Here is a 72089-nt window from a genome sequence, read left to right as displayed (position 1 = left end):
GGACTGTGGGAGGAAACCAGAGCACCCGGAGGAAACCACGCAGACATGTGGAGAATGGGCAAACTCCACACAGATAGTCACCTGAGGCAGGAATCGAACCTGGGTCCCTGGTGCTCCTGCCACATCCAGCCATTAAAGACGATGGGCATTTATTTAACAACTCACAGGAGGAGGAGGCTCCACAAACATCCCTGGATGGAAGAGCCCAGCACATCAGTGCAAAATGCTGAAGCACTTGCAACAATCTTCAGCCAGAAGTATGGAATGGATAATCCATCTCGGCCTCCTCTGGTGGTTCCCCAGTATCATAGGTGCCAGTCTTCAGACAATTTGAATCGCTCCATGTGATATCAGAAATGGTTGCAAGCACTGGATACTGCAAAGGCTGTAGCCCCTGACAGTATTCCAGCAATAGTACTGAAGACCTGTGTCCAAGAACTTGCCACACACCTAGCCAAGTAATTCCAGGATAGCTACAACACTGGCATCTACCCAACAATGTAGAATATTGCCAAGGGATGTCATCTTAAAAAAATGGACAAATCCAACCCAGCTAATTATCGCCCCATCAGTCTACTCTCAATCATCAGTAAAGTGATGGAAGTCACTTTGATAGCACATCAACAGTGCTATCAAACAGCACCTGCTCAGCAATAACCTGTACAATAACACCCAGTTTGAGTTCCACCAGGACCACTCATTACACCAGGGCCTTAATACAGCCTTGGTTCAAACATGGACAAAAGAACTGAATTCCAGAGATGTGGTGAGAGTGACAGCCTTTAACTTCAGGTCACATTTGACTGAGTGCAGCAACAAGAAGCACTGAACAAACTGGAATTAATAAGAATCAGGGGAGAAACTCTTCGCTGGTTGGAGTTGTACCTGGCACATATGAAAATGGTCATGGTTGTTGAAAGTCAGTCATCTCAGTTCTCAAGTATCTCTGTGGGTATTCCTCAGGATAGTGTCCTAGGCCCAACTATCTTCAGCTGCTTCACCAATGACTTTCCCTCAATTGTAAGGTCAGACATGTGGATATTCACCAATGATTGCACAATGTTCAGCAACATTCACAACTCCTCAAACACTGAAGCAGTCCATATTCAGATGCAACAAGACCTGAACGATATCCAGGTTTGGGCTGACAAGTGACAAATAACATTTGTACGACACAAACACTGCACATTGTCATGTCTTATCTTCACTGCTCCCGATGCAGTCTCCTCTACGTTGGGGAGACCAGACACTTTCTCTCAGAATGCTTCAGAGAACATCTCTGGGACACCCGCACCAATCAACCCCACGGTCCCAGGCTGAACATTTCAACTCCACCTCCCACTCTGCCGAGGACATGAAGGTCCTGGGCCTCCTCACCACCACTCCCTCACCACCCGATGCCTGGAGGACTAATGCTCATCTTCCACCTCGGGACCCTTCAACCCCAGGGCATCAACATGGACTTCACCGGTTTCCTCATTTCCCCTCACCCCAGTTCCAACCTTCCAGCTCAGCATCATCCTCATGACCTCTCCCACCTGTCAATCTTCCTTCCCACCTATCCGCTCCATGCTCCTCTCTACCTATCACCTTCGCCCCCACATCCATCCACCTATTGCACTCTCAGCTAACTTCTCCCCAGCTCCACACCCCTCCGATTTATCCCTCCACACCCAAAGCTCCCAGCCTCATTTCTGATGAAGGTCTTTTGCCTGAAACATCAATTGTCCTCTTCGGATGCTGCCTGACCTGCTGTGCTTTTCCAGCACCACTCTGGGCGGCACGGTAGCACAGTGGTTAGTACTGCTGCCTCACAGTGCCAGAGACCCGGGTTCATTTCCCGCCTCAGGCAACTGTCTGTGTGGAGTTTGCACATGCTCCCCGTGTCTGCGTGGGTTTCCTTCGGGTGCCCCGGTTTCCTCCCACAGTCCAAAAACATGCAGGTTAGGGAATTGGCCATGCTAAATTGCCCGTAGTGTTAGGTGAAGGGGTAAGTGTAGGGGAATGGGTCTGGGTGGGTTGCTCTTCGGAGGGTCGGTGTGGACTTGTTGGGCCGCAGGGCCTGTTTCCACACTGTAAAGTAATCTAATCTAATCTTGACTTTGATCTCCAGCATCTGCAGTACCCACTTCTGCCTAAGCACTACACAATGACCACCAAGGACAATAAGAGATCATCTATTCACAGGCCCCTGACACTCAGTGGTGTTACCTGAATTCCTACTATCAACTTACTGGGGGTTACTATTGACCAAAAACTCAACTGAGATTGTCAAATAAAAACAATGGCTACAAGAGCAGATCAGAGGTTTAGAGTACAGCAGTGAGTAACTCACCTCCCCAGAACCTGTCCACTGTCTTCAAGGCACAAGACAGGAGTGTGATGGAACAGTGCCCACACGTCTGGATAAGTGCAGCTCCAACAACACTCAAGAAGATTGACACCATCCAGGACACTGCAGCCCACATGATTGGCACCACAACCACAAACATTTACTACCTTCACCACCAAGTCTCAGTAGCAGCAGTGTGTACTATCTGCAAGAAGCACAGCAGAAATTCATCAAAGATCCTTAGGCAGCATCTTCCACATCCACAACCATCTAGAAGGATAAGGGCAGCAGATTCATGGGAGCGCCACCACCTGCATGTTCCCTTCAAGCCACATTCCATCCTGACTTGGGAATATATCACCATTCCTTCACCGTCACTGAGACAAAATCTTGGAATTCCCTCCCTTATGGCATTCTGTGTTAACCAACAGCATGTGGACTGCAGCAGTTTAAGAAGGCAGCTCACCGTCACCTTCTCAATGGCAACTAAGGATAGGTAATAAATGCTAACCACTCAGCAATGCCCATGTCAGAGAGAATTAGAGAAAGTAAGCTTTGTGTTACCAGAAATTGACAATGGTAGATTGTCTGAAAAAACCCTGCATCTAAAGCTACTGAGCCATTGATGAGGGTGTGCATTTCTTTTTGGATCTAGCATAGGTCAGCGTTAATATGTGGCACCACCAAAGCAATGCAGCTACATTCAAGACACTGCACTATGGGGTTGCCAGCATATCACTATGCTCCCTTCACCTGCCTCTCTGTGGCAGTGAATGCCCCCAGTCCTGACAATGTTTCATTCTTGGTTGCCTTTACTTTTCAGCAGTTCACTGGTTCCACGGATCTTACAACCTCCATGTCAAATGTGAATACCTCAATGCAACTCAACCACACTCAGGTGTCTGCATTTACTGGGAACCAGGCTATTATGTGAAGCATTAGCCCCCAGACCAATCATGAGAGTGCCTTGACCACACTGCAGGAGACCCCAAAACTCAACAAAGTCAATGTGTCCATTTGTGATTATCTGCTGCATCGTCCAAAACGTGGGTGTCTTGAGGGTCCACCAGCAACCACCTCAAGTGGAAATGGAGGAGTTGGTCAGAACATCCATGTTACTGACAAACAGCCTGTGTGCACCTAATCTGTCTCCAGTTTGTGTGAGTCCGACCCGAGGACCCAACATTACTGAACAGTCCACAACTCACTTGCTTGCCATGCAGCATCTTTATGGCTGCAATCTTGAAAGAAAATCCACCACAAAATAACCAACGTGTCCCAAATTTACCCAGTAATACATTCAATACTTAATAGAGTTGTTTTTTGATTGCACATGTACATTCTCTTCATACCTTTCTTCTACATGTCCTTGCCTGTCCTGTTGTCCCTATGCAATCCGATGCCAATGGCTGCTCAAAGGCTGCCTGACCTTCAGTTGGGAGACTGCAGCTGGATGTGTGGGATGCCCTTCAGCAGGAACGAGTCCAGAAGGTTGAGTTTAAAACTGCATCTCTGTGCTGTCCGTGTTGGCTGGTTGACAGCAAGCAGCTCTACAATGATGGGGCTGTGGGATGATTATGTATCATGTTATCAGTGAGGCTGTGAAGTTGTCAGAGCAAGATTGGACCAGGATCCAAGTGCATAAGATCTCAGAGAAGCTCCCTCATATCTCCTGTAAAATAAACTCTGGTAAGTTCAAAGCAGACTGTTCTCACTACATAGTGGCAGCAGTTCATAGATCTAGGATGGCCAGTGATCAGTAAGAAACACAGTGAAAGGAAAAATAATGCCCTGGAAGGAGTCCAAAGTAAGAAGGAAGAAAGGAATTCACAGCAAGATCAGGGAGAGAAGCACCAAACTCAGTCAGGCCACAGTGAATGTATGGGGAATACCCACAGTGCAACAGAGAGACCGGGCCAGAAAAGGGGGGAGCAGGAAAGGTAAGGCAAATTGCCCTGGAGATGTTCCACAGGCTATTCAGAATGAGAAAAGGGTAGAGAAAAACAACAGCAGTATGAAACAAGGCAAGCTCAAAAATTAGTCAGCAACAGTAAGTGCTAGGAGTCTGCAAAGTGCAGATACAGTTGGAGAGGAGAAATAAAAGGGCCCTGAGTCAGTCTGTTGGCAGAAAGTGTGGGAAGAAACAGGGTGTGGTTTCTGTTACTGAAGACTCACATGTGTGGGAGATCTGCCCAGCAAGTATTGATGGTGCTACGTACCAGGACAGAGATCATTTCAGAACAGTGTCAGCAGCACGAGGAATTAAAAATACTACAAGATTCTCCAGGTGCCCAAGGATTTGAAGATACTGAGGAACAGGGTTTCTGATACTCAGAGGTTACAAACACACCAAACGAAGATTTTGACTCCCTGATTTCACAGACCACAACACAAATTCTAGTTTGCTGACATCACGGTTCACAACAAGTAAGTTTAATTAATTTTGGATACACAAAATACAGTATCCATTCATTTAAATTCCTATCATGAGCGTCTTCAACCATGTAACATTCAGCTTCATTCTTAATGTAATACGATCAGAGGGCAGATGAGTACAACTTTTTGCTATAAGGTGGAAGAGATCATTGTTCTAGAGAAGAATCATATCAGACTGAAAGATCAACTCTGTTTCTCTCTCCATGGTTGCTGCCAGACCTGCTGAGTTTCTTGAGCATTCTCTGTGATTGTGTAAGAGTTTACTGTTACTGTATGTGTCATTTCTCATCATCATTACTTCCTGTTAACCAAGAATTTATTATTTTGAATCTTCTTTACTCGGCAAAGGGAACTAGCATTGTTCCGTTGCACTTCAAACCAGCCATTATTGACAAAGCCAAGGACCACAGATGAACTTTATAAACCATTCATTTTGTGAGGTCAGTGCAGGGGCCAGGCATGAAGGTAATCAGCTGCTGGATGATATGCTCGACCTTTGGACGGTCTTTAAGGAAGGAGTTCATGGCAAGGAAATGCCACTGATGTTAATGGTCTGTCACAGGAGAAGAGTAAGGATTCCACTGCCAACAATCAAGTCTCTCGTCTTTTTAATGAAAAATCACCCCACTGTTGAATAGGAAAGGGATGATTTTTTTCTCCTTTCTCTAATGAGCCCACCAATGATGTATAAAAACGGCCACATGTGAGTGTAGGGCTGGAAGATGACTGAAGCAATGGTAATGAGGCATTTTACGTGTTGGCGAGTGACTAATGGTGGATGATTAAAGGAGGTGTGGTGAAGTGAGAAGATTATTTGTAAGGAAATGGCAGGTGAAGATACTTTTGCAAACCTGGATCACATGTTAGGTCACTCAATTTCTTGCAGTGAAACAACCAGGTCCCTGAGGCTGGTCTGCTGGCATTGCCCACAATGCCCATTTGCACCCACCATCACATTGGTGATAACTTAATAGGGGGAGGACCGCTCCTCCTATGGGCCACCTGCAGTTCAAGGTCCAGAGCTGAATGGGAGAAGCTTGGGAGCTGCTCTTTGGCCATTTGCACTATTTCCCAAGGTCTTCTCACAGACTTGGACCCCATGCTGAAGCATACAGCCTCTTAACAGCTCATTCATTGTTGGTTTGCTCACCAACATCATTACAATTATCAGAGTGATCAGTACAAAGTATGCTAGCTGCCTCCATCATTTGGAAAGTGAAGGTTTTGTCACGTATCACATTCTCGTATCGATTGGCAGAGATTAGGGGAGGTTTATTGAATTTTGCACCAAAGTAGGCAAATGAGACAAATAGAGGAAAAGAGGCAGAAGGAAATTGAAAAAGTGAATGGTAGTTACAGCAAGATCGTTGTCAGTAAAGAGAAAGCTGTGGTCCAAATCCTCAGGTCTCCAGATTGTTGGAGACAAGACAATAAAATGGAAGATGCACATCCAGACCCTTTCAAAGGCCTGACATGCAGAATTAAGAGAAAATTTCCCTGACATCTATACTTTGAATAAATTGATGCCCCACTGCCAAGGAATCATCATACAATTTAAAATCTAACACTGAGGAACTTCACAAAAGAACACTACTCCCCCAGTCAACTATCCTGTATCAACTTTCTTTCACTGAACCAGGATACTACTTCTTCTACTAAACCGACTAACCCCAAACGTCACACCATACTTCTGTTCAAACCAGAATAACCCACCCCCTCAAACCAAACCAATACCCCCTTGGACCACACTAACATCACTCCTGACTACTCACCAAACAATACTGTCTTCAACCATCTCATTACTCTCATCCAAAATACCTACTCACCCATTGACCCAATCACCCACTTCACCTACCTACACACCTCACTCCATTCACCTGCCTACCTTCCACTGCACCCACCTCATCCATTCTTTTGAACCATTTTCCAACTTAGCGCAGGAATGTGGACTCTTTACTCAACGCCAAAGTACGAAAAGTACCGTCAAGGAATAATTTTATTGGAAAGTTGATAATCACTCATTTACAATGCAAGCTAGCAAAGTATATTGGACAAAGACTGATAACAAATATGTCATTAGTTATGACAATAAGTTCTGCACGTGTTGGTCTGTCATTTCCCTGGTCACAAAACGTTTGGAGTCATCTCTTCTTTCTTCTTTGAGCATTGCCTCTATGTTCATGACATCCTTTGAGATTTTAAACTTAATCCATTTGATTCTAATTCACAGATACTTCCTTGCAGTTGAAAACTCTAGTTTCCCAATCTACCTTAACCACTTAGCAAAAAAAGCAAAAGAACTGTGAACGATGGAATCCTGAAACAAAAACAAGAATTTCTGGAAAATCTCAGCAGGTCTGCAGCATCTGTGGACAGAAAGCACAGTTAACGTTTTGGGTCTAGTGGCTCTTCTTCAGAACATTACTACTTTAACCTCTGTAGCTTTCAGACCATCCTAACTGCTGAAGCTGTACACGTCAAAACTACCTGTTAAAACTACCACTCTCTCTCTCTCGTGGACTCAGATTTTTAGATTAGATTACTTACAGTGTGGAAACAGGCCCTTCGGCCCAACAAGTCTCCACCGACCCGCCGAAGCACAACCCACCCAGACCCATTTCCCTACATTTAACCCTTCACCCAACACTACGGATAATTTAGCATGGCCAATTCACCTATCTACACGTTTTTGGATTGTGGGAGGAGACTGGAGCACCCAGAGTGAACCCACGCAGACACGGGGAAAATATGCAAACACCACACAGAGAGTCGCCTGAGGCGGGAATTGAACCCGGGTCTCTGATGCTGTGAGGCAGCAGTGCTAACCACTGTGCCACAAAGTATATTCACACTCTCTGAAGACAACCACTTTTAGACCTAATTTGGAGATGCCGGTATTGGTTTGGGGTGTACAAAGTTAAAAATCACACAACACCAGGTTATAGTCCAAAAGGTTTAATTGGAAGCACTAGCTTTTGGTGCACTGCTCCTTCATCAGATGGTTATGGAGTACACAATTATAAGATACAGAATTTATAGCTATTATTGCTATAAATTGCTATAAATTCAGTGTCTTACAATTGTGTACTCCACAATCACCTGATGAAGAAGCAGCACTCTGAAAGCTGGTGCTTCCAATTAAAACTGTTGGGCTATAACCTGGTGTTGTGTGATTTTTAACCTTTAGACATAATCGTGGATTTCAATACTGATCCCTGTGAATGTAACTCCTTTATTCAAAAACGAAGGGAGGACAGAAATCAGGAAACCAAAGGTCATCTAATATCCATCATAGAAAAATGTTAAAAGCTAGAATGAAGTAGGTTAAAGCAGGGCTATTACATCAATTAGGGCATTTAATCAATCAGAGTCAACATGATTTAATGAAAAGAAAATTGTATTTAACCAAGTTATTAAAGTTTTTGAAGAAGTAATGTGCCATGGATTACACTGTATTTAGATTTCTAGAATGTATTTGATAAGGTACCACATCAAAGGTTATTGTGGAACATAAAGCTTATTGTGTAGGGAGCAACACATTGGCATGGATAGAAAATTAGCCCATTAACAGGAAACTGAGCAAATATAAATTGGTTAAGAAAATGTAACAAATGTTCTGCCACAGAAGTCAATGCTAGGGCATAAACTTGTTAAATTCATATAAATGAATTGGATGAAGAGGCAAACGATACTTGCTAAATTTGCTGATTGCTCAAAGCTAGGTAGGGAAGTAGTTACGAAGAGGACATAAGGAGACTACTAAGGGACATGATTAGATTACTGGGTAGATTAGATTACTTACAGTGTGGAAACAGGCCCTACGGCCCAACAAGTCCACACCGACCCTCCAAAGAGCAACCCACCAAGACCCATTCCCCTACACCTAACACTGCGGGCAATTTAGCATGGCCGACCTAACCTGCACATCTTTAGACTGTGGGATGAAACCGGAGCACCTGGAGGAAACCCACGCAGACACAGGGAGAATGTGCAAACTTCACACAGACAGTTGCCTGAGGCGGGATTTGAACCCGGGTCTCTGGCACGGTGAGGCAACAGTGCTAACCACCGTGCCACCCGTGCCACTTATGGAGACATAAGTAGATTAAGTTAGTGGACAAAGAACTGGCAAATGGAGTATAATTTGGGAAATGTGAAATTGTATATTTCGGCAGGAAGAATAAGTGTGAAGCATATGATCACAAAGGTGAGATTGTGGAGTTCTCTCATACACAGGCATTTAAGTGTTCTAGTGCATTCATCACAAAAGGTCAGTATGGAAGTACAGGAAGTAAATAGGAAAGCTGATCAATGTTATAATTTATTGCAAAGGAACAGAATGCAATAGTAGGAAAATTATGATTCAGTTACACATGGCATTAGTGACACGACATCTGAAGTATTATTTACAACATTGGTCTCCTTATTTAAAAAAGGATGGAAATGCTTTGAAAGAGGTTCAGTGAAAGTTTACTCAGCTAATACTTGGCCTGAAGAAGGGCTTATGCCCGAAACGTCGATTCTCCTGCTCCTTGGATGCTGCCTGACCTGCTGCGCTTTTCCAGCAACACATTTTCAGCTCTGATCTCCAGCATCTGCAGCCCTCACTTTCTCCCCTAATACTTGGCCTGGGCAGGTTTACTTATGTGGAAAAATTGAACAGGCTGGACTTACATCCACTGGGGTTTAAAAGAATCAGAAAAGACTTAATTGAAACACAGATAGGATCATTATAAGCAGGCAAGGTGGCAGGCAAGAATGTGGAATAATCAGGTCAGCTGGGATCTTACTAAATGGCTGACCAGGTTGAAGGGCCTGAGTGGCCAATTCCTACACCAAACTTCAATGTCCATGTGCTAAAGTAGATTGGTGCAATGCCGACCCCCCCCCCCCCCCCCACCCCATTATTTACCTCAAGACAGGGCAAATACTCCTCAACTGGCAATGCCCAATGCAAAAGCCAACTTCATATTAAGTGTCCATGCCTGAGTCTCTCTCCCAGCAAATGATCCTATGAAGAAAACTTTCGCTTGGTGTGATGCTCCCTGATTTTATACCCTTTTTACAATTTTGAAACATCCAGACCAAATATGTGCGTCTGGATCAGAAAAATCCTTACGAACTGTAAAATGTGCAGAGCTTTGCCACTGACTGGAGGATTCAAGCCAATAACTGAAATGACAAAATATAGACCTGGAATTGGGAGGCAAAAGACATGGGCAAAAAACAAGATACACGGATAGGTCAAACACAGAAAGCAAAAGGATGAAAGTAAATTGAGGAAAAGTAGCATAAGACAAATAGATAAAAATCCCAAATTGGGAAGTAAAAGCAGAGATGTAAATAGATTTTGAATACAGCTTTTATTGGATTTCTGAAAGCAAAAGAGGTGATTAGAACTTTAAATTATAAAATATGGAGGATTATAAAATTATAAAATAGGGGATTACCAGAATGGTACAGTCCTTATCACACCCCCTCAAAAGCTGTGCAACTGAGATGAGGTCAGGAAAAGGTTACATCATGCCTCACTGCACACTGAAAATAAACCAGTCGTCTTACTATTTTTTAATTGCCGGACAAAACTGATATTTACTAAATATTTACTACCTTAGTTTTATTTTGTTCCAGAAGTTTGTCAGTTGGTAAATTTGAAAGTGCTCCTGTTATAGTCATACCCGCCATATCTTGATTAACATACAAATAAATGGGTGTGGTCAATGTTTACTGTCTATAGGTTGCTGATGCACATAAGTGCAAGCATGTTAAAGAGATAAGGTCAAGCTTTATTTTGTAAATAGTACAGTATACACAGCGATATATTCAAATGTGCCTGTCCACAGAAGTGGAAGATTAGAACGGTACAATGCAGAAAGAGATCATTCCATCGATTTTCACATTTGCTGGTCTTCAATCAGGCCATTCAGTTAATTGCATTTCAGATTAAATTCACAAACTATTTTCCTTTGGAGCTTGAAAAATCTATTAGCTCTACCTCTAAAGATGTAGGGAGTCCGTTGACCAACATAATTAGGCAAGTTTGTTCTTATTCTCAACCATCACCTCCAGAGGCAACATATTTTAATAGGAATCAACGGCAAGAAGGAGTGTGAATGTATGTTGAATATTCGCCCTAGACTGGTGTTGCTATGTTCTGGACAACTGCAGCGACTCGTAATGTAACTTTAATAACGATTAGCTTCCTCAGCACAGGCCCATGAAGTAGGGGTGAAGTGGGAGGGCAGAGGAATATTTCTGGCCTAGGTGCATATTGGCCAGCTGATTTACCCACTGTTGACTGTCAGACCACAAGCCTCCCTATTTAAGTAGAAAATTAACACAGACCTAGAATAGCATACGTCAGCACCCGTGACCAAGTTCGCCTCTGAGCTGTGCTGAGCAGTACAGGAAGGAGAATGTGTAACAAGAGCCATGAGTACACAGCTGTAGATCACAGGACCTGAGCCCCCAGTTAACAGTAACACTTACAATGTCAGGTTTCTTGCTCCGACAATGGTTCACAATTACTATTTGTTAACAACATTTCATGTGGGTACCTATCCCCTAATTACGGGAACACTATTCTGAGGACTGACAGAAACATAACAATTCAAATAAAGACATTACCTTTTCCTTGAATGTTGAAATCAGGTTGTAGATCCTCCGATCTGCCTCTGTGAAATAGGAAGAAATGAAGAAATATCAGAGCAGGAGTAGGCCTAGACTCTGCCCTGCCATTCTAGATCATGCTTGACAATCCACCTGAGCACCAATCTCCTACACTGCCACAGATCCCTCATTGTCATTCATTTCCAGAAATCTATCAACCTCTCTCTTTGAATTTACATAATGACTGAGCTTCCACAGCCCTCAGGAGGTAAAGATTTCCAAAGATTGACTATCAGATTGAAGACATTCCTCTTCCTAAGAAGCCTGTTCTGACTCCTAAGATGCCATTCCTGCAATTAGTTTGGTGAACCTCTACTGAACTTTCTCAAAGGAAAATATATCCTTCCTTCAGTTTGGGAACCACTGCACACTATATTCTAGATGTGGTCTTATCATGATGCCATACAACTGAAGCAAGACCTCTTTCTTCCTGTGCATTCCTGTCTCCTCAACCTATTGGTGCCTGACACACTCTTTGCTTTAATTGGTTCTGCTGTGTTGCCCAAGGAAGTCTCCAAATGAAGACCAACAATAACAAAGGTGTCAGTTTCCATGGCGTTCTTCTAATTCCATGCTGCAGAGTATAATAATGTAGCACCAGAAGAGGCCATTCACCCTACTGTGCCTGTGCTAACTCTTTGAAAGTGCTATTTAAGTAGTGGCATTCCACTGCTCATTCACAACATTGCTGCAACATTTGCAGAAGGGCACTCTGTGGGAACAACATTTATATGGAGTTTGCATCAATCCTCCAGCAAGGTTGCGGTAGAATGTGATTAGATTAGATTACTTACAGTGTGGAAACAGGCCCTTCGGCCCAACAAGTCCACACCGCCCCGCCGAAGCGCAACCCACCCATACCCCTACCCCTACATTTACCCCTAACCTAACACTACGGGCAATTTAGCATGGCCAATTCACCTGACCTGCACATCTTTTGGACTGTGGGAGGAAACCGGAGCACCCGGAGGAAACCCACGCAGACACGGGGAGAACGTGCAAACTCCACACAGTCAGTCGCCTGAGGCGGGAATTGAACCCGGGTCTCTGGCGCTGTGAGGCAGCAGTGCTAACCACTGTGCCACCGCGCCGCCCACTAAATGTCTCCAACAATTTCACACAAATATCTTATCACTTCCTGATTCTAATAGTCTCGCTGTACATTTCCAGCATTTTGCCTGTTCTGTCTCAATTTCTGATTTGTCTTTACACTTGTAAGTAAAAATAAAAGTTTAAAGTGCTGGGGCCTCATTTGTGTGAAGGTAGCAGAGGTCTTAAAGGACAAAGGCTAAGGTATCTGATCGTCTTAATCATTCAGAGTTTCTGTTTATTCAGCAGCATGGCACTTACGGTGCCTGTAATACAAGTCTAACTTGTTAAACAAAGCTCACCATTTGAATATGACTAATTGAAAGAACATTACATCTGATCGGAACAACATAAAGGAGGTTATTAAATGAAAGTCTAGGGCTACGAGCTCTCCCCGCTTTACTTGTACTTCATTTCAACCTACCTTCAGCAGAAACTCTATTTACAGAGCAAAGCTGGATGGAATTCCACTCCCATCCATGTTTAATCCATGAAACATCAACATCCTTTTATATTGAATGTGTTTTATGCCCTCTGTTATAGGGATGACAAGAAGGAACAGCATATTTGTGGGTTTTGGGCCTACACCCAGCACACACAGAAATGGCAGGAGATCAACAATCGCTTGGGTGTCATAGAGTCATACAGCATGGAAACTTTGGTCCAACCAGTCCAAGTCGACCATAATCCCAAACTAATCTAGTCCCACCTTCCTGTGCTTGGCCCATACCCCTCCAAACATTTCTTGTTCATGCACTTACCTAAATGTCTTTTACATATTAAACAAGGAGAGAAGAGTAACTCCTTTCACAATAGCCCTAATGGCTTTGTATGCATTCAACTCAAACTGTAGCATTGGCTTCCAATTGTTTAGCAGCCAGTGCAGAGGGGTGGAGAGGGAGAACGACCAGCTAGTTGACTGAAACATTCTTTCTTTGGTATTTCATGTCCATTCAAGCCGGCAAAGTCTGCTCATGCATTTCTATCAAATAAACAGCAGAGCTCCCTTTCTTCCTCCCATAACCATCACAATTCAGTCCTAGAGTCATTGAATCATAGAGTCATAAAGGGATGACCTTATAGAGGTTTATAAAATCATGAGGGGCATGGATAGAATAAATAGACTAGATCATTTCCTGGGTGGGGCAGTCCAAAACTAGAGGGCATAGATTTAGGGTGAGAGGGGAATGATTTAAAAGGGACCTAAGGGGCAACTTTTTCACACAGAGGGCAGTGCGTGTATGGAATGAAATGAGCTGCCAGAAGAAGTGGTGGAGGCTGGTACAATTACAACATTTAAAAGGCATCTGGATAGGTACATGAATAGAAAGGGTTATGGACCAAGTGTTGGCAGATGGGACTAGACTTATTTAGGAAATCTGGTCGGCATGGACAAGTTGGACTGAAGAGTCTGTTTCCGTGCTGAACATCTCTGCGCATAAAATAATTCAAAACGTTTTAGAGAGAAAAATAAAACTACGCTGATGAACAGGTTTAATCCACCAAAAGTGCTCTCTTATTTTCTCTCTCTGTCTCTTCACACCCTCTTCATTCACCCCCCTCTCGAATATTTTCCATCTCCCTATCTGCTTGTGTGTGCAATGAAAGCACTGTCCTGCTTTAACAATGAAAAACATGTTAAGCAGGAACTAATATTTGTTTTAAAAAGGAAAAGTGTTGGAAGTACTCAGTGAGTCTCACACCATCTGAAAAGAGAGGGAAATAGATGGCTGGACTTGGACAATAGAGCGGGGGTCCTGACCCCAGAGTCAATATACGAGTTGCACAGCTGCATCGGGGGTGGTGGGACCTCCTCAGCAAATCATTTTAGAAATTTCCAATCAATATCCAGCAAGCCAGCAATAACAAGCGGCAGGCAGAAAGAAGTCCTGGAAACTCAAATGCGGGGGCCATTTTTTAAAGGCCTATTCAATCCTCATTTACGGCAAAGTATATCTGCTCATTCTCTAAAGTGGGCAGCAGGATCCAGGAGGAAAGGAATAAGATACGTCAAAAACTTCAACATCGGCCCTTTAGAAACATTGAATGGTGATACGGGTAGAGAAATACAGTTGGAGGCACAATAGGAAAGAAGAGATTTAAGCAGCTGTTGTCCGTGACTTATAGCAGATGAAGACCAACTTCTCCCTGGATTTGTCACTCACTTAAAGGTTCAACTCTTCAAAATGAAACAACAAGCTACAATTGATGTGTGAAACAGAAATCCAAATTCATTAACAAGGTAACTGATGTTATGTAGGTCAAACTGACATGGGGACAAAATCAAATAAAACAAGATCTTCGTCATCTTTCCTAACCATGACGCAAGTGTATATGCTAATCAGGGTAACAGCATATTTACATGATAACATTTCAGAGTCATCATCTGCTAATGTTTTATGTGTTCACCCAAGACAAAAGTGATATGAGCATGCTATAGAGAGGTTGCTGTGGGTAAATGCAGGTGTGTTCAATCTGCCAGCAACACAATCTGAATCTAATGTCAACCACCAAACTTTGCTATTTTGTCTGTCAATTAACCTTTTATACTTTCATCATTTTTTAGAAGTTTTCCTGAGAATTTTCAAGTTCTCCTCAAGGACCTTGCTTGAATGCAATACCACCAACTTTACTGCCTTTCAAATTAATCTTTTTTTAAAGAAAGGGTACACCAACGCATGCAATCTGCTTTTGTTTTTTTCTCAATAAAAAAGACTGTCGGTTTCACATAGGCATTAACAAAAGGAAAAATCGAACACTGCAAATGCATTTTCTGTCAGCAAGCTTGTCTTCATTACTCAGACATTTGAGTATAGGAGTTGGGATATCATGTTGAGGACATTGGTGAGGCCTCTTCTGAAGTATTATATCCAGTTCTGGTTGCCCTGTTATAGGAAAAAGTTAAAATCACACAACACCAGGTTATAGTCCAACAGGTTTATTTGGAAGTATAGCTTTTGGAGTGCTGCTCCTTCGTCAGGTAGCTGCGGAACAGGATCATAAGACACAGAATTTATAGCAAATGGTCACAGTGTCATGCAATTGAAATGATATATTGAATGAACCTAGATTGCTGTTAAGGCTTTCATCTTTTAGAATGGGTTGCAGGTTTTGGTTCATTAAAAAGGTGCTTGGTTGATTGTGTGTTGATATTGGTGAGACCAAGCAGACACTATGACAATGGATGAATGCACACTGCGCAACAATCGTCATTTAGGGGTGTTCCTTCCCAGTCAGGAAACACATCAGCAGTCAGGGACATTCAATCTTCGGGTGACCATCCTCCAAGGTGGACTTCGGGATCCACAACAATGCAGAGTGACCGAGCAGAGGCTGACAGCCAAGTTCAGTACCCATGGGGATGACCTCAACCGGGACTTTGGGTCCATGTCACACTACAGATGGCCCCATTGCACTATACACTTTCACACACAAGCACACACACTCTTACATACTCATCATGCAGACCCTCTCTCGTACACACGCTCTGTCTCAGACACACCCACACACACACCCTCTCACAGGCTTTTACTCCATCACACTCATGCACACACTCTAACAAGCATGCACACATGCAAACACACACTCTCACATGCACACACTCACATGCACACAAACACTCTCTCACACACACACACACTCTCCTCTCTCTCTCTCTCTCCCTCACATGCACACACACACACACAAGTCTATGGGGTGAATTTACTTTTACAGAATTGTAATTGGAGATACATTCTATTTTGTTCAAAAAGCATACAATCTGCAGGCAGTCAATCCATGTAGATTAGATTAGATTAGATTAGATTACAGTGTGGAAACAGGCCCTTCGGCCCAACAAGTCCACACCGACCCGCCGAAGCAAAACCCACCCATACCCCTACATTTACCCCTTACCTAACACTATGGGCAATTTAGTATGGCCAATTCACCTGACCCTGCACATCTTTGGACTGTGGGAGGAAACCGGAGCACCTGGAGGAAACCCACGCAGACACGGGGAGAACGTGCAAACTCCACACAGTCAGTCGCCTGAGGCGGGAATTAAACCCGGGTCTCTGGCGCTGTGAGGCAGCAGTGCTAACCACTGTGCCACCGTACCACCCACATATTATAAATTCCTATTTTGGAAATAGGCCAGTCTAACTCAATATTGGGATACAGACAGACTCTAACCTCACACTGTCTGAGCTGAGATGTCACCCTTTCTTAATAAAACCTGAAGTTATTTCGAGAATGTGGCTTGAAAGAAGTTCTGGAATTTACATACTAATGAACTGAGATCTGCAACCCATTCTAAAAGATGAAAGACTTAACAATAAACTAGTCTTGTTCACTATATCATATCAGTTGGATGACACTGTAATCTTTTGCTTTAAATTCTTTGTCTAATGATCCTGCTCCACAGCTACAAAGGAGCAAGGCTCCGAAAGCAAGTGCTTCCAATTAAACCTGTTGGACTATAACCTGGTGATGTGTGATTTTTAACTTTGTCCACCCCAGTCCAACACTAGCACCTCCACATCACATTATAGGAAAGATATTGTTAAGCTGGAGAGGGTTCAGAAAAGATTTACCAGGATGTCGCCGGGAATGGTGGGTTTAATTATAAGAAGAGGCTGGAACTTTTTCCACTGGAGTGTTGGAAGTTGAGAGGTGACCTTATAGACGTTGAGGTGTATAGATAAGGTATCCTTTCTCTTGGGTGGGGGATTTCAAGGTAAGGGACATATTTTTAAAGTGAGAGGAGAAAGATTTAAAACAGACATGAGGGGAAACTTGTTACACATAGAGTGGTTCATGTGTGGAATGAACGTCCAGAGAAAGTGGTGGATGCAGGTACAGGTACAACGTTTAAAATACATTTGGTTAAGCACATGAATAAGAAATGTTTGGAGGGATGTGGGCCAAGTGCAGGCAGGTTGGATTAGTTTAGTTTGGGATTATGGGCAAAGTGGACTGATTAGACCAAAGGGTTTGTTTCCGTGCTGTATGACTCTATGACTGCATAACTCTGACTCTATATTTTACATGATTCTAGCTAACCGCTAGCGGAAATAATCCACTCAAATCTACCGCATCATCTGCATCAAGGTATGTATGGGTGATGGAGCTAATCCAGTTATTACATTAAAAGTGTCCATAAAAGCTCAAAAGAAGATACCCTATGAATGGTAATTGTCTGGAATTTTCAATGAGAAAGATATGATTGTAATAATTCAGAGGAGACATCATTCTGGCAGTAAATAATATTAACAATTAGCAGTCGCAGGGAGTAACTAAATACATGGAAAATAGTCATCAATAAGAAGAAAGAGTGAAGTGAGGAAAAACATTTTCACACAAGTATTAAAATGTGGAACGCACCACCTGGCCGTGTGATGGAGGCAAGTTCAATTGAGGCTTTTGAGAGGGCATTGGATGGTTATTTAGATACAAATAATGTGCAAGGGTCTGGAGAGAAAGAAGGAGATTGGCACCAGGTAATGAGGCTCATTTGATGAGCCAGTGTAGGCATGACAGGTCAAATAGCCTCCTTCTGTGCTGTAAAACTTCTGCAGTAAATGTATTCAACCATCATGTGCATTGAGATTTTGGCAGATGATGTTTGAAATACACGTTGAGTACTATTGCTGTGGTTCTGTTCGCCGAGCTGGAAGTTTTTGTTGCAAACGTTTCGTCCCCTGTCCAGGTGACATCCTCAGTGCTTGGGAGCCTCCTGTGAAGCGCTTCTGTGGTGTTTCCTCCGGCATTTATAGTGGCCTGTCCCTGCTGCTTCCGGTTGTCAGTTTCAGCTATCCGCTGTAGTGGCCGGTATATTGGGTCCAGGTCGATGTGTTTGTTGATGGAGTTTGTGGATGAGTGCCATGCTTCTAGGAATTCCCTGGCTGTTCTTTGTTTCGCTTGCCCTATAATGGTAGTGTTGTCCCAGTCAAATTCATGTTGTTTGTCGAGCACCCGAGCTACAAATCTTCTCACAAACTTTGAGTACTATTTCTTATGTCTTCACTAATCTCTTTGCTAACATATGTACATGATTAAAATAACACACTCAAAGAATACAATAATCAAATGATAATTATATTTCAATACAACTAGGTGTACCTAGTTTTGCTTATTTAAGCAGTGAATTATAGATAGCATTCTCATTCCATGTAAAAGAACTCACAGAATGAAGAAATATTTTGCAAAGGATCACCTTTATTTATAGCATTATATTTACAGAAAAATCTTTGTTATTCTTCTTAGAAAGTACTAATATACAAAGTAGTAACTATTTCCTTATCTCATTTAGCATAGGGAAACAAAACCTATCCAATATCAATTGTCTGAGGGGCAATGAGGTATTTGACTCACAAATGTTTAAAACAAGTAAGCTCTGCAGTCAATGAAATGCAATCTTACTGAAGTTGGAAAGTTACCAGGACAAAATTCTATTCTTCACTATCCCACACTCATCTCAATCTAATTTATATTTGTTCAAAGTAACCCCAGACCAAGGTTGCACAGTTAATAGATTTGACTCTGCAAACCTGGATAAAGGGTGGCAAGGCATTTCAGTGATTAGCACTGTTGCCTCACAGCGCCAGATACCTGAGTTCGTTTCCATCCTCATGCGACTGTCTGTGTTTAAATTTGCACATTCTCCCTGTGCCTGCATGGGTTTCCTCCAGGTTCTACAGTTTCCTCTAACAGATGAAAGACGTGCAGCTTAGGTGGATTGGCCTTGCTAGCTTGCCTGCAGTGCACAGGCTAGGTGGATTAGACATGGGAAATGCAGAGTTACAGGGACATGGTGGCAGGGTGCATCTGGGTGGAATGGGTCGGTGTTGACTCAATGGCCGAATGGCCTGCTTCCACACTGTAGGGATTCACATATATATATATAGATCATTTCAAACTATTGGTTTTTACGTTTTTATTTCACTGCAACAATTTAATGAGGCAGTCATAAAGCATAGAACCAGTTCCCATAATAGTCCTACTAAACAGACTCTAATAATGTAAAACACATAAAATTCCGAACAAAGGTATGTTTGCATAAAGTTCAGTTTCAAACATATATATGGACCAAACTCTACCCCATATAGCAAGGGTCAAAGAAAAAAAAGAATTTTTGATAGTCAGAGGAACTTGCACATTATGCCAAGGTAGTTGAGGTTTCCTCCGTTCTACTCTACTAAATGTTTTACACACGCTTTTGGTGGAGATGAACAAACAGCACAATTGGCACATAAATCGCACATAAAATTGCACTTTGTAAAGAACAGGATCATGCTACTATTTCCGAAAAGAATCAGACCCTAGTTACAATAAAAAGTTACTTTGTGCATGTTATAAAACAAAATCATTAACTAGGAGGAGATAAAAGGTCACATCTAACTCTTGCTTAGAATGTTATCTCTGAAGCTGAATGTCGATTGCTTGGTACAAACACACTCAGGGTTAAAGGGTGTTTTGCTACTGTTTTTTCTGTTTCTACATTCTCAAAAACTTTATCCAACACACTTCTGGTTTTTCTTGTTGGTTCCTGAAAAAACTTTGTTTTCACAGGCACATTGTATCTTGCAAAAGTTCAAGCTTGAATCTTATTCAAATTATACATGGTCGCTATTTAATTTGAGAGAGCATGACAGCCAAGCTCGATCTCTTCTACAAGTAGAGAAGTCACTGAACAATGATCAGGAACATGGAATCTGGCTAATTTCCACTAAAATCAAGACAAGGTTTAGTACCACTATTGCAATCAAGACCAATGAACTCAGCCCAGATTGTGGATCAAGCCTGACGTCCCCTGAATGGCTCTGACCCATTGAAGCAAAGTTTCTTCTTACATACCACTAGTCCAGTTCAGATGTTACCTTTTCTTCCTTTAAAACTGGAAATGCTTAAAGATGGAGAAAGAAAAAGGAACACCGAAAGAATTGAGTAAAAAATACAAAGGAGGAAATAAGGGCTGAAAGATTTTAGCTGGATTTGGCTTTTAAGAAAGAGGAGCAGAATAATATTGTCATCATGTCAAAATACCAGTCATTCTTAAATGATGAATGGTGATGAAGTCTAGGTACTTTTTTAGGAGAGAAAGACAGGTAAAGGACATCTGTCATTATGAATAAGCATTGTTGAATTCTAGGTACTTTCTGAGAGGCAACCCTGTGTTATCACCACAATAAAGACACTGGTCCAAAGCCATGTTCAGCTCAACAGCAAAACTACAGCTTAACACAGGTAAATTTAAAACAGTTGGAGCTTATAATTGGAGAGCACATTGGGTGATTAAAATCATAACACAAATGTTTTAATACTGCAGTATCATTAGTGCAGTTGTCCCTCTTGTAAACAGACTGTGCTATAGGTTTTCACTATTCAATGCTATGGCTGGTTATGACAGTTCATCCAGCATACACCAGCAAAGGACGTAATGTCATGACAACAGCATTGTGCACGTGTTGCCATCAGGGTATTTGCCCTTGGCTGATCAAAATATTCAATATCAGCAGGTCTTCAAAGCTATTTGTCTGAGAATCAGCTATTAAACATCAGCTCTGCAAGGACCATGCACTGGGAGCCTGACATAAGTGTAACATAAAAGTCTTTTCTCCCTCTCACATACATGCACAGCAAAATCTAACCTCTTTGTGCTGTATACTGGACTCATTAATTGTAATTAATGTTATAAGTAACAATTCCTGAAGTATACATCCTATATATCAGCATTATAGAGCCAACTATCAAATGCTTAGATACAGAAACTTAGTTATAATCGATATTAGTGTGAAATATTTAAAATAGTATTTGGTTTGCCAAGTTTGGTTGCTTACTAAACCACAAATAACTTTAACTTTAATAACAAACCACTTTAACTTTTTTAAATTCTTTTGCACCAGATATCAATAGGGTTTTACCTTTGATTTGAAGCAAATTAACTTAACCAATTCACTGAACTGGTGATTTGATGTTTTCATCTGAGGATTTAAGGGTTAAGGTTCAAGGTTAACTCAGTAATACTGATGTAGAGTTTAAGGGCTATTAATATAAATTGCCAAAACCATCAGAGAGTAGCCTTCAAACTTAATTTATTTTGCTAACTGAAAGAGGGAAGTAAAATTTTTAAAAAATGGAAACTGTTAAAATTGAGGATCAAATAATTCCTTCATTGTTTTCAGTTCAAACAGTAACTTGAGAATCAGCACATCTAGTTCTGCGCTGGAACTATGTTAGCTAAATCTGATAAGGAATTCAGGAGAAACTGCTTTACTCAGGAAATGAAAAACTTACTACCATGTGGAGTCATTGAGGCAAATAGCACAGATACATTAAAGGAATAGCTAGGTAAGTAGGGAGAAAGGAATAGATACGTAGACAAAATAAGATGGGAAGTAGCTCATGTAAACCCTAACTGTAAGTATAGATTTTCTGTGTTGTAAAATCTAAGTACTAATTATGTGTAAATGTGTTCATACTAAATGCTGGAGTCTGATTTTCACTTCTTCAAAAGCATTAGCATGCATGCTAAATACATGAACTAAGGAATACAGTTTTCAAATCAGCCAAGTGCCAAGTCGGTGTTTGTATCACACCAACACTGGTCAAAAAAGACAAACTATTATTTTTAAGGTGTCTTCGATTTAATTCTTTGAAACTATGAAATGAATGCGTAAGTTTAAGAATACAGTCTACTTAGGATTAAAATGATGGATTCACTTCCACAGAAAAAAGTTGAGGCCACAACATTAAATATTTTCAATAAGGCATTGGATATAATTCTTAGCAGCAAAGGGATCAAGATGAAAGCAGAAAAAGAGGGTACTGAGTTTGATGATGTTGAAGGGTACAGCACACTTGAAGGGCCAAATGGCCTACTCCTGCTCTTATTTCTATGTTTAAAATTAATGCTTATAATATCAACAAATTATGGAATGGATATCCAATTAATATCAATATTTTAATAATATTTCAGTTTCAGAGTAGCTAATATCAGCCAACTTACAAAACTGAAATGGCACATTCACCGTGAGATGATATAAAATGGGGTCAAGTAACAGCGCAGGAATTGGAAGAAAAGGATGAAGAAAAGATTCCAGTGCAGAACTAGATGTGCTGCTTCTCAATTTACTGTCTGAACTGAAAACAATGAAGAGATTACTTGATCCTCAATTTCAAAAGTTTTCATGTTTTTAAATTTTATCTCCCCCTTTCAGTTAGCAAAATAAATTAAGTTTGAATGCTACCTCTGACAGTTTTAGCACATAAAGATGAAGTGGTTATGTTTGTTATCAAATAGGATACGCTAACTGGATAATTAAATAAACCAGCCAATACTCAGGAAGTTTTGAGTTTTGATACCTGCAGCAACTGTTTAGCTCACAGTCATGGCTTAAATGATAATTATCATGACTCTTCTGCTGAAATTTAAGGTACCAGCCCCATTCCAGTGATGTGGGTGCACAAACTTAGGCTGATAGCTCAGTAAAATAAGAATGTGATCTGTATTTAATATCAGAGGTGCCATTAAACTAAGGTCCTAACTGTACTCTCTGGTGAATATAAAAAGTCCTGTTGGAAAGAATTCTCCCTGGTTTCGAAAATATTGTTTATCCTTAAATCAATAAGATGTCTGGTTATTATCACATTCCTGTTTACTGTGCACATGTTTGCTGCTGTGTTTCCTACAACAGTTCCAAGAGATAAAAGCAATTCACTGGCTTTAAAGCACTTTGGAATACCTGAGCTCATGAAAGTGCTGATATAAATGCCAGATTACTTTTGAAGTCGATTGCCTCTACAGAAATGTGCCTGTGTTCAACTCAAACTGCATTTCTATAATTACAACCGTCAGTACCTGTATTGGATATTACAAAGTAACTGCAAATTACTGCACAGCACAGCAATACATGCAAGGTTGCAATCTATACAAATGAACAGCCCATTTTCTTTAAAAGCCAAACTGATAACAAAATTGTAAGGCAACACATTCCCAGGCACAATTTCAAAACTAGAAATTTTTGTAACCCATTATAATAAATCAATGCAAGTCCCTCTTAGACAACCATTATTCTGTAGGTAATAAATATTTCTTACATAGTAAGTGTCATGACAGTAATGAACAGTATTACAGGTAGATTCCTGTTCAGTGCCTTCTGTTATAAACTTCTATGGATAATAAATTGGTCTTCACAGTGAAAAATAAACCTTTATAAAATATATGATTATTTTACAAAATGCAATATTGTTACAAAAATATTAATTGCAGTGCAAAGCTGCATTCAGCCAAAAAGGATGATTAGAAATTCGGAGTCCTTTAGCAAAATTACTGACATCCAGCAAAGAGCATTTTTCTTAATGCTACCAACTTACACAAAAGTCCTTAGATCACTGAAACAGAGATTTGTTTTTATTTTCAGCTTATTTGTTGGTTTTCACTGTAGGCGGGTCTTGGGTAGCCATAACTATTCACACAAAGTTCATGAAGAATCCCAGACAATTTGTCTTCTGCTGTTTCATTGGAAATTTGAAGATGGATGTTGTTATCATAATTCCGTGACTGAAGTACCGCTTGCAAAATATGCTTTGCTTTCATTTGTTCAATCTACAAAGTAGGTAGAAAAATGTTCCATTTTTATTTTGTTAAAACTAAGTAATTTTACATTGGTAAAACAGTTTTAAGATGAGTTTTGGATCAGGAATCGCAAATGCCCTTTTATGGAATGTGGGTATCGCTAGATGGGCCCGCGTTTATTACCCATCCCAAACTGCCCAGAGGGAACAGTCAGCTGCATTGCTGTGACTCTGGTCTTGCATGTCGGCCAGACCAGGTAAAGATGGCAGAATTCCTTCCATAAAAGGACATTAACGAATCAGTTAAATGTTTATAACAATCCATATATACACAACAGAGCTCTGATCACCATCACACTGACTTTTTATTCCAGACTTGTATTAAATTCAAATTTCACCATTTTCCACAGTGGAATATTAACCTGGGACTCTGATTACTAGTTCACTACATCACCGCCACCCCACTCCAATGTAATAAATTCCTTTACCTCCACTATAATTAATTTTTTGTTGATGGGTTTCATGTCAGGAAACTCCTCTCCAAAACATATAATCACTTTGTTATCTGGAAGGACACACTGGGGGTTCTCTGTGTAAAGCTGCAAAGCTGGAAGAGAAGTACAATATTTTAAGACCACAAACCATCATCACCATTACATTGCAAGTTTAAGTCTAACTGTTACTTAACTCTTGTGTTAGATTAACATAAATTTGCATCCAAAAAGATTTTCTATCATTTATAAATGCATGCCAATAGCTGTATATAATGTATATATAAGCTTCTGTTACAAATACATTGTCTAACTGCCCATACTGATGTGGGTGACTTCAATAATTATATATATTAGATACCCAAAACTATTGTTTTCAACTAATTCACAAGCACTTTTTGAATTAACAACTTAGAAGATTAATTTGCAAATGTCTTTCCTCTTTGATACACCAATGTTTATTAATAGTTCTACAGGTAAGGTTTGATACGCAGAAGAATCTGCACATAAAGTTTACAAGACATAAACAACTTACATGTACAGTGTTCTATAATGACCAAAACATTATAAGAAGTGCAGAGGCATAACAGCATTAGGCTTATCAATCCTTCTTTGCCATTCATTAAGATCAAGTGTTATGCGATTGTGACCTTAACTCCAATTCCCTACCTGTCCTCAATAGTCCTTGACTCCCTTATTGACAAATGTCGCACTCAGCCTTGAATACGTTCAATGAGTCAGTCTCCACTGCTCTGTGGCAGAGAATTCCAAAAACTTATGTGAGAAGAAACTTGATCTTCAATGGGACACATTTGCCTTCCTTCCTATTTACTTGATGTGCCTACATGCTAACATCTTGTGATTTGTAATTCATGTACATGGGCCTTCAGTTCCCTCTAAACTGCAGTATGCTGCATTATTTCTATTTTTTCATAATAATCTGATTTTCTATTCTTTCTTTCAAGAGGACTGCCTCACATTTTCCCACATGAGACACCATCTGCCTCTTTTTGCATACTCAACTAAGCTCTCTCCCTTTTCCAAACTCCTCAATAGAACAGATTTTTGCATTTTCTAACATGACAGATAATAGATGAACCTATAATTTCCTAATTTGTATTCTGCATTCTCCACCATTTTTTTGAATGGTGATGTTATACTTGTTGTTCTCTTCTCTGCAACCACTTCCTCCAAGACCTTAAGATGCAAACTATCAGGTGCAAGAGACTTGTCAGCTTCGATTCCTGTTCATTTCCATGTAACTTACTGCCAAGCAATACTGATTTTTTAAATTCCTTCCCTGCCTTTTCTTCTGTTTCTTTTAGTATTCTTAGGATGCTTAAGGATTAAGGTCAGTGCTGCTCAAGGAAATGCAAGTACATCAAAAGATGACGAGTGCCTTTAAATGCATCCCTCAATCCAAATCTGCACATTTTGCGGAGGGCAGCTGCCTATTTTCCCTTTCCATAAATGGCAAAAGAAGTATCAGAATCAGTCAACTGAGCAGTCTGTACACAAAAAAGGTGCAATTATTAATTTGTAACATGGTGAAGTAGAGAAATATAAGCTATTGTTGGACATGAACAATCAAGTTACAGGTTTAAATGACTGAAATCAAGTTTGCAGTTCCTGTCACAGAATAGGGCAGAAACTTCTTGTACGCACCCTTCACTTACTGTGCCACTTTCAACATTTTTCAACAGAAATGTTTTTGTGTGTAACTTTCCCTCAAGCCAGAAATTGCATATTAGAATATTATACAAATCCAGGGAGTCTACCATAAAACATATTCCTCCAATATTTGCATCTTAGCAACATCGAGCAGAAAGAGCTGGCTGCTTCCTTCTGTCATCTAACACTCCTGTAACTAACACAGACGAGTATCATCTAAATTTTAGCTGAGACAAATACCTAGGTGACCAGGATTTATCACATATTAAATACAACTGGAGTCTTATGGGTTCTTAAGATGGGCCACAGGACCCAAAACGTTAACTGATTTCCTCCACAGATGCTGCCAGACCTGTGAGCTTTTCCAGCAATTTCCGTTTTTGTCTCGAGAATCTTATGGCGCTTTTCCAAAACAAAAAAAGAGACAAAGAATTTGGCCTTTGTACCCAGCCGCAGGTAGCAGGAACCCAAGGCTTGTCACAGTCATTCCCAGGTAAACTCCCAAAAGAGAGGACAGACAATCATCCAAAATAATCCAAATTACTCTGACTCCAGAAATTCAATTTGGACAATACTTCCCCATGGTGCCAGAACTCCTGGCCTAGCATAACTGCCAAGCAGTAAACGCTGGCTTTTTATTTACAATGCTATGACCCAAATCCCAGATCATTTGGTTTCATTATGAAATAGTTTTGATACCCTATGCTAGTACACCAACCCCTAACCAATTACAGCTCCAATCAGCTAAAGATCTCTTATTGATGTTAATTTTAAGAGTACATGTTAATATTATGCTAATTATATTGTTAAGATATATTAGAGAAGGGTATTAAACACCTAGAGCACACACAAAGAAAGATTTTGGGACACTGGGTTGGTTCATAGGAAACAAACCAAATACTGTGCTGCTTTTGGTGATTATTATCAAGAAAAGTACTGTGTCACATTTGATACTTCAGCAATGGTTTGGGATCAATATAACCTAACATAACTGGTATAGAGTACAAATGTGGCAAACAATCCATTTCACAATTACCATTATATTGTAATAGCTTCAGTACATCACTCAGACTTATTAAATCACACATATCCACCAGGAATAACAGTTCCCTTATTAACTGAAACCTAGGTGAAATACGGCTGGAGTGAATACACTATATCTGATAACATACCCTTACTTAAATTCCTCTGATATTCTGACATAGACGTTAAACAATTTCTCAGAAGCATTAGTCTTTTGATTGTGCGCCTCCTGTGCAGTTGTATGCCTGGCTCTATCTAAGCACCCTGTGATCTGTATGTGCTTGTATGTTATGATCTGCCTGTAAAGCAAAACAGCATACAATGTGATGTTCAAATTTAGATAATCAAACTTTCTGTCATATCTTGACCATGTCTTGCATTGTGCTGAAGAAAGTTTTGTTATGAATGCTCACTCAGAACATGATCAGGTCCAACTATGATGACATCTACAGTCAAATAGCTTATCAACGCTTTCACTCTAGACAGATTGATGAAGAATGGCATTTGGTCAAAATACTTATGGTATAATGTTCTAATACCAGTACCCCCAGGTGAAAGGCTAAGATTAAAATAAATTGCAACATTCATACTCAATTTTCTGTGCAAAATGACGATCTAACAGGACGGTATACTGTGAAATATTAATTTCTGTACCAATAACAATGATCAAACCCAATTAAGAACCTCTTTCTCAGTTAACCAGTTCCCAAAGATAAAATCCCATTTATCCATCAGTGCTTCCTGATCTACATTGGCTCCCACTGCCTTGATTATGTAATTTCCATTCTCAAAATGTTTTGATAGTCTCACCTCCCTCAATCTCTTTAATCTCCTCCCTCTCATAACACTGACACTTCTGCACCTGTCCTGTTCCAGCACCTCTTGCACTAAAATCTAATTTTACTTTAGTCTAAGCTCAGGAATGTCCTTCTCAAATACGTTCACTGTTCTAACATCTTAAGGCACCAGTTAAAACCTGGCTCTTTGACCAAGCACATAGTCACCTGTGCTAAACCCCTATGTGGTATGGCATTAATTTATATTTTATAATACTCGTTAAGCACCATTGGATATTCTTCGACATTAGATAAATGCACAATCCAAAGAAAGTTATAATACAAACCATGCAAAAACTGTTTTGTGTCAAAAAGCTTCACTATCGCATCTCTCTCCAGCTTGTTCGGCCGGTCAGCAAAAGGTGCACAAGGGCCACTCCAGAAAACCCTGCCCTGGCACAGCCTTTTGATATAGATGCCCTCGTTGTTGCTAAGCAGCAGCACCCCACGCTCAAGGTGAGTCAAGAGTTTATTTGTGACTTGCTGCTGCCGATGGTTCATGATCTTGTTTGTGGGCGGGAACAGAACCTGCTCCATGCCTTCTGGCCCGAATATGGTCTCATTGCTGGTGGGAGCATGACGGACGGTGATTCGACAGCCATCAGATCGCCGAATGGGAACCCGGGACATTGGAATTCCTCCATAATAAAAGGTGACTATCATCTGGCAAAACCCTGGATAAAACACAATGTTTGAGAGATTCAAAATATCTCGCGTTCAGAGGCCAACAACGCAGAATTGATAGAGCCCCCATTTCATAATTCTACAGCACGGCAATATTCTGCATGTGTCATTAGCAGTCAAAATGCAGGGTGGCAGGGAGGAGGAGGCTGTCAGTGAGTGCCTCAAATGCATTGAAACGCTTGGGAAAATTCAACCAAAATATAACCAGAGAAAAGTCATCCTTCACTTCCCCCCCCCCCCCCTTAACTGAAACTGCCAAAATCTGGGTCGTTCAATGACAGGATGGTTCTCTCTTATATTTGCTACAATCAAGCTTACTATTGGCATTGGTGAAAAGGTGACTGACAGCATTCAGCAAAGCTGTGAAGGAAATGGAGGTTTCATGGAACCCAGTTGTGGGGGGGAGTAAGGTGGCCAGAAATCAATCCTGCCATATCACAGGGTAGATGGGGAAAAGCAGTAAGGAAGTCTAGTGAAGTTGGTGTGAGGTTAGGAGTTTTTAAATCATAGCATTCTCTTAATGGTATGCATGTGTGTCGTCACAGACTGTTCAGCTAGGTAACGTTCCTTTCTCAGGCAGTGTCAGTCCTGTGTCCTGTGTTGTTGCTGCAGTACCTGTAGTTGTTGTTTCATTTCTATTGTTAAGGTGCGCTGGATCTCACTCACTGATGGTTAAACTGTGGTCTGCACAGATTTTGAGTTTACACTTTCCTGACTGGCTGTTGTCAGATCTGGATCAGCTTCCTGAGTTGTGCCTGCGATTGTAATGGTTTATCTGGCTGTTCATTACCACTGTGTGCGATCTAAGTGATAACTGCTCTATGGAGGTCCCAAACTGTCATGTGAGATGATTCTTGTGGAGTGCTTTGAGGTTTTCAAATCTAGCAATTGTTTTGCAGCCTTTTCAAAGTGAAATTTAACTTGATGCTCTTCTACCTCGATTCCATCACTCATGCCTGTTACTATTTCTGACTTCAGTAGCTTTTTGCTGTTGGAAGATTAAGTTAGGCGTGCTGTCACATTAAGTCTGTACAGGGCTACTGCCTGCCTTCAATAGATATGTTTCTCAACTCAACAATTGCCTCATCTACTTCTGTGCTCAATTTCTTCATGATTCCTTTTGGTAATTTCTACTGCCACCTCCATTTTCCCATTTGACAGAAGATGGCGTAGAGATGCTTGTGGTGTTGAATTTCACAATGCTTTATTAAGCAACTGAATTCTCCACTTGTGATCAGAGAGCCATGGTCAGTCGTTCATCACGATGTTCAGAATGTCATAACGTATGTTTTCAATTTCACCACTAATCGTGAAAGTCAGCTGGTTCACCTCTCAGTGGTCAGTAATAGGCTGCAGTGAGATGATAATCAGTTCTTAGGAGAAAAAAAGTCTATTCCCAGCTTCGTCCATGGACAATAAGGGGTGTTGTGTCATCACTAACATTCCAGCTTGTTCAGCTTGGGATTCAAGTATATGTAAATATAATCTTGCATATATAAGAAATGCCTTTGGTTTACTTGTTGGATAGAGTCAAACTCCAATGTTTGTTCCTTCATATGCTAATATACAGAACCAAACTGCTTTAGTGACTGTGTTTTAAAAATTTTTTATGAATAAACTTTATTTTTGAAATTACAAAGAACTGATTACAACCACTGCATTAGCTGATGCAGTCCTTGATTTCATTATTCAGATTAGGCCAGTACAGCATATCTCTTGTCCTTCCGAGAATTAGGATATCTGGTTGGCATCGACGGGTTGGACCGAAGGGTCTGTTTCCATGCTGTACATCTCTATGACTCTATTATTCTATGACTCAATCCCTTGGCGTATGGATGTGCTCTAACATCTCTCCTCTCCACTCTTTAGGTATAAAGACCCGATATTCTCTATCCAATGTGCCACTTTGTCCTGTCATTTTGCACCTATCTGCCCAATATGCTCATGACTATAGGAGTGTCCTTGATGCCTTTCAGCCTTCCTTCTGTCACCACCTCTTGCAACCCTTGGGGTGTTACAATTTATTTGGTAGTTCACTTGATTTGAACAAGCCTTTTGACTTTTGAGCACAATGTCTCTTCTGGGTTGATGAACTCCAGAGCAGGTAAAGCTGTTGCTTCTCATTGGATCTGGAAGGTTTCACATTCCGTCACAGCATCCTCTATTTCCTTCATGTTCTCAATATCCTGTCAGCGATGTCCATCTGCTTTCCGTGCTTGTGCATCTCACCCAGATGATATCTTTGCAATCCGAAGAACATTCTTTCCAAACTCTTTGGAACAGATAGTGCCAGCCTGAGGAAAATACTTTGAACTGGCGTGTGGTCAGACTCGACTGTCGTTTTTTTCTCTTCAAAGAAAGCATCGATGAAAATGTTCACAAACACACAGTGGCCAGGCACTCTTTCTCAATCGGAGCACAACAAAGTTCCATTTGTAGTAATGTGCTGGATGCAAATACAATGGCTGCCCTTGTGGCACGGTGGCTCAGTGGCTAGCACTGCTGCCTCACAGCACCAGGGACCTGGGTTCAATTCCAGCCTTGGGCAACTGTGTGAAGTTTGCACATTCTCCCCATGTCTGCGTGGGTTTCCTCTGGGTGCTCCAGTTTCCTCCCACAATCCAAAGGTGTGCAAGTTAGGTGAGTTGGCCATGGTAAAATTGTCCATAGTGTTCGAGGATGTGCGGGTTAGGTGCATCATTTAGCAGTAAATGTAGAGTGGGTCTGAGTGGGTTACTCTTCAGAGGGTCGGTATGGACTTTTATGGCCAAAGGGCCTGTTTCCACACTGTAGGGAATCTAGGATACATTAGGGTTGCTCCAAGTTTGACCTTGCTGGGGTCACATTATACAAATTTACGTCATAGTATTTCAGTAGTGGCCTTGCCAAACTATTTGCTTGATGTAAATTTGCTTCTTGTTCCACGCCCAGTACCACAGCACACCTTGGAAGCCAGCAGGTGTAATGATTCCCACTCAGACGACAAATGGGGCAAGAACCTTGCTAAATATTTGCCAAATCCAACAAATCATTGCACTGCCTTTACAGTTGTTGGTTACCACTTCACTGCTTACAGCTGTCACCATTTCCAGACCTGGGCAAAGACATTTTGCTGCTGTACATAAGCTCTGCACTTAATTTTAAACATCTTTGATTGCAATTTTTCTTATTCAGCTTCAGGTTCATTGCGAGAGCTCTTTCCAGCAGCCACACAAGATTTTGAACATGGTCACTGATGACTTCTTTCATTGTGTTTCTGCATCAATAAACTAGCAAGTTATCCACTATAACCTCCACTCCAGTAAGATCATTAACTATCTCATCTTGATAGGAGAAAGTGAGGACTGCAGATGCTGGAGATCAAAGTCAAAAAGTGTGGTGCTTGGAGCTATGGAAACGGCAAATGGCTTATACAACCATTTGTATCTCTTGAATGACATCCAGAATATTGTTAGAGAGTTACTGCTTTCATCCCACTTCATTTGCCAGTTAAGGAAGCAAAGATTTTTGGCTTTGCAGGTTCTGGCATAACTCATTCGATAATTAGCATGGGATAATGCGATCTCTTCAGAGCTTTAACTAAATCCTCAAGGTCAACGAATAGTCAGCCTTGGAGGCTGTCTCACTACCACCATGTTGCTAAGCTATTCTTTAGGAGTTGTTACTTTCTTGATTATTCCCTTCCTTTCCAGGTCTTCTATCTCAACCTTCAGGCTGGCTATAAAAGTAGCTCAGGTTTTCTTCATCTGATACTAATTTGGTCTTGCATTCTCGTCTACTTCGAGGTGATATTCTCCTGCGAGACATCCTAAGCCTATAAACATATTGTTATATCCTCTAGGATCTATTCAACATTCAGTGCTTTAATGTACTCTAAGATGTTATAAATCTCTTTTGGCAGGTTGAGGGTTACTGGCCTAAACTTTAGACTTGCTCTGGATGATCAAAGTGCTTTTTCTTTGCTTTCCTTCTATAATCTGGAATTCCGATGCTCCTTCATGTAGATGCAATGGGCTCAGAGAGTGATCTATCCTCTCAGCATAAGTATGGTGTCATCATATCAGCTCTATCTTATTTTTAAGGGTTTCACTTTTGGATCTCCACTTTGCACAGGTCTGTGATGCACTGGTATCCACTTGACACTTTGACGTGATGTTCTCCTTCTGCAGTCATCACTCCAAAGGCAGAAACCATGTTAAACCAGACAACCTGACTATATCAGCTTGTTGTATAGTGCAGCATGATTCATCAGCATCTTCAGCTGATAACGCTCCAGTACCCATCTGCATGTGCTCACCGCAATTGCTTCAAGCTTGTTTGTAAATGGATTCAGATTCTTGCAGTTAGAATAATGGTCTCTCCATGCTGGACGTGCTTTCTTTTCCTTTGTCTAATGTTTTCCATTCCATTTACATCCTACACATTATCTGTGACTATTCGTTTTTTCGGCCTGGAAGGTTTAACAGCATAACACAAGGCCTAGTCTTGTTTACCATCAAAATGGTCTGGTTGCTGATGTATAATCTCATGTTGATCAATTTACAGAGAGCAAGTTCTACATCCTTCAGGCGTGCTCTAACTGCAGGTCATCTAATGTCGAATACAATCCTTTCCTCACTAGGATAGTCTTTTAATTGTACAAATTCTGCAAGCTGTGCTGATGAATGGAAACTTTTTCACCTTGGGCCCTATTATCGAACACTTACTATTCTTCAGTTACGTTCACTCAAGGTTCGAAATGTGCTTTCTCAGCTTTCAAAATTTCTACTGTCTTCTTTTTTGTTCATAGCACACTTCCTGGAATCCCCACAATGCGGAAACAGCCCATTTGGCCCAACAAGTCCACACCGACCCTCCAAAGAGTATCCCACCCAGAACCATTCCCCTCCCCTATTACTCTATATTTCCTCTGACTAATGCCCCTAACCTACACATCCATGAACACTATAGGTAATTGAGCATGGCCAATTCACCTGAGGATCACAGATTATGTGAATTAATTGAGGATCAGTGGCTGTCTGGGACACAAGCACATGATGGTTTAGCAGAAATCTCAGCCGTCCATGGAAAGTGTGCTTAAGTGATGCTTTCGGTGTATAAACCTGTCAGGCATACTTTTTTTTAAAATTGGTGCTAACTTATATCTGTTGTCTTGTACCAATTTAAATACAAAGGTGTCTAAGAGATTAATCCTTCCCTTATGCGCTATGGCTTTATGATTAAATGCAGCAGTGATAGCCATTGAGTATATTAGTGATATTTTTCTAATTCCACGCCTATTTCTACCATATGTCAACATATATACAGGAAGTGTGCATCAGATATGAACTGCAATGAACAATAATGACGAGCAATGATTTTATACCTGAATTGGGTTGCATAGGTCCAAAGTTATTGGCATAATACAGCATTGAAGAATCTGAAACAAAGAAAAGGAAGAGATTGCACCACAAGACCTCTGTTACAATGAGAAATACAACAAAACAAAGCTAAGAAAAACAGAGGTGAGGTGTACTTTGACTTTCTGCAGCCATGCAAAGGGGTTGGAAGGTCATTTTCACTTTTGCTTCACTTCTATTGGAAATGATTATCAGGAGAGATGTAATATGGACTGTTGACTCGCTATCATGATTAGCATGATTTGGAAGACCCGGTATTGGACTGGGGTGGACAAAGTTAAAAATCGCACAGGCGATATTCCAATAGGTTTATTTGGAAGCAACAGCTTTCGGAGCACTGCCCCTTCATCAGGCAGCGCTCTGAAAGCTAGTGCTTCCAACTAAACCTGTTGGACTATAACCTGTGATTTTTAGCCATGATTAACATGGTTTACTAAGTCATGATCTATCTCATTGAAATTTAAATGTATCATCGTTACAATTACAAACTTGAAATATTATTGATTGGTTGATTGCTGGGATGTGTTCTTCCTATATGAATTAACAAAATCAACCTGAATAGCTTTCCTCACCCATAAATGGCACACAAATAATTGACACTGCAGTTCCATCCCATTCTTCTTTGTTCCTTACAACCTACAAGCCCTGAAACTACAGTGTGATTTGGTTGTGTAACACTAACATGTCCATCCATTTTCCTTATTCATTCATGAAATATAAACGTGGTTGGCAAGGATAGCATTTATGCCATCTCAAATTACCCTTGAGTAGGTGGTTGCACACTTACCAGTAGATCTGAAACTCCTCTGCACTGTTTTCATGCAAGTTTTAACTTGTTTAAAACATTTCCTCTTAAACAGCAGGAAAGGAAGCTTAGACAAACATACAAAGTGTTCATGCATAATTTAAGTTGCCAGATTGCTAAAACATAAACTTTACATTTCCTAACCGTTGCTTCCTATGTTCCCCCTGCTCCTAATACTGCCCCTACTCTGACAGCCTCCCTCCTGAATGAAGGGTTCTCAGCTCTCAGTCCCCTGGTTTGTCTAGAATCTTATGGATTGTTTACACATAAGTAGATGATTGATTGCAAGCTCTTCTCAGGTATTTTTTTTTTAAATTCCATCACATGCTTCACATCATGCAAGGAGGGGAGAGAAAGCTCCATTTGAAATCTTCACAATTTCTACTTCACTGTTTGTAGAGGAGTACTTTCTCTTAATTTTCCTGCCCTCTAATGGCAACTGCTCAAAGTTTACAAATTTTTGTTCTTCTTGCTGACAATATTCCAATGAATGGAAATTCTATTCCACTTTCTGATCTGTCAGAATCCTACTAATGGATCATATCCTGTGATAAACCTTTTTGAAAGGCTAAGCAAACAGAAAAAGTATATAAATCAGATTACAGCTGGTTAGCCCAATTGCAAAAAGGGAAGGGTTGGCTTGTATTACCTTCAATGGTTTGTCGTCCCCACCAATCTTGCTGTGGTTGACTTGTACAATCCTCCTGTGGTGGAGAATGACTTCTCTTTATTATGCCATTGTAATCCACAATAACCTGCAAAATGGATTTCAAAAGACACATAATTATCTTACCAAACTTCTTAATGGGTTACTAGTTTACCATTCTATACAGACACTAGTCTGTTTTATCCTCCAATTATACATCCCATTCACAAACTGATGTCAGCTCCTGTTGCTTAACAATAAATAATGTGAATTCAAATATTACTTAAGGAAAAGTTTGAAACATTATATTTGCACATTTTGTCCACTTATCCCTTTCCCTCAATCCTGATTCCCCTGAATGGAGAGTTGGCTGCTCTGTCAGAATCCAATCAATGCATCATACCCAGTAATGTTAAGCTCCATGTGTCATGCAATGGGAAATTAAGTTGGGAAAAGGAAAAGCAATGACTAACATTTACAAAGTTGTACTTTGCAGAAGCTTGTCTATTAGCAAAGTGATGGAATAAGTCACCACCGTGCAGTCATGTGGCACTTACATAGCTGGCTCAGTACTGATGGACTCTCTTTAAGGTTTATCTGTCCTTTTCCTTTTTTGTAAGTTATTTAAGACGGTTCCTAATTCATGGCAAGAAATTTCTGTATTTTATTGTATACTTACTGCAAGACACGTGACAGTAAAATCATTCATTCATCAGCTCACTTTCTGGACTTGATTACAGCCCGGTCCGAACATAGACAGAAAAAGCTGAATACCGCGGGGCAGGGGAATAAAATAACAACTACTGCTCTTGAAATCAAGGCAGCATTTAACGGAGTTTGGCATCTAGAAGCTGGTGCAAAATTGAAGTCAATGGAAGTCAGGAGTAAATTTCTCTATTGGTCGAATGCATACCTAAAACAATGGAAGACTGTTGTCCTTGATGAGGCCAAACATCTCAGTCCCAGTATATCACCGCAGGAGTTCCTCAGGATTGTTCCCTGATCAGCTAGCCCAGCATCTTTTATTATATTCCCTCCACCATAACACCCTGAATTGTGGATGTTCAGTGATGACTACACAGAATTGAGTAATATTCGGCACGGTGGCTCAGTGGTTAGCACTGCTGTCTCATCGTGCCAGGGAGCCAGGTTCAATTCCAACCTCTAGTGACTGTGTGGATTTTTCACATTCTCCCCATGTCTGCGTAGGTTTCCTCCAGGTGCTCCGCTTTCCTCCCACAGTCCAAAGATGTGCAGGTTAGTTGAATTAGCCATGCTAAATTGCTCATAATGTTCAGGTATGTGTAGGTTAGATGCATTAGTCAGGCGACAATGGGTCTGGGTGAGTTGCTCTTTGAAGGGTCGGTGTGGACTTGTTGGGCTGAACGGCCTGTTTCCACACTGTAGGGATTTTATGATTCCTCAAATACTAAAGAAGCCATGTCCACATACACAAGACATGGACTTTTAGTCTCAGAATGATAAGTAGCTGGTGACATTCACACCACACAAGCACCAAGTAATGACCATCAAAAAGAAAGAATCTACTTCCTGGACATTCAATGGCATTGTCATCTCTGCTTCCCCAGTGCAGACAATCAACATTGTACGTTTGCCTCTGACTGAAAGCTGAAACTGGACTAGTCATGTAAATTTTATGGCTACACAGGGGGATCAGAGGTGAGCAATTCACGTCCTAACTTACCAAAGCCTGTGCACCATCAACAAGTCAGAAATGTGATGGCAAACTCTCCCCTTGTCTTAAAGAAGGTGGTTCCCATAATACAACAAAAGCTCAACAACATCCAGGACAAAGCAACCCATTCATTCAGCTTCCACAACCTAAACAAACATCCATTCTCTTCACCACTGTACAGCGGCAGTAGTGGGTACTGTACACAAGATGTACCACAGCAACTCTCCAAGGTTCCTTCCACAGTCCCTTTGAAACAAGTGATCAATACCACTTAGAGAGACGAGAACAGTGGATGCATGGAACCACCACCATTTGCAAGATCCCTTCCAAGCATCACACCATCCTGCATTTTGAGTCTACTGTTGTTTCTTCACCCTCATTCGTTGAAAATCCTGGAAGTCTTTTCCTAACAGCACTCTAAATGGCCGTATATAAAATGGACTACAGCAGTGCCTCATCAACAGAGTCTAAAGGACAATTAGGGATCAGCAACAAGTGCTGGCCATTGCAGAGAGACCTATAGCCAATGAATGAATGAAAAAGTGTGATAAATATCGAATGAACTACTTTAAGGGCAACTAAACAATTATGTAGCACAAACTTTGATGAGTAAGGGGATGAATAAACAATCCGGTAATCCACATTTTTGGTAGAATTAGTTGAGAGAATAATGTTGGCAAGGACAGTTTTTCTCTTTATTCTTTGAAGGTTCTTCCTAAATTATCACCAGAAATCTTTACTGTCCACCTCAACAGGTGGACAAACGTCGTTTTAACATCATATTCAATCGGCAACAATTCCAACAATGGTGTACTCTCTCAGTGACTTATACATTCCTAGCCTAGACATGGGTTGGGATACTTGGTCAGCATGGACAAGTTGGACCACTGGGTCTGTTTTCATGCTGTACATCTCTGTGACTCGATGACTCTATGACATGGCCAGCAATCTTTATAATGCATGACTAGGTACAGCATGCATTTTAATAACCAGCACCTATGGGACCAAGAGTGATCAAATATTCAGATAATCAAGAGGTACACATAACGACAGAAAACCCTGTTCAAGAAAGCTTCGAACTATCGACATAGAGTCATAGTCTTAGAGATATGCAGCATGGAAACAGACCCTTTGGTCCAACTTGTCTATGCTGACCCAGATATCCTAAATTAATCTAGCCCCATTTGCCAGCATTTGGCCCATATCCCTCTAAATCCTTCCTATTCATATACCCATAATGTTGTATTTGTACCAGCTTCCACCATTTCCTCTGGGAGCTTATTCCACACATGCACCACCCTCTGTGTGAACAAGTTGACCCTTAGGTCCCTTTTAAATCTCTCCTCCACTCTCATCTTGAACTAATGTCTTCTCCCATCCCAGGGAAAATACCTTGTCTATTTACCCTGTTCATGCCTCTCATGATTTTATAAATCTCTATAAAGTCACCCCTCAGCTTCTGATGCTCCACGAAAAATAGCCCCAGCCTATTCAGCCTCTCCATTTAGCTCATATCCTCTAACCCTGGCAACATACTTGTGAATCTTTTCTGCACCCTTTCAAGTTCCACAACATCCTTCCTGTAGCAGGGAGACCAGAATTGCATTCGGTATTCCAACAGTGGCCTAACCAATGTCTTTGACATGACCTCCCAACTCCTATTCTCAATGCACTAACCAATAAAGACAAGCATACCAAATGCCTTCTTCACTATCCTATCGACCGGTTACTCCACTTTCCAATGAACCTGCACTCCAAGGTCTCTTTGTTCAGCAACACTCTGCAGAACCTAACTGTTAAATTTCCAAGTCCTGCTCTGATTTGCCTTTCCAAAATGCAGCACCTCACAATTATCTAAATTCAACTCCATCTGTCTGCGTCAGTCCATTGGCCCATGTGATCAAGATCCCATTGTACTCAGAGACAGCCTCCTTCACTGTCCACTCCACCATCAATTCTGGTGTCACCTGCAAACTTACTAATCATACCTCCTATGTTCACATCCAAATCATTTATATAAATGACGAAAAATAGTGGACCTAGCACTGATCCCTGTGGCACTCCACTGGTCATAGGCCTCCAGTCTGAAAAGCAACCCTCCACCACCACCTTCTGTCTTCTACCTTCGAGCCAGTTCTGTATCGAAATAACTAGTTCTTCATGTATTCCACATGGTCTAACCTCACTAACCAATTTACAATGAGGAATCTTGTCGAACGCTTTACTAAGACCATATAGCTCACTTCCATTGCTCTGCCTCATCAATCCACTTTGTGACTTCTTCAAAAAACTCAATCAAGTTCATGAGACACAATTTCTCATGTCCAAAAACATGCTAATTATCTCTAACCAGTCCTTGCCTTTCTAGAGACCTGCATCAACAAAAAATAAATTGTAGAAACTCAACAGCTCCTCAAATCAATGTAAAAAGACACAATAAGTAATAGAAACATAATGCAGGGAGTATGCACATCACTGTTATACTTTATGTACAGCATAAATACTTGAACATCGTGGTAGATTGAGGAAAATAAACTATATAATTTTTGTTGGTAATCAGGAGTGCCAGTTGATAACGTGCTGGTAAAAACAAAGTTTACTGTACCCCAGTCAAAACCAAACTGATACACATTCAGGCTTCTAATTTAACACTCCCTGCAAAACTGCTTCCATAATATTGTATTTTAGATCATGAATTTTTCCATTTTAATCAGTATAAAATTGACAATGAACAAGTCTAATTTTAAAACACTGGATTTGCACTGCTCACAAATAATCTGAGCTTGATATCACATCCATTTTCAATATTGTATGCACGGCGAGCAATAATTATTGAAATGCTTGCAACTTAAGAGTTCTAAAATTGAAATTCCACACCCAGCGTACAATCCTGCTCAAATGAGCATGACTATCAGAAACTGGAAGTATAAGCAAAAAAACCAGAGAAGTCAAGTTAACCACAACTCAAGGACACTAACCCCGCCATTAGCTGAGGTTGAAAACTTTTCAGTGCTCAGTGATAGTGGCAAAACTCTCCTGCTGTTAGGAAATTCACTCTTTTATATCTGAATGCCATAGCACCAACAAGGAAATGTGCACACTGTTTTCATAAAAATAATTGGCCATCCTGTCATCACCTTACCCATTCACTTCTGTTCTCGCTGCCAGTAATCTGCCTTCAATCCCACCTGCACATTAGTCTATTTAGGGGCATGAGCAAAAGGAAGATTAGAAGAACTGAAGTTCATACGATAGAATCCCTACAGGGTGGAAGGAGGCCCATTGAGTCTACATTGACCCTCCGAACAGTATCCTACTCAGACACACCTCCCTACCCTATCCCAGTAATCCCACAATTTTCTAAGGCTAATCCACCGAGACTGCACATCCCTGGACACTATGGCAATTTACTGTAGCCAATCCACCTAACCTGCACATCTTTGGATTGTGGAAGTAAACCAGAGCACCTGGAGGAAAGCCGCACAGACAAGGGGAGAATATGCAAACTCCACACGGACAATCACCCGAGGCTGGAATTGAACCAAGGTTCCTGGCCCGGTACAGCAGCTGTGCTAACCACTGAATTGTCATGCAGCTCCCCCTGGTATATAATTGCTGGTGCAAGAAGAGAGTTTTCTTTGTTACTTAACTGAAACATATCAAAAATGGACACTAATTAAAAAAAATTAAAATTGTTTAATCCTTTCCAGGATTAGATTGGGACAGAAACAGGACATGGCGGTGGTGGTGGCATTTATTTTAGAGGGGAGAGGTTCATGTTCATAAAAATAGTTCTGGCAAACCTTTCTCTCGAGTCATTCCTTAATATCATCAGGCTATTGCCCCTCTACATGCAAGTCTCCACAAGCTTTTTCACAGACATAGTGCCATTTGAATGAGCTGCTACAATGAATGTTCAAGCAGTCCAGGTGAAACAAGAGGCACTGCGAGAAGTGCTCTGTGAACAATCTATACGGTTATATCAGTCCCAAGCCAAGTGGTGACAAATGAAATTAAATGCTAACATTTTCGCTGAAAATAGGTCACGGCTTTGCATGTATTTGCTTCCTAACTACGAACCCAGTGTCCCAACAGTCATTTTTTAATAGTATTTTGGCGAGACAAATGAAATAAAGTGAAATTAAAGAAACAGTTGACAGCCCTTTTACAAGGGACAATAAAATGAAAGAAAAGCCAAAATGAAATTGACAAACTTTAAACTGAAATACGATCATGAGAATTGATTACGTATTTCAGCTCCTGTGGTGTCCACTGGTCACAGAAGATCTCAAGTATTTCAGTGGACACCATATGCTCCCTCTCCAAGGTCACCAAGATAGTCCCTCTCGGTAGTTAATTAAACAATGCCCTTTATCTGTACAATGTAATTTGTATACCATTAACATGTATTCACTCTGAGTCTCTATTTGTCAAATGCTGACCGTTCCTGACGCAAACTTGCACTGATCTGCATAATGATGCAGAACAAACATAATTTCATTTGTAGCTGGTTTTATTGTTTATATAAAGTCATAGCAGAAGTTTCCTCATTAATTCATGGCTTTTTGTTTCATTAGAGCAAAGCCACAAAAACAATAATGGACTAAACAGGATTCTAAATCTATATCACATTGGCTGTTCTGGGGTCTCAGTCAGATTGCCACAATTGGAAAAGGAAGAGAAAATATAAACTGGAATTGCTCATTCTGTGACTTTTAATGGAATGTCATCAGAATACGAACTGATCAGCCTGCGCTATGATGCTATACCATAATCATTAAACTGACTTGCACATGAAAATGAACACTTGGATTACAAATTAGTTCAGGGTAATCATACCTTAGCAAGAGTTAATGCCTTCAAAGAATGAGAGTAGAAAAATGAAATAAAGTCTGTGTACATAAAACTACAAAGTTTTAACTAAGAGAGACCATTGTTGCCTTTCACTTTGAACATTTACTTTGTGCTGGACAATACATCAATACTTCTGTAGATTTGAGAACCATGCCGGCCTTCAGCCACAATGTTCAATCATCAAATCATCAGGTAAGCACCTTCCAAGAACAATAAGGTCTCCCAAGTGTTACTAACATGCTTTCACAGTTAATACTAATATGAAATGGACTAAGCAATCATATATTTCGTCAGCTACTTGTGTGACCTGATCATATTCAAATTGATTGTTAAATCTTTCCACACAGTAAATGTGACTGTCGTTTGAAATGTTTTTCATTGGAGAGTGAAGACTTAGAATATCAGAGACATATAAGGCCATACACAAATCTATTCCTTCTTTATACACAGAATGATCAAACAAAAGAAGGTACTGAACTCTTCATTTTACATCCATGTTTGCATTGCAACTTATTTAGACCTACAGGTACGGAAGCAACTAACTTTAACCATTTTATCACATGCTTAAACCATAACAAAGGGGTAAAAGGAACACAGTCACTTACATCCTTCATAAGCTCATCGGATCCAGGGGGGCTGCAATCCATATCAGTGACATCACCTTGTTCATTGGAGTTACTGCCAAATTTACCTGTTTTAGAAAGTTTAAAATCCATTCAGTCAGTACAATGAACAGGACACAACATTCAGTCACTATTCTGGGATATGTTAATTCGATGCAAGTAATTTGTCGAAGTGATCGTATCCGTACTAGTACCAGAAAGGACTTGTTTATAGAAATGTGTCTATATTTACTGTCCAGGGCAGGTTTACCAGGCACATTTAATGAGAAAATAGTCTCTTTCTTGCACATCTGCCTTTTTTCTGTAAAAAGGTTGTTATTTATGCTAAAGATGGAGTGGGGGGGGTGTGATAGTTGAATGAATGAAAGGTGGAGATGATGCCTAGAGAAATAAAAACAGTTGGGCAAACAAAGGAGGGGGTAAAGGTCAGCCTGAGAAAATGAGTAGATGCTGATGGGGGCTATTAGTGGCTGACAATGAGCTGTTTGTGGTAGCAGTCCATTGATAACAAGGCCCGGTGTGTGGGGTTGAGGTAAGGACATGGAAGAAGGTGCTCAGGCCCTAAAATTGTGAACACGCTATTGAGTCTAGAAGGTTTCAGGGTCCCCAAGTGGGAAATGAGGTGCTGTTTTTCCAGCTTGTGCTGAACTTCACTGGAACACTGCAGCAAGCCCGAGACAGTGATGCTGGCCAGGGAACATGGTGGTGTGTTGAAGTAGCAGGCAACCAGAAACTCAGGGGCATTTCAGTGGACAGTATGTCTAGTCTGCACTTTGTCTCCCCTTTGTAGAGACAACAACTATACCCTTGGGTACCCTGTAGCCTTCCGGACTCAATATCAACTTCAACAAGTTTAAGGCTTGAGCATCTTCTCCAATGTCCCTACCTCAAACCCATCACACTACTGCCAGAAATAACTCATTGTCAGTCACTAATTGTCCCCATGAGCAGCTATTCATTTGCCCAAGATGACCTTTATCCATTTCTTTGTCTGCTCACTGTTTTTCTCTTTCCTTGGGCTCCATTTCTACTTATCATTTACTCCTATTGCGTCCCCCCAACCCCACCTTGAGCATAAAGTCAGAAGTCACACAACACCAAGTTACAGTCCTACAGATTTATTTGAAATTTGGAATGCTGCTCCTTCATCAGATGAAGGCACTTGTGATTTCAAATAAACCTGTTGGACTATAACTTGATGTCATGTGACTTCTGACTTTGTCCACCCCAGTCCAATACTGGCAACTCCACATCAACTTTAGCATATGTACCAGACTTTTACAATCAGTTCTGGAGAAGGGTCAGTGGACCCAAAACGTTAACTCTGCTTTCTCTCTACAGATGCTGCCAGACCTGCTGAGTTTCCCCAGCAAATTCTGTTTTCATTTGTGATTTCCACTTTCTGCAGTTCTTTGTTTTTTTTTCTCGTCATTATCTGGCTGCCCAATCAAAAACCATGCCCTGGAATACTAAAGATTGCAATTCAGGAAATTGTCTCAGCTATCTGCGGGGGCTCATTAAGCTCCTCAAACAGGTCAAATTATTCCCCACCTTCCTCTTAGATCAAACAAATGCCACACAAAATTTATAAGCCGATCTTATTTTGATTCAGTCTTCTGAAGATATTTTAATTGCGTATATTGCTGTCCAAGCATGATTAATCTACCGCTTTATTTCAAAAGAGCAGAGCTGTATTAACCAAAAGTTATTTGATTCCTTTGCGTCAGCAGAATGCCAAAGCTGATTGCGTTCTGCTTCATTTTGTCAGCTTGACATTGCATCAAAGTTAAACAAGGAGGTTGGATAACCTAATACTCTCCTCCTGCCTGAAGTCATGACTATAATTTCCTAAAAAGCTGCACAATTTCAACAAGCAATGTCTTGATATATGATATATATACACTATCATATGTTGCGTAATACATTCATACCAAAATTCTCTCTCTGCTGCTATGATTCCCAACAAAATAAATTTGACGTGTTACTAATATTCATATAATGAACATATTGAAAGTACAATAGACCTAAATGAAACCAAAGCAATTTTCAAGTCATCCCCAAACTTTGACAGAAGAGTTAAAAACATTTATTCAAAGAAGTAATCAATCTAATTCCACCTGACGAAATCTGGTAATCATAGAATTCCTACAGCTTGGAAACAGGCCATTTGGCACATCAAGTATACACCAATCCTCCAAAGAGCATCCTACCCAGACACACCCCACTACTCTAACCCTGTAACCCCACAGTTCCCATGGCTAATCCACCTAGTCTGCACATCCCTGGGCACTATGGGCAATTTAACATGGTCAATCTGCCTAACCCTGCACATATTTGTGACTGTGGGAGGAAACCCATGGCTGTGTGGAGTTTGCAGAATCACTGGAGGCTGGAATCAAACCTAGGTCCCTGGTGCTATAACGCAGCAGTGCTCGCCACTGAGTCACCGTGCTACGCTAATGTTTCTATTTCTCCCAAACCCCACATAATATTGAAAAGAACGATTTCTCAACAACCTTTTATATCCCAAGCATCCAACCAATGTCTTATGAATCAAATCTTTAAGAAAAAGTAAAAGAAAACAGAAAAACAGAAAATATCAGAAATGCATGGCGGCTAATAGGTCAGCCAAGAAAACAAGGAAAACTCAAGACTTTGAGATGGAGCAACTCATCAAAATGTATCTTGCGCTTTCAGACAGTAAAAGAACAAACATGGCTGAAACCACTGAATCTAAATTTACAAAAGTACATGGGTGAATTGATGGCGGAACACAGGGTACATAATCTGCCAAAGCTGCTGAATAACTTATGCTCACATTTTTGCTGTCCTTCAGGAACAATTCGATAAACCTTATATGGTTCGGAGATGTCAAGCTGTGAACGGTCAGTTACTTCTTCAAAGTCTGGACTTTTGTTGAGCGCACAACGAAGTCTCGTTTTCCATGTGGCAGGCTCTGCTTTCTCACCTTCTTTATATTTTCCTTTGAAAATAGCCCAAGCCTATAAGTGCCATGTAACATAAAAGCATAAGTTAGTAGCAAGTCTCAACAAACTCTTTGGTGCATTATGAATTATTCTTGTACTGGAAGCCATTAAAGTGGTGACCTCTCACATCTCTGATTTCTGCTAACAGTTAATCTCCAGTCAATAGAACTGCAACTTCCTTTTCCACCTCCAGTTAAAGAACAGGCTTGGTTTTGGCTGTTTTAATCCAAATGTTAAAAAGCAGCTGATAAAATAATAAGATGCCTTCCCACTTACACCTGTATTTGTGAGATATTTTATAACAATCAGCTATGTCCTTGCTTTTATTGTTCTCTCAAAACAAAACAATTCTGTCCAAGTCTTCTTAAGTTTCACAATAGTCCAAGTGACAAGGCAGACAAAGGCAAGGGGAAATTTGCATCTTGGATGTTAGGTAGATATTCCAATTACTTCTTTTCCAATAGAAATACATTCACCTTCTAAATATATATATTTTACAACTTTAAATGTTCCACTTGACAGTTGCACCAAATCAAATGGTTTTTAAAATAAAATTCAACAGAAGCAAAACAAAATCTAGACATTAAGAAACTTTGTGCTTAAAGAGTTACAGTGCCCTTAATCTAAACATACTGCCTCAATGGATGTTGATACACAACTGAACTTCAGATTAAACCTTTGTTCAGCTGCCAAAACTTTGCCCTAACTGCCACTTAATAATGTGTTATATTCAACTGGAAATGTTCAGTTCTCTGCTCTTGTCACTCAGCGAAATTTCCAAATACTTCCACAGTCCGATTTCCAGACGCAAACAAAGAGATCTATAGCTAAGGTTTTCAGTTCAGAAAAAGATTTACAAGACTCAAAGCCTTATTTCTGCCTTCTCATCACAGATGCTGCCAGACTTGCTGAAGTTTTTTTTTTAGATTACTTACAGATTAGATTAGATTAGATTACTTACAGTGTGGAAACAGGCCCTTCAGCCCAACAAGTCCACACCGACCCACCGAAGCGCAACCCACCCATACCCCTACATTTACCCCTTACCTAACACTACGGACAATTTAGCATGGCCAATTCACCTGACCTGCACATCTTTGGACTGTGGGAGGAAACCGGAGCACCCGGAGGAAACCCACGCAGACACGGGGAGAACGTGCATACTCCACACAGTCAGTCGCCTGAGGCGGGAATTGAACCCGGGTCTCTGGCGCTGTGAGGCAGCAGCGCTAACCACTGTGCCACCGTGCCGCCCTAGCGGTTCTCCAGCAATTTGTTTTTGTTTCATGTTCCTGCATCTGCAATTCTTTGTGTTTTGGATCTGTAGCTGGTTCTGTCCCTTGGACTTGATAATATTGTCATTAAAAGCATGCTCAACTTGGGTAAATAATCCCTCCCAATAAACTAAATAAATAGTTTTTAAAATACTTTCACCTTCAGTCTTAAATACATCTTACATCCAGCTTCTTGCTCTATACATTTTTTTCGTAAAATGATTTTGTTTTCATTGCAACAGCTAAATCCCTAAACTTACTGCAATTGCAGAATCTAACCTTACTGCAACTGGAGAGGCTACTACAAGATAATGAGCAAGAAAATATTGGTCATGGTAGTGAATGAAGCAAAAATTGCCACTATTTTCTACACAACTGAGAAGTTGGCTTTCATTATTAATTGAGACACCCCTTCACTAAAGTAATATCTGTAAAAAGGTTAGCTTTCTCAACTCCTCGGAAAAATACCGTATAATTTACATTTTTCGAATTCAAATTATGCCCCGACAGTTTTGTCTTTCAGCGAATCTCATTCCTCGAAAAACATCTGACAACATCTAAACTGAGCTCAGGTCCCTTGATACAGACCGGCCTCAAAGTCAATGAAGCAAATTGGTGTGCATAAAGATGTCTATATCCGCCTACAGCTTGGTAACTGGACTAACTTGCTACAAACCTCCAGAGTGTCCCCAAACCTAATCTGTATGCTTTACCATTGGCTACATTGTAGCTAAGTATTGCGATTGTGTATTGTCAAGTAGAACTGCTACATGAAAATTAATAAATGCAGCATCATAAACTGTGCCAGAATCGTCGTACTTTGAAGATCGAAGCGTCCACCTCCTGGTTGTAGTCCTGTTTCCCGGCGTGTTTCCAGGGAATCCGAAAAGTCACTTTCTGCTCATCATCCCACACCAAGCCTGGATACTGATCGCTATCAATCTGGTCAATGAGCCACTGTTTGAGACGGCGCATACCGGTGCTGTTTTTATCGACCATGCCAATCCTGCAATAGCAACATTTTAACCCATCAGGGAATAATTACCTGGTAACAAACGAATTGAATTCGTCCTAAATCATGAGACAAGTTACTCAGAAACAAAATATTATTTTTAAAACTATTGTGAAAAAGTTTGTAATGCAGCATTGAAAGTGCACCCTCACCCTTGCATCATCCCACAGCAGTTCTGCGCCAGGTATAATTAACAGAGGTCTATTACCAAACTCCAGTGCTCGCGTTTCCTCTCCTGGTTTCGTATCTCCTGTCCTTTAATTGTCTGACAATCAATGCCGTCCTATCTCGGTTTGAGCTGAACTGTGCGTTTATGAACTCGTAAGAAGGTGGGGCTTATGTTTGACAACTGTCAGCTCATTGACACGGCGGACTGCCAAACATTTTAGCAAAGTTCAGGCGGCGGGGCCAATCAGATGGGAAGGCAGGAGGGATTTCCTCCCAGTCTAAACCGTTTACAAGAAATCAGATGGGTTGGAAGTCGGTGCAGTGGCGCATCTGATGGCCGTGTGTGTGTTAACTGAATATCCCTCTCTCTTTCTGGGAGGTCTGAGGACCGCCGATCACAGTTTCCAGCAGCACATTTCGCGAAAGACGCTTTTTATTGTTTCTTGATATTCAGTCCATTGTATTTTCCAGTCGTATGGTTGTATCCACGTAGGGGGAGAGGGGGATTTACTGAGTGGCATGTACTGCTATTTAATTGGGGGAATTTCCCAGGTCCTGTACGCCTCCTCCTGTCCCAGGGTGGTAATAGTATCGGGGAATGAGAACCCTGTCGCAATTCTCTTAAGGCATTTTTTTTATGAATTCCCAATGAAACAACCCCTCCGCACCCCCTCATTTGTACAGACTTTATTTTCATTGGACAACACCCACAGACGGGTGTTGTACGTTTAACTGACTTGTCCAGCAGTGGTCAGTGCACCAAGTTGACACTTCCGTGATGAAAAAAGAGACCATCAGAATATCCTTTCTCTGAATCAACTTTACCTCCATTGTATCCAATTTACTTTGTTCCCTCTACCATTAGACTTGAGAGCTGGATATACATCGGAAAGTGATGGATTTACACGGCTACAGAGATAGAGAGGGAACTGAGTTGAGATCGCTTTTTCAGAAGCCCACAGGGTACATCGGGTCGAATGGCCTCCTCATGCACTGCAAAATTCTGATTCCTATTCCCAATTGCCCAGTTTCTCTGTCATATGTAGTAACCTTCAATACCAGCACTTCCAATCTGACTTTTTTTTAATCCAACCCTGGATTCATCACCTACCATTCCCCTTCTAGAAGGAGATAGTGAGGATTGCAGGTGCAGGAGAGTCAGAGTCGATCGGTAAAGTCTGACGCTGGAAAAAGCACAGCAGGTTAGGCAGCATCCGAGCAGCATCAGTCCTGCCTGAAACGTCGATTCCTGCTCCTCGGATACTGCCTGACGTGCTGTGCTATTTCCAGCGCCACATTATATCAGTACCCTAATAAGTACAGCTCTCCACCGTGTCCAATCTATCTCACACATTTCTGCTCGCTCCACTTCCCCTCCCTCAAAGAATAATGATGGGATTTCTCTTGTCCTAACTTGTTGTCCAACAGCCTGTTTTCAACATACCATCCCATTCGATTTATTACCATGTCCAGTGATAGCACTACCAAATGCATCTTCCCAAGCACTCCGCTTTCAGGATTCTGTAAAGATAGCTCCCTCCATGACATATTAGCCCTCTCCTTGGTCATCTGCAAGTTATCCCTTTTCCTACTGCACCTTTCCATGCAAGTGCATGAGATGTAACATCTACACTTCCACTTCTCTCTCCTCATTATCCATGGGCACAAACACTCCTACTCTGTGAGATTCATTTGTATTCTTGCAGTTTCGAATAAAGTATTTGCAGCTCATAATTCAATCTCCTCTACACCAGGGCACTGCTTTGTGGAACACCTTGATTCAATCCTTGAGGACAACTCGAGGCATCATGTTATTTGTCATTTCAATTCTCCACCTTGTTCCCATCCAGACCTGTCTGTCCTCAGCCTGTTGCAGTGTTTCAGTGAAACTGCAGCTCCTCTTTCAAATTTGCACTTAAAGTCTTCTGGATTCACCTCTGAGTTCAATTCTTTTCAATATAACCTCACCTCCATTTTAGTAATATTTTTGCAAGTTGTGTTTTTCTCTCTTTGTTTATTTAATTCAATTTCTTTCAGGCAGCGACCTTCCAGCCATTTTCACCTCTTATAGATAAATCTTTTGTTCTTTTACTATATCTATTAACACTCTCCTTGACCTTTGCACCATAAAACCTTTCGTCATTCAATCTCTCCTGCCTTCCACCCTATCATGGACCTCCCATCCATCCCACAACACACAACCCCACCTTCACTTCACTATCACTACAGTCATAGAGACATACAGCTTGGAAACAGACCCTTTGGTTCAACACATCCATGCCACCAGAAATCCTCAATAAATCTAGTCCCATTTGGCACATATCCCTCCAAACCTTCCTATTCATATACCCATACAGATGCTTTTTAAATGTTGTAATTGTACCAGCCTCCAATACCTCCTCTGGCAGCTCATTCCAAACACACGCCATCCTCTGCATGAAAAGGTTGTCCCTTAGGTCCGTTTTGTACCTTTCCCCACTCACCTTAAACCTCTGCCCTCTAGTCTTGGATTACCATGTTACAACACGGTGTAAACCGCTCTGCTATTTTAAACGCGACATGCAGAGAAGCTCACCTCGTGCCGTAAATCTGTTAAATTTCGAGAGGCAAAGAACTATCACAAATATCACTATTTGAAGAAACATTATTCTTTAAGTCCAACCGAGAAAATTAAAACAACATCTATTTACAACTCTTTCTCTTAAACCTATTTTTTACCTCCCAGTCTACAATACTGGTCCGATAAAAAAATACCCCGATATGCGATTTACAAAAAAAATTTCCACCTCAAAACCAGTCAGCTTTATCGATTCTCCTTTGTAGATTTTTCTAGATTGGCTTCGGTCTCCTGCTGCACAAATGTCTTATGGACAGATACCTTTCAGAGAGCTCTTTGGCTAGCAGTCTATAGTGGTTGGTGTTCTTGGCAGCTCTCCCCCTAACTGTTCAAAATGTCCGGTTTTATATCCCAAAACATAGGATCATTTCATTGGTTTGATGTCATCCCAAACAGTAAAATTCAAATTGGATTGGATTTTGGTATCTGGGGTATAATTTAAACTGATTGGCCGAATGTGAATTTGTTTTTGTTCCATGGCAATGCAACTCCGGTTATTTGTTTCAACCAAATGTTGCAATTTCAAACTGTTCAGCACACTCTGTGCTTTCAGTCAGTCCTTGCCAGCTTCCTCTCTCTCTTAAAGGTACGATACATGGCCACACCTTCATAACACCTCCCCCTTTAAGAAAAAAATGAACTATTATAATGAAAAGATGGCATTTTTTTCTATTCCTTAATCACATTACCATGGCATACACTTGACTTTAATCTAAGTTCATATTAATTTCTTCCCACATATATAAAATCTTGAATAGATACCAATCTCGTCTAAACTTTATCAATTAAATCCACAATAAGCATCGGCTGTTACATTCTTATGGCCAGCAACAGATATAATTTGTAAATTAAAAGTCTCCAATGAAATCGTCTCATATTCTTGTCTTTAAAGCATTTCAAGAATGTAAGAGGATTGTGATCCATGTGCACAATCATTTCTGACATATTGTTCGTGACATACACATTAAAATGTTGTAAGGCCAGTACCAAACTCAACAGTTCTTTTTCAATCATGGAGTGTTTCCTCCGGTGGATGTGGAGTTTCTTTGAAAAGTAACCAATTGACAGTTCAATCCCATCATCATCTTCCTGTAGCAGTACAGCTCCAACTTCTACATCACTAGTATCGATGGCAACTTTAACGGGTTTCAGAAAGTTTGGTGTAGCTAAAATTGGTGCAGGGGTTAATACTGCTTTCAAGTGGTCGAATGCCTCCTGGCATTGTTCTGTTCACTGAAACTTTGTGCTCTTCTTCAGAACCCTTTCAACTTTCACAACATTCTTCCTATATCAGGAAGGCCAGAATTGAACTCAGTATTCCAGAATTGGCCTAACCAAAGTCCTGTACAGCTGCAACATGACTTTGCAATCCTACACTCAATGTACTGACCAATAAATGCAAGCTTCGCAAATGCCTTCTTCACTAGCCTGTCTACCTTCTATGAACTATGAACCTGCAAACCAAGGTGTCTTTGTTTGGCAACACTCCACAGGACCCTACTATAAAGTGTAAAAGTCCTGCCTTGATTTGTCTTTCCAAAATGCAGCATCTTACGTTTATCTAAATTAAACTTCATCTGCCACTTCTCTGCCTATTGGCCCATCTGATTAAGGCCCTGTTATACTCTAAGATGCCCTTCTTCACTGTTCACTACACCACCACTTGCTCAGAAACTGTTAAATTTCTAACTTCCTCACCTCTGATGAAAAATCACAGACCTAAAACATTAACAGTTCCTCCATTCACAGAGGCTGCCTAACATGCTGAGTTTTTCCACTACTTTGTTTTCGTCTTCTTTTTTAAATAATGCCATTAATTTTTTTTTGTATTTGCTGCCTTACTTGATATGATATGGAATTTGTCAATTATGGAGAACAGTAAAGCCATAGGCCACCAGATAACATTTTGGATCTTACATTATTCTATCACAATAGAGAGAGTGGGAATGAAGATGATTTATTGGACCAAGCGACCCTGAATCTTGCTTTACTGTTTGAAGGCAGCACAGATTATAACTGAAGACTTGACAGGATAGATGCAAAAACATTGTTTCCCCCATAGGAGAGTCTAGGGCCAGAGGGCACAATCTCAGAATAAGGGGTTGCACATTGAAGACAGAGATGAGAAGGAGCTTCTTCTCTCAGACAGATCTGATTGTACAGAATTCTTTACCACAGAGGGCTGTTGAGGCTTGGACTTAAATGTGTTCAAGACAGAGCTTTAATCAGTAAGGGAATCAAGAATTATGGAGAAAAGGTAGGAAAGTGGATTTGAAGATTATCAGATCAGCCACGATGTCATTGAATGGCTGTGCAGACTTAATGGACTGAATGGCCTTCTTCTGCCTCCATGTCTTTTAGTCTTATAGCTCTGCTATCTCTTTTGAGGAGAATCTGCATTTTGTTGAAGAAGCTGACAGAGATGAGTTTGCACAGCCGGTCAGGCAGCATCCGAGGAGCAAGAGAATTGACGTTTTGAGCGTAAGGTCTTCATCAGAACAATGAAGAAACGTCGCTTCTCCTTTTCCTCGGATTTTGCCTGGCCTGCTGTGCATTTCCAGCACCACACTCTCGACTCTGATCTCCAGCATCTGCAGTGCTCACTTTCTCCGAAAGAGGTGAATCTGTCTGTTCTCTCCACTGAAAACACTATGTAGCAGCAACATCCACAATCAAAAGAAAAACTCTGATAAAGTGGTGAAATGTCCAAACTAGATGTTCTTCCTAATACCAACAGAGCTCTTGGGGAGAAAATAGTTGATGTCAGTGTTAAGCTTCTGAGTCTTTCAGTAAGTCTGCAAATCATGATACTATGGAGGAACTTCCTATAATTCCTAATCTTGATGTAGGTGTCCAATATTTAGTTTCCTTAAATCATCATGTATATGTTATTAGAGTCATAGAGTCATAGAGATGTACAGCACAGAAACAGACAATTCAGTCCAACTTGTCCATGCCGACCAAAGATCCCAACCCAATCTAGTCCCACCTGCCAGCATCTGGCCCATATCCCTCTAAACCCTTCCTATTCATATACCCATCCAACTGCCTTTTAAATGTTGCAATTGTACCAGCCTCCATCACTTCCTCTGGTAGCTCATTTCCATACATGTACCACCCTCTGCATGAAAAAGCTGCCCTTGAGGTCTCTTTTATATCTTTCCCCTCTCACCATAAACCTATGCCCTCTAGTTCTGGACTCCCCCACCCCAGGGAAAATACTTTGTCTATTTATCCTATCCGTGCCCCTCATAATTTTTTAAACCTCTATAAGGTCATCCTTCAGCCTCCAACACTCCAGGGAAAACAGCCACACCCAATTCAACCTTTCCATATAGCTCAAATTCTCCAACCCTGGCAACATCCTTGTAAATCTTTTCTGAACCCTTTCAAGTTTCACAACATCTTTCCAATAGGAAGGAGACCAGAATTGCATGCAATATTCCAACAGTGGCCTAACCAATGTCCTGTATAGCTGCAACATGACCTTCCAACCCCTGTACTCAATACTCTGACCAATAAAGGAAAGCATACCAAATGCCTTCTTCACTATCCTATCTACCTGTAACTTCACTTTCACGGAGCTATGAACCTGCACTCCAGCCACAACCTGAAGAGAGCATGGAAATGATACCACTGCCTTCAGAAAGGGAAATTTTTGCCCTAACAGTAGGAGAAAAAACAACATTTTTTCACCTTCAAAACTGTTTTCACAATGTTCTTCACTCTTGTTTTTGCCAATCCCCTTCATTCCTGAATGAGGTGTGGAATATTTATTTTGCCAGTGGCTCCAGCTATGGATGACACAGCTGTGGAGACCTTCATGGGAGCTGAAAGTATTCCACTTTTGTTCAAAGTTTAACCTTCCCTCGGTGTGCAATGGAGGGGAAGCAAAAGCAGCAAAGGAGAATCTCAGCTGTCTGCCTGTCTATGGGTTTCTGAGGGTTCAGGTCCCAAAGAGTCTTCTCTTGATTAATTTCATTTTTGATCTGTCATCACTACTTTTGCTTTCAAGGTGTCAAGAGTGTCACACTGTGATGTGCTGGCATCTCTGTCTGCCAATGGATTTGTTTTCCAAGGAGGAAATAACAGAACATATACATCCCATTCTTCCTGAAAACGGGCTGAGGCCACTGTTAGAGATTGAGATACTTGGTGAAAATGACTTTGGGGAAGGGATGGAGAAGTATGATTAAAATATAAATTATTTGTTGGGCAAATTTGGAGGCAGAGGCAGTATAATGTCTTAATAGCTTACTCTGAATCATCTGCAATGCCAGATGTCAGATCACATGGAACTGAGTGAAGAAGACTCTAGTGAAGTCCTGTTGCACCATGCCTCTGTACCCTAGTATACATAGATAAACATATAGGGAAAGTGATGGCTTTATTGGTTTGTTGGTTGACTGTTAACCCAGAGACCTTGAATTCGAGGAGCAGCAATTACTGTTTTATATGCTGTTGCATTGTTTTGGAACTTTGGGGAAAAATAAGTCAAAACAACAGCAGATTTAAAAGGGAGAAGAACAGACAAAGGAAGCACATGGTGAGGTTAGTGCAGGAGAGAGAGAGAGAGAGAAAGAAACTGACACCACAGTGAACCTGCACAGTTACTGCCTTTGCTGTTTGAATTCATATATTGCTGGATATCGGGGTGCGTCTGGGAAAATTAACAAACAGTGAAATTCAAAAGTGATCTCGGATGAACTGTTTGGGCGAAGTTCACAGCTCAGAAATAGATAAGTGAATTGTTTTAAGTGTGGCCGACAGAAAGTCTTCAGTAGTGAGAAGAGTGGGTTCTTCCTTGATTATATGCTTTTAGAAATATGTCTCTTGATTAAACTTAAAATATAAGCCATAACTATTAACTTGACTTGGGGCAGTCTTTTGTAGAGGAATAAGATAGTGTTATTTTCTGGGTCTGTAGATTGTGAAGGAGCAAAAATGGCCTTGAAGAGAGTGATATGTGCTTCTTGTCAGATGTGGCAATTTAAAGAGAGTTTAAGGGTTACTGTGGATTATATCTGCAATAAATGCTGTTGGTTGCAAATCCTATCAGATTGAATGGATCGGTTGGAGAGACAGTTAGAGGCAATGAGGAATTTGCAACAACAACAACATGTGATGGATGGCAGTTATAGGAAGGCAGGGGAATACAGTCACATAGATGGGTTAACTCCAGGAAAGGTAAGAGAGGTAGGCACCTAGCGCTGGAGTCTTTTGTGGAAAATGTAGGAGATGATCGATTCACAGGGGAAATTAGCACGAACAGCCAAGTTTCTGGGATTGAGACTGACTGTAATGCAATCAATTGTGTTAGGGGACTCTCTAGACCGAGGTACAGACAGATGTTTCTGTGGCCAGCAGTGAAAAATCAGAATGGTGTGTTGCTTCCCTGGTGCCAGGATCAAAGAAGTCTCAGAGAGGGTGCAGAATGTTCTCAAGGGGGAGAGGGGCCAGCAAGAGGTCATTGTCCACATTGGAACAAACAACATATGAAGGGAAAAAGTTGAGATTCTGAAGGGAGATTACAGAGAGTTAGGCAGGAATTTAAAAAGGAGGTCCTAAAGAATAGTAATATCTGGGTTACTTCCGGTGCTACAAACTAGTGAGGGCAGGAATAGGAGGATACAGCAGATGAATGCATGGCTGAGAAGCTGGTGTTTGGGAGAAGGATTCACATTTTTGGATCATTGGAATCTCTTTTGGGGTAGACGTGACCTGTACAAGAAGGACAGATTACTGGCGGGGAGATTTGCTAGAGCTGGTCGGGGGGATTTAAACTAGTAAGGTGGGGGGAACCCAGGGAGATAGTGAGGAAAGAGATCAATCTGACACTGGTACAGTTGAGAACAGAAGTGAGTCAAACAGTCAGGGCAGGCAGGGACAAGATAGGATTATTTTGCACTTATTTTAATGTAGGTGGCCTAACAGGGAAGGCAAATGAACTCAGGGCATGGTTAGGAACATGGGATTGGGATATCATAGCAATTACAGAAACATGGCTCAGGGATGGGCAGGACTGACAGCTTAATGTTCCAGGATACAAATGCTACAGGAAGGATAGAAAGGGAGACAAAAGAGGAGGGGGAGTGGTGTTTTTGATAAGGGAGGTCATTACAGCTGTACTGAGGGAGGATATTCCCGAAAATACACCCAGGGAGGTTATTTGGGTGGAACTGAGAAATAAGAAAGGGATAATCACCTTATTGGGATTGTATTATAGACCCCCTAATAATCAGAGGGAAAATAAGAAATGAACTTGGAAGGAGATCTCAGCTATCTATAAAAATAAAAGGGCGGGGATGGTAGAGGATGGACAAACATGGACTGGAACTGCCATAGTGTTAAGGGTTTAGATGGAGGGGAATTTGTTAAGTGTGTACAAGACAAGTTTCTGATTCAGTATGTGGATGTACTTACTAGAGAAGGTGCAAAACTTGACCTACGTTTGGGAAATAAGACAGGTCAGGTGACTGAGGTGTCAGTAGGGGAGCACTTTGGGACCAGCAACCATAATTCTATTAGATTTAAAATAGTGATGGAAAAGGATAGACAAGATCTAAAAGTTGAAGTTCTAAATTGGAGAAAGGCCAATTTTGATGGTATTAGACAAGAACTTTCAAAAGCTGATTGTAGGCAGATGTTCACAGGTAAAGGGATGGCTGGAAAATGGGAAGCCTTCAGAAATGAGATAACGAGAATCAAGAGAAAGTATATTCCTGTTAGGGTGAAAGGAAAGGCTGGTAGGTATATGGAATGCAGGATGACTTTAAAAATTGACGGTTTGGTTAAGAAAAAGAAGGAAGCATATGTCAGGTACAGGCAGGATAGATCGAGTGAATCCTTAGAAGAGTATAAAGAAAGTAGGAGTATACTTAAGAGGGAAATCAGGAGGGCAAAACAGGGACATGAGACAGCTTTGGCAAATAGAATTAAGGAGAATCCAAAGGGATACATTGAGGACAGAAGGATAACTAGGGAGAGAATAGGGCCCCTCAAAGATCAGCAAGGCGGTCTTTGTGTGGTGCCGCAGAAAATGGGGGAGATGCTAAATGAGTATTTTGCATCAGTATTTACTATGGAAAAGGTTATGGTAGATATAGAATGTAGAGAAATAGATGGTGACACCTTGAAAAATGTCCATTTAACAGAGTAGGAAGTGCTGGATGTCTTGAAACGCCTAGAGGTGGATAAATCCCCAGGACCTGATCAGGTGTAACCTAGAACGCTGTGGGAAGCTAGAGAAGTGATTGCTGGGCCTCGTGCTGAGATATTTGTATCATCGATAGTCACAGGTGAGATGCCGGAAGACTAGAGGTTGGCTAACATGGTGCCACTCTTTAAGGAGGGTGCTAAGGACAAGCCAGGAAACTATAGACCAGTGAGCCTGATGTCGGTGGTGGGCAAGTTGTTGGAGGGAACCCTGAGGGACAAGATGTACATGTAGTTGGAAAGGCAAGGATTAGGGTTAGGCAAAATTGCTTTGTGCATGAGAAATCATGTCTCACAAACTTGATTGAGTTTTTGAAGAAGTAACAAAGAAGATTGATGAGGGCAGAGCGGTAGATGTGATCTATATGGACTTCAGTAAGGTGTTCGACAAGGTTCCCCATGGGAGACTGGTTAGCAAGGTTAGATCTCATGGAATACAGGGAGAACTAGCCATTTGGATACAGAACTAGCTCAAAGGTAGAAGAAAGAGGATGGTGGTGGAGGGTTGTTTTTCAGACTGGAGACCTGTGACTAGTGGAGCGCCATAAGGATCGGTGCTGGGTCCTCTACTTTTTGTCATTTACATAAATGATTTGGATGTGAGCATAAGAGGTACAGTTGGTAAGTTTGCAGATGACACCAAAATTGGAAGTGTAGTGGACAGCGAAGAGGGTTACCTCAGATTACAACAGGATCTGGACCAGATGGGCCAATGGGCTGAGAAGTGGCAGATGGAGTTAAATTCAGATAAATGCGAGATGCTGCATTTTGGGAAAGCAAATCTTAGCTGGACTTATACACTTAATGGTAAGGTCCTAGGGAGTGTTACTGAACAAAGAGACCTTGGAGTGTAGGTTCATAGCTCCTGATATAGATTTTGGTAATAACAATGTGAATGGTAAAGAGGCAGAAGAATTCTTAAAATGTCTCCGAGAATGCAGTGCTGGCATGATAGGTAGTGTTTGGGATGAACCTGTCCATTCCAGGCCACATTCTTTTTCCCTCTCTCCTTTTCATCTTTTTTCTGTTTTTTTCTCTTTTCTTCAACTTCCTGATGTTGTGGGGTGGCCGGAGTGATGTAAGCTCCTGGTGACTCCTAGCTTATAGGCTCAGTGCATGAACTCCTGGAATAGTAGTGGGGAATCTGTTGCAGTGATGGCAGAGTGGGATGGCATCTGCCACTTCTTCATTGAGCAGGTTATTGTTGAGCCGGTGCTGCTTGACAGCACTGCTGATGACACCTTCCACTGACAGGGCTGTTCCTTATATTGTCATTTCTGGCACCTAGTTCAATATGAGTTGGTCCATCTTTGGTTCTTTGATGCAGAGTGAAGCCAACAGAATGGGTTCAGTTCCTGTAACAGCTGTGGTAATTCACTGGGGGCTGTGGCTCCTTACCTTGCCCAGATTTGAAGAGTTCGACTCTCAAGCTATACATGACCACTTGCCTCTCTTCCTCTCTTTCTCTCTCTCTCCCACTCTCACTCTCTCTCTGATGGAGATAGATGGGAGTGTGGCTCCTTCCCTTTCTTTTCATTCAAACATCTGTTGCAGAATATCGCTATTAGTTTTACATATGACCTGCAAAAAGTGAAATTCAAGTTTGGATTTTTCCACTATATCCTCTCAGCAATAAAATGTCATCTGGTCATCCAAGGAATAAATGCTGGAGCATCCGGTGATACCCACATCCCACGAGTGAACTAAGAAAATACAATACTTGCTGAGTCCATAAACAATTTAATGATCAAATTCAGTCCAATCAGAAGCTATTTCTGCGGAGATCAGTGGACTGCAATGGATGAGAAATGTCCTTTAACACAGTGCAATATTAGGAGACTGTGGGAAGTCAGTTTACCTATGTGTCCAGGGTTTCCACTAATTTTCCAGCAATGTCAATTGTAAGAACTCAAAAGAATATCACTGGTGTATGTTCCCAAGGAATTGACCCATTTCCAATCTTTGGAGGATAGGTCTTTCTAATAATGAATCATAAATAACTGTAGGCTCTGGCATTCGTGGTTAGTTTAGGAAATTGAGAAGGAATTTCCTTATTCCACAAATTGCAAATGGGATCTATTCCCCGTTTTTTTAAACTTTAGACACTGCTATCAGTTATGGACAATTAGTTATGTTTCTAAATCTGAAGTTTTTTTTAATTCATTCATGGGATATAGGCATCACCGGCTCAGCCAACATTTATTGCCCATACCCAGTTATGTTTGCGAAGGTGGCAGTGAGCTGCCTTCTTGAATTGCTGCAGTTCATATGCTGTAGGTAGACCTAAAATGCAAATATAGATGAACTGATTGACTTTGCTGATTCCTTTTATGGCAGACCAGAAAATATAGAGTGGCACGGTGGCTCAGTGGTTAGCACTGCTGCCTCACAATACTGAGACCTGGGTTCAATTCCAGCCTCACAGTCTGTGTGGAGTTTGCATACTCACCCTGAGCCTGTGTGGGCACCATTCAGGTGGTTTCCTCTCACAGTCCAAAAAGGTGTAGGCTCAGTGGATTAGCCATGGAAAATGCAGGGTGACAGAGATGAGGGAGTGAGTCTGGATGGGATGCTCATTGGAGAGCCAGTGTGGACTTGTTAGGCTGAATATCCTGTTTCCACACTGTAGGGATTCTATGATTACAGTATATAAAGTAGTAGAAGTAGGCCATTCAGCCCATCAAGTCTGTTCCTCCATTCAATGGGACAATGGCTCAGCTGATAATCTTCAACTCAACTTTACTGCCTTCTCCCCATTATCCTTCCCATTGCCTTACTGAGTAAAAAGCTATTTCTCTCAGCCTTGCATATTTAATGACCCGGCCTCAACAACCCTTTGCAGCAAAGAATTCCATAGACATGCTTCTTATTTCGGACTTAAATGTGCAGCACCTTATTCTGTAGTTTTTTTATGTAGCATCACTAACACAGACTTAGGACCAGAGAAAACATTTAAAGGCTAGATTTTAAATAGACATGAATAATTAATGGAGAACAATGCTTGTTATTCCCATCCATAGCTTTACCAAAACCAATAGATGGAGGATCCATGCTATGCTCTTAACTACTAAGTATTGGATTTCCTTGTCTTATCTGACAATTGCCTTTTGTTTTCCGAAAGTATGGTTGCTTACATTTAAATTTTTTGAATGCAAACTGAAAAATTCTGCTCTTTATTTAAAGATCAAAAACTGAAGGTAAAGAACCCTGGTTATGTGTCACTTTGATGTGTGGGTTTATCCAGTCTCTGCCACTGGTATCAGTTAGAGTGTTGATGTGGTTCAGCAACCACATAAGAGCAGCAAGTGTGTACTTCATGAAAATAAAGCAAAATGGAGGGGTTGTGGTTATAATTTGGTGGACGGAAGTGCCAGGTTTATGTTGGCATTTACTATCTGAATGAAACAGAATACCTGGACCCATATAGTACCTTACCATACCTGACAACATCGCATTTTTCTTCAATTAGTTATTGCTCATTCATTTATCTCTCATTGTCAGTGGAAGAATTTATTTCCATTGTATTATTTAAGAAAGGTCATGATCTATTGAGCCACACTAGCCCAGATCTTCCACTGTCTGGATTTTCAGATACTATGTGACCCAAGCTAAACTAACATCCATGGGAATTGACCAGGAAGCTTGATGGTAGTTTTCCTTTCTCCCTGGGACCATCTGCAATGGTCTCCAATTCTGATTTCAAGTCATTGTACATAGCTCAACAGTTACCCAGGAAACGTCTGACAGAAATCCTAAGCCACCTCCTACATGATGATACAACTGAAGCCCTCCACCAGTTGCACACACTGACAAATCCAGCTCACCATTGATCAGTCTTGACTAACTCATGAACATGCTAAACACACCTGACTACTCTCCATCATTTGACAAACCTCTCCAATCTGACCTGTGTAGCCCCCAGCATTTACTCATTTCACTTCATTCCTGAAGAAGTGAATTTCACTTCAGTCCTGAAGAAGGGCCTGTGCCCGAAACGTCGAATCTCCTGTTCCCTGGATGCTGCCTGACTTGCTGTGCTGTTCCAGCAATAAAGTTTCAACTCATTTCACTTCACCCACTATTATTTCATCACTTCCCTCACCCAATGTCTCATTCAACCACTCACCTAATCACTCATACACTAACATTCACACTGGACATTTGAACGTACTTTGTGACTGCCAATACAATAATAAAGGAACATTACTTGTCTTTCTGTAAATGTGACAACACTACAGTGGAATTCTTTGATCGATTATGTACTCTGCATTTCTGCAGAAATCAAACTAGGAGGTGCCTGCTTGAAATGTAGAGCTTCTTTAAACTGAACAGAAATACAAAAAGAGTAGCTATCCAATGATGATTTCCAGTCCACAGAAGATCTAGACCAACTTAAGGACGAGGTAGCAATACCGGTAACATAGTCACTGCTAATTACAGCATCTGTATTTATCTTAGGTAGGTGTCCACATTGTGTAAGTGACATTAGCCATTTTAAATCAGGATAAACACCTCATGGACCTTCTTCAAGACTTCTATTCGTGCCAGTCCGACATAATTTAACAACAAATTTGGGCAACAAACAATATGATTGAGAATGGAAACCAAACCCATTTTCCCTTTCCTCACTTTCATCACTGCATCACCTCATTCTCCCACTGAAGGTGAACCATTTTGATGAATGTGAATTATGTTTTATATTACTCTCTACCCATGTGGTAAACACACCCTTACAATGTATGTTATATCCTGTCAAGAAATTCATAATATTGATATTTTATTCCAGTCATACCCAGGTGGGGAACTACTGACTGGGAGAAGAATGGAGGGCATATTGTGGCATAGATTTGTACTAGTCTGCAGTTATTCATTCTGGCTCTAAACCTTGCAATAATGAAATATATGGGTATTTAGAACTTGAACCCCTACTTAATGCCTCATTCGTAAAGTATAGTGAAGTATCTAAATTGTTCAACTTTAAAACTGAGTATTTTGCTGCAACCAAGACAACAAGAATGAGCTATCTGACCCCTAATACTGAACCATGGTTGATCAGATCATGCCAGTTCTGAGTATTGCTTCAACTTCACTTCCCTGTCTATCACCTTAACCTTGACACCTTTGAGGATCAGAAATATGTCCAATTCAGCCTTGAGTATAATCAATGACCCAGACTCCACTGCTTTCTGGGAAAGACAATTCCACAGCCTAACAACCCTCTAAGAGGAAAAACTTCTTATCTCATTCTGAAATGGAAGACCCACAGACAAGTGGAGAACAGCAACAGTATAATGCTAAAAAAAAGTGACAAAAACCAATGGTATAGAAATGAAAGAGAATTGAAATCCACAATGCAAAAGGAGCTGATGCACATCCTACACATATCTCTCACATACTAGCATTAACATCACTTTTTTTTCCCAGTGATGTAACTAATAATACATGACTTAAATAGAATGAAGAATCCAGGGAACTTATTTTCTGCTATTCAACTAGTTTCTATTCATCCATACTAGCCATATCCATGTTGATGAATAGACTTGCAAAAGTGATGAGGCAAAAGGTTTCTGTTGCTCTGTAATAACTCTGTACTTTTTAATAGAAACACAATCATAGATAGGTCTGGAAGTCAACTGAAAGCAAACCTCTTTCAGGAAAGTAAACACAAATGACAACATGGATGGAATCTTATCAATTTGAGGTTTTTTTAGCAAAACTTTCCTTTCAATAGAAAATGACAACCTTTTCCCTAGAATGAAAATTGGAGTCATTAGTTTCTTCATTTTGTTTAAAAACAAATGCAGTTAACGCAAGAAAGATAGTCTACAGATTTGGATTGTTTAGTCACTGAAAACTGCCTGGGCAACACTGGGTCCTAGATAGGTCTAAAGTTTCAGGGCTTTGCTAACATATGTTATACACTTGAGTGTAACCGAAAAAGCACAGTTCAATGCAATTGCCCAAACTACACGGGAAAGAAAGGAAGGGAATCCATTCTTTACTCCTGTTCTTCCTTCTTGCTACGTGAATCTCTTGATTCCACATCTTCACCACCAACATCTAAATCCCAACAAGTGGAAGTTCTGAGCTGGTGCCAGGGAGAGATGTGTGGAGCAAATCTTGCATCATACTTGCTCTGCAGGCTGCTGAAGGTACAGTTTCTTTTTCTCAAGTAAAGTGTTTGACATCCTTCATTTCAATAAAACTTTAGGTTAGCTAATTGCACTCATTATCTGAAAGACACTGAAAAAAATCATCTTGCAGAGTAAAAAAGTAAAATACAATTGGTAAGAGAAACAGAAGCTTTGAACTTGTGATGTAGGGACAGGATTAAACAGGCAGGCCACCTGTCAGAGATCAGAATTTGGAAAGAACTCAATTCTTCCAGGATTGTTCCCTATTCTGAAAATGGTCTTAAATTTAGCTTAGGATGAAGTAATTGCACTGCACCCAAATGAAAGTAGCATGCCTCAGCGATCCCAGGCTACCCTGTTCATTCCTTATAATGGCACAGAACAATTGCCCGCTGAGCCATTTAGAAAGATCCAAAATGATTCTGAGTCAAATTTAATCAATTTTAGAGAGAACTAAATTGTTATATTTAGAACCCTTAAGTCTCCATAGTATCATAGTTAATTTCAGCAGACAAATGCTTTAGTAGAATATCATTGCAACACTGTAAAGAGATGTCAACTAATTCTGCCAATAGTTTCATGATTTGAGAGTTACTGGTGTTATCAATAAGAACATAGGAATGGAAGGAAGCTATCCAGCTCTTTAAGCACATACATCATTCAACTAGATCACGAATGATCTCCATCTCAGCTACAGTTACCCACCTTTGCTCCAATCTTCCTGACATTTTTGATTTTAAAAAAATCAGTTGTTGAAGATTTCAATTGACCCAGCATTTTAAGGGAGAAAGTTCCACATTTCCGCCACTTCCTGATTTCACTCCTAAATGCTCTAACAATAATTTGAAGCCTTGCAGCACCCAGGTTCAATTCCAACCTCGGGCAACTGCCTATGTGGAGTCGGCACATTCTCCCCGTATCTGTTGGGTTTCCTCCATATGCTCTGATTTCCTCCCACAAACCAAACATGTGCAGCTGAGGTGAACTGACCATTGTGTCCTGGAATGTGCAGTCTGGGTGAAGTAGCCACGGGAAATGTAGAGTTACAGGGATAGGGTGGGATGCTCTTTGGAGAGTCAGTGTGGACTCGATAGGTCGAATGGCCTGTTTCCACACTGTAGCGATTCTATGATTAAGCCCCCTTGTTCTGGATTTCCCCTTCCAGAGAAGGTAGTATCTTTGTACAAACACGACTGAATTATCTTTTTTTAAGGGCCTTAGATTGACCACCCTCTAAACTTTTAAACTGAAGTGAGCACGCAGAAGGTTTTTTCCAACTCAGCCATTTGGGCCATATTAACTGTCTCTACCTCAGAAAGGTTTGGAACATGCACCATGTTTAATGTATAAAGGAGGCATTAGATAACAGACTTGCAAAAGTGATGAGGCTAAAGGTTTCTGTCTGACAGCACTAATCCAGTTTCATGTACTAAATTTGAAGGAACTTCCTCCATTTTTGTTTTGATAAAGCATAAACTTCCTAAATTATTGAAGAATGACATTTTGCATATACTGTGAAACGCTTTTCAAATTTTCATGTAGGGGAGAAGAAGAAAAAGTGGCCTTTGATTTACACACCACTATCTCAGATAATGGAGAAGTAAAGACGATAAGAGTAAGCTTTTTGTCTTTTTGTCTCATCCGGTGGGCAACTCTCTCCCGAGGCATTACATGGAAGTGTGATTTGCATCCAAAGTATTCACATTTGACTGTAGTGGTATGTTATCCTGAAAGTGAATGTAAAGTAATTTAGAATGAGCTACGGTTCAAGCGAAAACATAATTTTTAAAAAAATTGTTTTAGAGTGCCAGGAACTTGGTTTCTGCATTCCTGATTCCTATGGGATTCCACAGGGAGTCCTTCGATATTAAATTGCAGGATGAGGGTGTCACTGGCTAGGTTTATTTACTGCCTTATCCTAATTGCCCAGAGGGCAGTTAAGAGTCAACCATATTACTGTGGGTATGGAGTCACATGTAGGCCAGACCAGGTAAGGATGGCAGTTTCCCTCCTTAAAGGTCATTAGTGACCAGAAGGGTTTTTCCAACAATCAAGAATGGATTCGCAGTCATCATTAGACTCTTCATTCTTTGCCTCTCCACCTCCCTACATAACATGTACGGGCAGCTTTGTGGTCAGACCGTGAAGCACAGTTCCAGGCTATGTAAACTATTCCATGAATTTTTGAGTATTGAGAAAGCCATGCCAGAATTAAGCTGACATGTTCTCAATGCAGGTCCACCCAAACAATTTCAAAATACTTCCCAACAAATGCATTGTTTGCAGTTGTAAAATGGCATGACTTCCTCAGGCCAAAGGAAGGGATTATAGGTGGAATTATGAGAATTGATTCACATTAATTTTTGTTTTCTTTGCCATCTTTGTTTTCCTTTTTGAGCAAAGAATCAAAACACTTCAATGTGAAAATTATTGATTCCCCCATTAGATTGGTACTCCAACACTCAGCCAAAGGATTAGATCTATCCTGTGTCTCTGTTGTGACTCTATCAACCTCAACATTCAACAGATGTAATCCCCACTCACAGTGTCAGCTCCAGTGGCCAAGAGACGTCCGGTAGCTGATCAAGATTTTGAAGATTTCAGACCCAGACAATTTCCCATTGCCCAGTTATTTGACACTGGTTCATCTTGGAAGCAAAAATGCTCTTACAGCAAAAGGAACAACGCTGCCAATAGTAAATTATACGTAATGGACAGTTTATTGCAGCATGGAACTGATACATAAAAGAAGAGAATAAATATATTCAGCGGTTCATCTGTGACAGCATCTCTGGCTCAGGTCCATCCTTTGACATACAAATGAAACTACTTATAGTCAGCTTGGGTTCGTGGTTTATAAGACTGCTCTCTTATCTGAGAAATACTGTGACACTATATAATAGAAGTAATCTCCTGCCATCACATGACAGTAATTACTTCCTACAAGTGATGTTTAGGAGTTTTTCTTCCTGTTCATGGTTTTTACATAAACCTCTTTAATTATTGGTACTGTATTGTTGGGTTCTCCCGGTTGTGTTATTACCACATTGGGAATGAGCTACTGAGAGTTTTCTTACTGAGGCGCTCAAGGGAACAATTAAGTACTATGGTTTTGGGGTCTAAACTGATACAAGAACATGAGGCAAACCATGAATCCATGGCTGGATTCTTGCAAATTTGTGAGTCAAGAGTCTACAGTTTGTCGTGGGGAGGATTCCTAAGAGAGGTAACATTCCAGAATATTAACGCTTATGGAAAGTCTTACTTCAACAGAGCCAATTGCAATTGATGTTTCAACACAATGAGAGTGAAATGAAGTGGAATACATAGAGGGAAGGGTGGTTAAAACTGAGAAGAGAAAGAGCTTTATGTGAGCACCAGTCCTTGCAGTTTTGTGAAAATGAAAGTAGATTAAGTCCATTAAAAGTTCAGAAGGAAGGTCATAGAGTCATAGAGATGAGCAGCCCAGAAACAGACCCTTCAGTCCAATCTGTCCATGTCGACCAGATATCCCAACCCAATCTAGTCCCACTTGCCAGCACCCGGCCCATATCCCTCCAAACCCTTCCTATTCATACATCCATCCAAATGCCTTTTAAATGTTACAATTGCACTAGCCTCCACCACTTCCTCTGGCAGCTCATTCCATACACCTATCACTCTCTGCATGAAAAAGTTGCCCCTTAGGTCTCTTTTATATCTTGCCCCTCTCACCCTAAGCCTATGAACTCCAGTTCTGAACTCCCCACCTCAGGGAAAAGACTTGTCTACTTATCCTATCCATGTTCCTCATAATTTTGTAAACCTCTATAAGGTCACCCCTCAGCCTCAGACGCTCCAGGAAAAGCAGCCTCACCCTGTTAAGCTTCTCCCTATAGCTCAAATCCTCCAACCCTGGCATCATCATTGTGAATCTTTTCTGAACCCTTTCAAGTTTCAGAATGATAGGAAGGAGACCAGAATTGCATGCAATATTCTAACAGTGATCTAACCAATGTCCTGTACTGCCGCAACATGACCTCCCAACTCCTGTACTCAATACTCTGACCGATAAAGGAAACCATACAAACGCCTTCTTCACTATCCTAACTACCTGCGACTCCACTTTCAAGGAGCTATGAACCTGCACTCCAAGGTCTCTTTGTTCAGCAACACTCCCTAGGACCTTACCATTAAGTGTATAAGTCCAGCTAAGGTTTGCTTTCCCAGAATGCAGAACTTCACATTTATCTGAATTAAACTCCATCTGCCACTTCTCAGTCCATTGGCCCATCTGGTCAAGATCCTGTTGTAATCTGAGGTAACCTTCTTCGCTGTCCACTACACCTCCAATTTTGGTGTCAGCTGCAAACTTACTAAATATACCTCTTATGCTCACATCCAAATCATTTATGTAAATGATGAAAAGTAATGGATCCAGCATCGATCCTTATGACACTCCACTGGTCACAGGCCTCCAGTCTGAAAAACAGCCCATCACCACCACCCTCTGTCTTCTACCTTTGAGCCAGTTCTGTATCCAAATGGCTAGTTCTCCCTGTATTCCATGAGATCTAACCTTACTCACCAGTCTCCTGTCAGTGTCACTGATGATTACACAATGTAGGGACCATTTATGATCTTCTACTACAAATGGCCATTTTCATCTACAGAAAGACCTGAGTGACATCCAGGTTTGGGCTAAGTGATAAGTAACATTTGTGCAATACATGTGTAAGACAAGCACCATTTCTTACCAGAGGGAATCCAATCCAATTCAAATCATAAATGGTCCATACATTGTGTAATCATCAGTGAACACCATACTTCTGAACTTAAGATGGACATAACCTACTTTCATTTTCACAAAACTGCAATGACTGGTGCTCACATAAAGCTTGACAATCAATATCATTACCATTGCTGAATCCCCCACTACCAACTTTTTCTGAGTTAACATTGATCAAAAACTGAACTAGACTAACATATAAAAGCTATGGCGACAAAAGCAGGTCAGCGGCTAGGTGCTCTTCAAAGCTTGTTTATTATATTCACTGATGGGGCATGGATAGCACTGGCTGGACTAGCACCCAACGCCGATTGCTAGTTGCCCTAGAGAGGGTGAGCTACATTTTTAAACCACTACAGTCCATGTTCTGGAGGGATGCCCACAAAGATATTAGGAAGGAAATTCCAGGACTATGACCCAGCAACACTGAAGGAACAGGGATATATTTCCAGGTCAAAGTAGTGAGTGGCTTGCCCATGAGCTTGCAGGTGGTGGTGTTCCCATTTATCTATTGCCTTTGTTCTTCTACATGGAAGTGCTCATGGTTTGGAAGGTGCTGTTTAAGGATCTTTGGTAAATTTCCACAGAGCCTTTTGTAGATAGTACACACTGTCACTACTGAGCATAAGTATTGGAGTGACTGAATGTGGATGTTTTTGAGTGTTGTTGGAGCTGCACCCATGTAGACAAGTGGGGAGTATTCCATCATACTCCTGATGTGTGCCTTGTAGATGGCAGACAGACTTTGAAGAATCAGGAGTGAGTTACTTGCTGCAGTATTCCTAGTCTCTGACCTGCTTTTGTAGCCATTATATTTATATAGCTAGTCCAGTTCAGTTTCCAGTTAATGATAACCATCAGGTTGTTGATGATGGAGAGTGCTGTGATGATATGCCATTGAATGTCAAAGAACAGTTGTTAGATTGTCTCTTATTGGAGATGGTTATTGCTTACCATTGACTTGAATGTTATTTGCTACTTTTCAGCCAGATATTATCCAGGTCTTGCTGCATTCAAACATGGACTGCTTCAGTATAGAGCAGGTCATGAATGGTGCTGAACATGGCGCAACTATTGTGCAATATACAAAGCAAGAGTCAGGAGTGCTATGTAATACTCTGCACTTGGCTGGATGGGTGCAACTCTAGCAACACCCAAGCAGCTTGATGCCATTCAGGTCAATGCAGCCTGCTTGATTGGTAAAACATGTTGAAGATCTTTAGTTTGTTTTCAGTTCAGGATAATCAAGAATTGATTTTAGTTTAGAAAATCCAGAGATTGAAGCTTTTTAGAGCAATTTGGAACAGACCTAACGAGGGCCAGAAGTAAGTTTATTTTTCTCTCCTTACAGAAGTATAGGACAGTTCAGGGAAAACAAGTCACCTTCCAACAAAGTGTTTCATTTGTGAAACATTTAATCAAAGAGGGTTTGGCTAGAAATCTGCAGGTTAGTAGAAAGAAGATAGGTTTTGGTCCCAAAGCTGTGGAAGAGTTAATTTTCTTGACAGATTGAGAAAAGATTCATCAAATTGTCTCCTCAGTTCATAGGAAAGAAACTAGGGAGAATTAGTTAAGTAGAATTTAATGATTTTATAGAGGGGTAATTTAACTGGACTTTATTTTCTATAAGTGTCAGGAAACAGGCTAACATTCTGTTTTAAGATCTTTCTAACTTTGTTCTATTTTGAGATAGCTTTTCAAAGAGATAATCTTTTGTATGATAAATCTCTGTTCATTTGGTAAGTAAATTATGCAGGCTTTGTGACTATGTTACAGAGACTGACAGCAATCTTGACTACATTGTGTTTTTAAAAATATGATCCATCAAATAAGATTTCATTCTGGGACCTGAATTGGTGGCAGTAAACCTAAGTTATTGCATTGCTTTAGGTTGGAATGTTAGGGGAGGCAGATGCATCATGGTACCATCACTGGGCTAATAACCTAGAAGCCTTGGGTAAAATTCTGAGGGTTTACATTCAAACCCCACCCATGGCAGATGGTGAAATATAAATTTAGCAAAAATCTGGAAAAGCTATTCTAATGGCAACCATGTAATCACTGTCAATTGCCACAGCATCCTTCAGGGAATGAAGTCTGCCACTCCCAGCACTTCTGGTCTATATGTGACTCCTGACCCACAGCAATGAGGTTGCGTCTGTGGCAATTAGGAAAGGACAATAAATGCTGGCAATGCCCACAGCCTATGAATGAATGATTAAAAAAAGTACCCGTGTCCAATGGGCATACTTCATGTTTTAATGATTTTTCTGAAATAGGTCAGAATCTTCCCTATCTAGAACATCATGGCAAATGGCAAGTCAATTGGATTATATTATGAGAATGGAGAAATTAGGTTTTTGATTTTGAGAAAAGAAAGCCCAATTTTACACCCAAGGATTCAATAGTGTGATAGGAATCTCACAAGAGTATGGCACAGGGACCTATTTGCATCCATCTATATTTCATTATATTCACCCCTCATTTAAATACAATTTGGTATTTTCTCAGGTGGTGGAGAGAAACTAGATGGCAATAATTCTCAGCTTGAAAGTCTGAGTGGATACTTAGCTGCACCAGCTCATCGCTGGGCCTCTACCTTAGCCAGTGGTCCCCAAACACCTCAGGCCACAGTGCCTAAAGCAGCAACCATCTGTAAGCCTTATCCATAGAGGTGACACACACCAGTTTCACCACATGGTCATGGCACATCTCTGACTCACTTATAATATGGTTCACCAACTCAATGCTGCACTCAGAGTTCACCAGCACCTCCCATTGCAATGCTGCTGCCCCTTCACACACAGAGGCAGGCACCCGTCTCATAGGTTGCATTCTTTTGTTCACTTTACATCTACTTGGAGGCTGACAGCATCTAAGTCTTGTCTTGCTGTTTAATGCAGATTGGTAACCAGGTAGCTTGTCATGCTAGCTGCAAAAGACAGTCAAGTTGGAAATATGGTCAGTCAGCGGGTCCAGTCCATCTTCATTCAGGAAAGGTGCTGAGGTGCCCCGAGTGATTGAGTAGGAACCACAGGGGCATGGATTGGAGGTTTGAGGGGACAGGGTGGATGACAACTGTTGAAGGAACCTGCTGCATGTAA

General features: G+C 40.9%; 1 protein-coding gene across 1 annotated transcript; it reads right to left on the bottom strand.

Moving 5' to 3' along the window:
- Positions 1-22220: 22220 nt before the first annotated feature.
- On the bottom strand, positions 22221-48375 carry irf8 (interferon regulatory factor 8). Its single transcript, XM_043706616.2, has 9 exons — positions 48236-48375; positions 47891-48077; positions 45629-45812; positions 42793-42878; positions 35641-35746; positions 34153-34206; positions 28391-28777; positions 24571-24689; positions 22221-24113 (listed from the first exon to the last, which is right to left on the bottom strand). The coding sequence occupies exons 1-9, from the start codon at positions 48244-48246 to the stop codon at positions 23925-23927; spliced, it is 1323 nt and encodes a 440-aa protein (XP_043562551.1). The 5' UTR covers positions 48247-48375; the 3' UTR covers positions 22221-23924.
- Between the last annotated feature and the right edge of the window lie 23714 nt (positions 48376-72089).

This window comes from Chiloscyllium plagiosum, unplaced genomic scaffold (assembly GCF_037043375.1).
Source record: "Chiloscyllium plagiosum isolate Xiang-an unplaced genomic scaffold, Cpla_swu_hap1 HiC_scaffold_17, whole genome shotgun sequence".
NCBI classification, from domain to species: Eukaryota; Metazoa; Chordata; class Chondrichthyes; order Orectolobiformes; family Hemiscylliidae; genus Chiloscyllium; species Chiloscyllium plagiosum.
This window is presented reverse-complemented; position numbering and strand designations above follow the sequence as displayed.

Coding starts and splice junctions, on each gene's coding strand:
- irf8 (XM_043706616.2), bottom strand. Junction 42,879..45,628: donor TCCTGAAGGACAGCAAAAAT/GTGAGCATAAGT, acceptor TTTCTAAAACAG/GTAAATTTGGCAGTAACTCC. Junction 34,207..35,640: donor GGGACGACAAACCATTGAAG/GTAATACAAGCC, acceptor TCTTTGTTTCAG/ATTCTTCAATGCTGTATTAT.